This window comes from Mytilus trossulus, chromosome 10 (assembly GCF_036588685.1).
Source record: "Mytilus trossulus isolate FHL-02 chromosome 10, PNRI_Mtr1.1.1.hap1, whole genome shotgun sequence".
NCBI lineage: Eukaryota > Metazoa > Mollusca > Bivalvia > Mytilida > Mytilidae > Mytilus > Mytilus trossulus.
The window spans coordinates 71,441,740-71,513,828 of NC_086382.1; the positions used below are offsets into that span (position 1 = coordinate 71,441,740).

Here is a 72,089-nt window from a genome sequence, read left to right on the forward strand (position 1 = left end):
TTAACATACAATTTGAAGTTTCTTTATTTATCATAGATTCCACAACAACAACCATTTCCCATGGCTGATTACAAAGGAGTAGGTCCGGTAAGGGCCGATTTTGGCCTCAAATTTCAGGTTCATCATACCAAATATTTTCGACACTTTTTAAACACTTAAGTGTCTATTTCAATTGATTCAATTAGTTTCTGTGAAAGATTTTAACTAATTTAGTCATTAAAAACGCTCCGATTCAAGCTTAAATATGAAAAATTTGTAAGGGTTCCGCGGAACCCGGTGTCTCGCCTACTTTTGCTGTAAATCGCAGGCTCAACAAAAATGAGGAAAAAACTCAATAAAAATATTCCTCTTGATACAATCTTCTGATTGTAAGAAGCTTCTGTCCAAGTCTGTTTAAAATCCAGGATAGTTTATGAATCTAATAAATGTTTTAAAAACAAATGCAGACTGTACATGTATGTATGGTTAACTGGAAGAAAATCTAAGTCCATTTAAAAGTAAAATACGGAAAAATGAATTATTTTTTTTACAAAATTTACTTCTGGATACTATTTTATGATCATAATTAAGCTTCAGGCCAAGTTTGGTACAAACCCAGGATAGTTTAAGAAAGTCATTAAATTTTTTAAAACTTTAACCGCAGAGTGAATGCAATGTTTCCCCGGAGAAAAACTAAGTCCATTTTAAAGTAAAATATGGAAAAAATGGATTTATTTTTTTACAAAATTTACTTCTGGATACTATCTTATGATCATAAACAAGCTTCTGTTCAAGTTTGGTACAGACCCAGGATAGTTTAAGAAAGTTATTAAAATTCTAAAAACTTTAACCACAGAGTGAATGTAATGTTTCCCCGTAGAAAAACTAAGTCCATTTATAAGAAAAATTTGGAAAAAATGGAATATTTTTTTACAAAATTTACTTCTGGATACTATCTTATGATCAAAAACAAGCTTCTGTCCAAGTTTGGTAGAAATCCAGTATAGTTTAAGAAAGTTATTAAAATTTCAAAAACTTTAACCACAGAGTGAATATTTGTGGACGCCGCCGACGACGACGACGACGGAATGTAGGATCGCTTAGTCTCGCTTTTTCGACTAAAGTCGAAGGCTCGACAAAAATCTATCAAATATGCCAAAAAACGTCACTTTTCAGATGTTTTTTTGTCAAAAATGAAAGTAGCCGCATCCGTGTTCATCCTCAACCTTTATATATGTTATGTATTATCATCAAATACAACTTACATATCAATATTAAGAACGAACACGAATGCAGCCACTTTCATTTGAGACGGAAACCGTCTAAAATTTAACTAAAATGCTAAAATTGTGAAGATTTCAGTCATTTAGCATGACTTAATGATGCAAGTACCCTATATATGTGCATAGTATAATTGTCAAAAACAGCCCATATTTATGTAGCAGAAGCATTCTACTTCCCAGTATATAGCTAAAAGATTACGTTTTCACGATTTTGTAAAACTGCTATATTTTTGGGCCAAAAAGGGGTCTTACTGAACCTACTCCTTTAAAAATACTTTCTAACATGTTTTATTCATACCAAGAGCTTATTGATATATTATTACGAAATAACTTAACAAGAACAGCTATGATAATTTAAAAATCTTAGAACTTAAAGAGGTGGGGTTTAGTTTTCCATGGTAGGGTTCAATTTTTTATGACTAAGTAAAAATTTTTAAAGCAAGTTTTGTTCCTACAAGAGTACTTGTTGATGTATAACAGTGATAATACATAGCTGGAATAAGTATGAACATTGTGAAAATCTGATGTCTATAGGTTGCAACTCTGTAGGAAATCTTTTTGCGGCTAAAACTGTGCCACATTTACTATGAAGTTACGTTAAAAATTATATCCTAGAATGGAAAGTTCATATGCACTATTATTCTCATTCACAGATGAAAAGTATTTTCAGCATTTATATAACCCAAACTTGTTAAAAGTTTAAATTTATACTAAATTTATGTACTTCCCCTAGCTTCACTTTGGGCCTACTTCAGAATTCATTTTTCATCTCAATCATGTGTTTACACTGGTAAAATTCCGAAGTTATATCTCTATCAGATGAAACATAATCTGGGAACTAGTACAAAATATCTATGAATATTATTTATGGCGTGTTTTTTGAAACAACAGTATTTACAAGTGCCACCTTTTGAGAGTGATTTAGTTTTTCATGGAAGGGGATTCAACTTTCAATGGCATGTTTTATTCCTGTCATGTACATATAAATGCAACCAACGTAATCTTTGTACTACTGGTAAATCAATAAGCCAGGGATTTAGTTACAAAAAGTTACTTAAAACCTTTACTAAATTCTTCCACATATATCAAGATTTAGTTTTGAAGTTTGGTTAAGCCTGTAGAAAACTTATTTCGAACGGGATAGCACATCCTCACTTTTACGGAATTGTTGTTTAACGTGCCCGGAAATGTAGAGACGATACTGGTAAACTTATCGATCTTTTAAATAAACTTATTCTAAAAGGTTACCAATTCAACTTTAATTAGATAATTGAATATTGTTTTTATTGGTATTGATATTGATTTTGTTATCAGTAAATTAAAAGCTACCTTAATATTATTGGTGTATACATAAACACATTCATAGATCTACAATCTGTCGATACTTGTATCTTGGCATTGCACAAGGTCATTTTTTTCTCCGACTGTTTATGACGTCTTGACACTAAATCCATTGGATGTTGGGTGTGAACTGATAGATAATTTAGTCTCGGATGCATGATTTTTTTATTAGTTGTAAGTGGCTTTGAACTAGCTGTCAGTAACTGCGAGCACTCTTAGATCTGTACTTTGTGTCTTTTTGTTGCTGGGATAATATATACAACTACCCGGCAACATTCACACTGTGTAGTATTTGTACTTATATCCAACTGATGAGTTAAACCATTTTCAACTGATCTTAATAATCCGTTTTTATGTTCTACTGTTACACCACTTTCCTAGGTTAAGGGAAGATTGGGATCCCGCTAACATGTTTAACACAGCCACATTCTGTATGCATGTTCCTGTCCCAAGTCAGGAGCCTGTAATTCAGTTGATGTCCTTTGCTTTCATGATTTGCATTTGTTTTTCGTTCAATTTTTGTACATAAATCATGACGTTGGTTTTTCTCGTTTGAATTGTTTTAGATTGTCATTTCAGAGCCTATGATAGCCGACTATGCTATATGAATTTTGTTTATGTTGAAGGCCGTACGGTGACCTATAGTTCTTAATTTCTGTCATTTGGTCTCTTGTGGAGAGTTGTCTCATTAGTAATCATACAACATCTTCTTTTTTATATTGTTACTATTTCATTACTTGATGAAACTTTTCATGGTCTTATCGTAAAGATTCATAAGGGTTCTGCAGAACCTATTGTCTCAAATTGTATATATTTGAAGAAGAATTGTTATAGATATTCATATATAGAGAATGCAATCAGCAGTTGATTATATTTTAGTTCATTGATGTCACTTTATGAATAAAATTTATTTATATTTTGCAAATAGAATATTTTGGATCCAGTAACGAACCCATTCTGTAATAGAAATTGACCAATGTGAAATAATGCATTTTTGAAATTACGTTCTTTGCCGTTACCAATTCAGTTCTGTTACAAATCGAACAATATTTTACTATGTTTCTCAAGCTTAAGTTTTGCTATTAAAAAGAAAATATTGGCATTTGATAAAATATTGCAAAATGTAAATGGTAAATCACAAATAGTATCTTTAATTTATTCCTTTTCACATTAGAAACTTTTTTTTTAAATTGATTCACTTTTGTAACAGGAAAGAACTGGACTTTTTGGTACAATTTTTTACATTGCCAATATAACCATATTGATATTTTTTTAAATTACATGTATCACTTCCTGAATACTTAATGTTTTTCTTTGTTTTGTGCTATTAAAATACAGGTTCCAAAGAACGTTCTTATTTGTTTTTGCCATTGTTTTTCGTATATAAAAGGCTTGCTCACCTTTATAAGAGACATAAATATAAATTCAAACAGTAATAATCATTCTTTATTTTTATCACCTTGCAATTGTCTTATAATGTAAAATATTGAAATGTATTTGATATATAAGGCAATAATGGCACTTGCATATATGTTAAAAAAAATCAACAAATAATAATTTACACATCAGAATGTTTTTGATGTAAAATCTTTGGCGCAGTTGATAACAATATATATGTAAGTACATTATAGTTACTGTAATAAAAAATTGGCCATGATAAAAAAATTCAAATGTGAGTCTATATGCATATACATTTTTACTTTCAAGCAATACTACTGTAGTGACAAATGGTTAAGCAGGATTTAGCACAACATTTTGAATTTTTGTGTTGTCAGTGCTACTTAACATTAATTTTGATTTTGAATCAAACTAATTGATTTTAGCATCAATGATGAGTCCTGTGCAGATGAGAAGCCTATATCGCATTTTTACTCTTACATTAAGGGTATTTGAATATCATTTTTATAAAGGCATGTGAGACAAGTGTTTCCTGTAAGATCTATTCATTTAGTAGCTTTTTCCAGGATAACTAGAATCAAAGTAATAAAATATATAGGATGAGAAATGATATTCCTAGAATAATATCAGCACATTGAAAGTGGTCTTGTTGGTCCCTAAAATGATGAAATGAGTAATGTTAGAAAATTATTTTATATCTATAATTAACAAATTATCTGGTTGGTACCTTTTAAAAAACATTGACAAAACAATGCATACTTGTTTTACACTGCAATTCTCAAATATTTGGCTACATCTGTTGAGAACAAATGCAAATGCAAAGTGTTAACCTGATGTATGTATTGATGACCTATGATAATGAATACCCTATGGTTAAAATAAGTCATACAAGGTGAATTATTTGTTAAAAAAAGTGGAATTTGTAATCATCAAAATATGGAAATTCAAAAGCTCTCAACATTACCAGGAAAATTTTGTATTCATATCCAAAGAAGTATTCGAAATCTTAGAACAACTGGTCAATTCCCAAAGAAGACCTATTGGCTTAAATGTTTACGGACTTGAAAATACATGTATATGTTAGGGCAAAGGAGGACTCAGTAAAGTAATCTTAGTAGTTTCTCTCTTTTTTTTTAATGTGACCTTCTAAAATTAGAATTAGTAAGATAAAGTGAAAATCTAACTTTTGGTACTTACATTAATTATTCTTAATATTTCTGACAAGGAAGTAAAAATAAAAATTTAACCTATTTGAATTTTCCAACTTTAATGCATAAAAATGGGTAACTAACTGGTTTTTATTGTTTAAAAAAAAAGTTAAATGTGTAACATAACTCCTGTAATGGATTTCTAATATAAAAGTTTACCTAAGCCATTCACAACATACATAACTCTAAATTGGGCATAAGACATACATGTCTTAAAAAGATTGTGATTACCAAACACAAAAAGACAGAACAAAGTTTGTTATTTCATATTAAAATGGCTAAACTTTCCTTTTTAACACAATTTCTATTCACTATGAGGTATAAAACATGATATGTGTACAAAAAACTGGAAATTAAAAGAAGCTGAGCAAAGAAGTTGTAAAAGTTATTTTTAGGATTTCTTTAAAGTGAGATCAGAAAAAATAAATGGCAAGGGAATGTCTTAATAACAAATCAAAGCAATTGCATAGCAAGGAAAAATAAGAAAATATCTACAGATAAAAATGATATACAAAATATTAATCAATCTTACACAGCTCTCAGATCACAAACAGCTGATGCAATATGCAATACCTTACATATAATGACAAAATAACACAACACAAGACACATAAATAACTATCAGTTTTATAAAAATTGCACAATAATATTACTTTTGTTTATGAATTGCACTTGAAATAAACTAAGCACTGATGGGTTAAAATATCAAGAGATTAGTTGGGTTTTTTTTCAATCCCAATTGTCCAAGATGATTAAATTAGATATGAACTGTATATATTTTTCATTCAGAAACAATTCAAACATTGTGAAAGACGTTTTTAATCACAATAAGAAATAATCATTCCTACTCAGAAATAGTGTGGACGTCGTCTTAAGTTCTTTCAAGATTCTTTAAACACAATCAGTTTTGTCACCTCCATAATGCCTTATCAATTTTCCATACAGAGTTCACCAACATAACCACATTGTATAGTGTTGAAAAAAATAAAATAAATGTTGAGTATTCTTAAAAAAAAACATAAAAATATTTAATAATCTCACTAACCAAAAAGATCTGTAATAAACTTCTCCCAATTTGAAAATATAAATTTAACGCTAGAATAAGCCTTAAAAGTATTTGGTGCATATGACCTTTAAGTTTTGTTTTCTTACTTAAAATTTACAAACTTATTCCTTATTAAAATTGTCTAAATATCAATTTCTGTATCAAAGAACTAAAAAACATTGAATAATAACAGTGATGTGTAATCACAGAAGCTCTTGACAACATAATCTTGTGACCTAACGTTTCATTAAAAACAGCCAGTGAATAATCACTTTCATAGTAATTCAAATAAACAAACTTTTAGGACAATAAGTAACAATAAGGATAAAAAAAATCTTTAAAAAAATCAACAATAACAATTATTTGTATGCAAATTTTATCACAATTTAATCACATTGCCCTATACTAAATGCCGTTAACATTGTTTAGTTACTCTCATATTCACAGTTCTTTAATTTATAGAAAATTTAAGAAAAGACCTTGTTTTTCATTCATAAGGTATAAACATATGCCTTCTTTAAACTACTTGCTTTAACACAACAAACTTCAAAACAGTCCTTAAATATTTTTTTCAATACTCTCCAATTTTTGTTTACAAATTAATAAATAGTGACAAATAATTAACTAGCAAAGAGCCTAAATATAATCGTTTTTATTTTCTTAAACTAATACATCTAAGTGACCTATCATGAACCTGCTATTATATAATAAAGCATATAGTTTGCAAAATTTGTAAATAATATAAATATGTATCAAGATATAAAATATATGATCACATTAAAGTGAGTGTATAAAAGCACTTGAAAGACAAAGAAACAAAGCTTAAATGTAATGAGCAAACAATGAAAAGCACAGAAGTATGCATGCCAAAAATTTATTTACAATTATGACTAACAACTATTCTTAAGTTACTATGCACATGATGTTTAATTAGAATTGGACAGTTGGATAGAAGTCAATTAACATCTCCAGACATTTATGCTCTGCCTTAAATGAATATTGGTACAGTATTGCTGATTAAGCCATACTTGTTTATTTTCAATTCAATAAATTAAGACTTATTACTCTTTATGATCAAGTTTTATTGAACTTCTTTCTACAAAACAAAGTATCTATCAACTCAGTCAATTGAAACATACTATAACATAATTATATATATTATACTATTTTTACTTATATATACAGTTTAAGCTTAACTTGACCGTAGAAGTGTAACTGATAGAATTCAATTTGGCTAAATGCAATTCTGTATGCAAATAACTTAACTATCTCATATTAACAAGTTTAACAGACTTAATTGAGTATTACGTATGATACAATTGACTTAGATAAAGTTTATCCAGTTGGAATGTCAAACAAGTAAGCTATTCCCAATTCAAGCTGTCAAGTTCAATTGATTAGAGAATTTCACTGCACTCAATTGCATAAATACAAACAACTGTATCTATTTTAATTTCCATAAAGATTTCACTAACTGGCTAGTTTGTTCAATGGCATGCTACTTTTCAAATTATACATTTGATTAATCAGTTAGAAATGAGTCCATTTTTGGCAATTTAAAATATCTTCAGGTTCAACACTATTACTATCATTGACCATAGAATCTTGATAACTGAGAGTCCATGATCAATTAAATGAAGTTCTGTATAGGTTAAGAGTTTATGACTACTGGATTTTGTTTGTAACAAAAATGTAAAAGGTGAGAATTTACAAGTTGGCCATTTAAAAAAAACCGAGTCAAATAAAAACAGTCAACCGATGGTCTTGATCAATTGGTTGAATTGACTTCATTGTATTAATCTAAATTCCTGAGTATGACATGATTGACTTTGTGGAATAAAATATGATTGAATAAACATAATATATGGATAAAAAGCAAATCATAACAAAACATCAAAATTTCATCACAGTCCTAAACTGAATAAGCACTTTACAAAATAGACATTATAAAATGAAGCAAAAGCTAGCAATGTATGGCACACAAATAAGCACTGGTTTAAGTTCTTCAATATACAAAACAATATAAAAATTCTTTAAAACATAGATTCAAATACATGACAATATATACTCAAAAGGCTTTGCCATGAGCAGATGAGGAAATAAAAATATGATAAATATGTGTATTTCTAAAGTAAGAAAACCTTCAATTTTTCTACTTATACATTTTCAAATAGAAGACCATGTTCATACATCAAAGGAAAAACTTTAGTTCATTAAATTTTTTGAAAGAAATGAATATCAAATGGAAAGGGGAAATACCAGTGACAGAAGAGGCAATAATGTGTGCAAAATTAAAGGATCTTTTCTCATCACTTTGCATCCATGCATCAATCATTCCATTAATATTATAAACATTTTCTGACGGTTGACTTATTTGAAATAAGGTACTTTAAAATATAAAAAAATCTGGAAATGAATGACTTCTCACCTGATTTTACATACAAAATAAAATTATAAAGTGGAATGTTATAAATATTTCTTCAACAAAAATCAAAAACTATGTCATGGCATCTTTTCCTTTGATACACCAAAGAAATATGTACAATGTCATTTACCACTAATTGATGTGTTTAAACATTGAATAGAAGTTTACTCATTATGGTGTAAAAGCCAGACAAACTGAATTAATTTTCAAACACAATTATGGTACCCTTATTTTTAACTAGTAACTTGTTGATGAATGTATGCTAACTGCAGTATTTATAAAGCTTAATTAAGACTGTATTTTAAATTTACCCTGATCATTTTGATTTCATCATCCTGAGTTATAAAGTAACTATATAACATGTATAATTTGCATAGACTAGAAGTTAACTTAGAAATGAATGTATTTACATAATCATCTGGCAGCAAATCATACACCAATCTATATAGCTAGTGGCTGTGCTTGTAAAATAAAATACTCAAAACAATATGAACTGTATCAAAACCTGGCAGTGTTTAGCCTTACTGAATAAATCTAGTACCCTCTCTTTATACATACTGGCTGTAATGACTGCACGACCATAATACTGCTGGCTAGTGATTGTCTGAATTTCAGAGCTACTAAAATTAACTTTCAACTATATAACATCTAACAATTAATAACTTATATATAATGTTTTACTTTTTATAATATATCTGCTCAAAATAAATATTTATTTTATATTTGTTAGTATGAGAATAATATCTATAAATAATTTTTTCATCATCTATAAATTGGATCAATTTCTAAATTTTTCTTAAAAGTTTAAAAAAAATCTGTACCAGAACAAATCTGCAATCGGAGGCGAGACATATATACTGCAAGCTAAAGTCATGTTATGTATCTAAATTAATCTTAGTATTTCTGCAAAAGAAACCAGTATGAAAATGGAGCATTGATCTACATATAAAACTAGACCACATTGTTGAGATGTTTTGATGTGTAAGTTATATAAACCTGAAGAGAATAACAAGTGACAAGTACGAATTCAGATAATCTGGATGTTCCTCATTATCACCTAAATCTCTAATTCCTTGACCATTGCAATAAAGCAGAGTCCTGCCATGATGAGGTAATAGAATTCTCCCTGTAAAATGATTATTGGCAGCAAACGTGAGGCCACCAATATAATAATGATATGCACCAACTTGGACTGTACCATTCAAATCTCTAATGTGTCTTCCTTGTAATCCTGACCTTCCCATATTAATCATTATCATTGGTGGCTGCTCTGGAATATCTCTAACTGTTCTGGTTACTAAAAGATGTCCGCTGCAAGGCCTAGAACAAATTAAAAACAGCATTGTTATGATGTAGCCAATTCACAGTTTTACAAATCACATTTAAATGATTAAATCACATGATCAACTATACTTGATAGCAAACAATTTTTCCAAGAATAAAAGTTTTCTGTTGAACAGTTTCAGAGCAGTCGTGCTTATAAAATGTCAATGTTACAATACTTAAAAATCGTCAAAGTCCAACAACTGTGAAAAGGTGATGAATCATCTGGTGATACATACAGTACAGTCAATTTTACATCAGGGACTAATCTAGGATTTTTCAGAGTCTCTTTCAAAGAGAGAGTTTGGAAAAGTGGTCAATTTCTCAGAGAAGTGAAATTCCATTACCGTTTTGTTTGCATAGGTTTTTATGTGTACATTAATATGGGAATATGGTTTTATTGATGCATTAAAAAAATATACTTGCAGTGTTTTATATGATATTTTATAAAATGTATGTGTATTGAAAATTCTAAATAAACAAAGGTTAGACACTGTTGTTGTTATTTATTAATTCAAACTTTTGTGCTGTCAACTAAAAATTATAGCTTGCCTTGCAGGGGCGTAGCTGAGTTAAAATAAAGTGCAAGCATATATAAAGTATAAATAAAAATTATTTGGACCATTTTATGATGAAAATGATAAATACCCTATCTGTTTTTTACTATACCATATTTCAAGAAACGACACTAACATCCTAGTGGGTTTCGTAATTTGGAAACCCAGGAACAGATAAGACACAAAATGACAAGCAAAAACTTTCAACATTGAAAACTAAACTACAGATGAAAAACACGGAAAAAATGTGGCGACCTCCGGTGCTCTGAAGGTAAGCAGGTCCTGCTTCTTGCAAGACACCCGTGGTGTTTCTCACAAGGGTCATTTTAAAATCAAATGAGAGGTTTCTACGACAACGGTAGAAGGTCATTTGTAACACAGATACCCTAGGTGAATCAATAGTCTTTTGGACGAAATGACAATGGGAATACGAAATCGAACGGCTACTTTTAAGTCTTGACTTATAAGTAAGGGAAATAAATCTAAGATGTTTTCAAAATGATTTTATTGAGCCTGTATAATTAAATGTTAATACTGCATGTAAGACTTAAACTAAAGTATAGACTAGTTAATATCCAAAGTCCATATATCTATTTTTTGCCAAGGCAAATGATCTCAGAACTCTCTCGGTGTCAATATTCATTTCTCTGTGAACATGTATGAGGGCCAACGAAGATAGTCTGTCCTGTCCCATGGTTGAACGGAGATAAGTTTTCAGTCGGCGTAATGAACTAAATGACCGTTCGGTAGTTGACGTAGTTACTGGCATTGTAACTAGGATTGCGAAAATTGCAAATATTGAAGGATATAGCTCCTTATTAGTCACTGATAGAGAGGCCTTTAGAGATTTGGGCTTGTAGTTGCTAGTACAGACACCGCTAGACACAATAATCAGGAAAGACTAAAGACTATCCGAAATTCAATTTCAGGATTTTTTTTTTTTTGATTTTTTTTGTGAAAAACATGTGCAAGCAAATGATTTTTGGCGTAAAGGCAGCTACGCGCCTGCCTTGTAATATTATCATGCATTAATCCCATGTGCATCTGCTTAATAAGTCGAAAAATATAGCTCCTAGTTTATGTGATGACTTTTTGATGACTGGTAATGGGTAATTTAATGTTCATCATCTCATGTAATAATTTTGTAAAATATTGACTGTCAGGTGTAAGTTGAGAATCTTGTGAAAGATTGTAACAGTAAGCCTAGTATATATAAATGAAAATATTTACCAATCACATTTTAATTAGTCCACAAAGAGCTACAGAATACTAAAACTGATTATCTCGTAATAAATAAAAAGAAAACAAATAAGCTGAGTGATTACGCAACATCTTAAGATGAAAATCATCGTAAAATGATAACTCAAACAGACGCTCTGTTTCTTGTTTAAATAGATTTTAATGTTAAATCTGTGGATGCTCAAAGTCGCTGTTGTTTTTAATACACCTAATCGCTATTTATTCCATTCCGGATAAGTTCTAAAATTACACAACTTTTTCATCCAGTCGAAGCTATCTGGGACCCTGTTGAAACAATTCACCATGCATGATACTTTTTAATGAGACCTGTTTAAACTACCGTAAATACTTCAAACAGAATGTTTTTTTACTTCAATTTTAATTTCGAAAAAAAGTGTATCATACTATATCAAAGTTTCTTGATGATCACTTCTAAAGTTTTTCCTCCCTCAGCTCACTGCTGATGACCTCCATTTTTGGCCCCTGTGACCTAAACAGGAAGTTGTATAAATAACTGTTTTTCCAGGAATGGACTAAATAGCGATAAGGTGTATTCACTTAAACTTAGACTTGACGCAAGATTTTGACTCCTTTTTAAACACTTAAGTGTCTATTTTATTTGATTCAATTAGTTTATGTCAGTGGCGGATCCAAAACTTTTCCTAACGGGGGGCCCGCTGACTGACCTAAGAGGGGGCCCGCTCTGGTCATGCTTCAATGATTCTCTATATAAGCAACCAAATTTTTCCCACGAAAGGGCCCCCCCCCCCCCTGGATCCGCCTATGTATGTGAAAGATCATAACTAATTTGGTCATTAAAAACGATCCAATTCAAGCTCAAATATGAAAAATCTACCAAATATGCAGAAAAATGTAACTTTTCAGATGGTTTTTGTCAAAAATGAAAAAGGCTGCATCCTTGTTCATCCTCAACCTTTATTTCTGTTATGTAATATCATCAAATACAAGTTACATTTCAATATTCAGGATGAACACCAATGCAGCCATTTCCTTTTACATGGAAACCGTCTAAAATTTAACTAAAATGCTAGAATTTTGAAGATTTCAGTAATTTAGCATGACTTAATTCATATATGGTGACGGTACCCCATATATGTGCATTGTACTGTAAAAAACAGCCCATATGTATGTAGCAGAGCATTCTACTGTCCAAAAAATAACTAAGAGTTTACATTTTAACAAATTTGTAAAACTGCTATATCTTGGGGCCTTACTGGACCTTCACCTTTAAATTTTCCATGTTGCAGCCATTTTTCTTTACCGGTGCAATTTGTAAAATTAAAGTTGTCTCGCTTTTACCGATTTGTTTTGCGATTTTACTTCGCAAAGAAGTCAGTCTTCCCATAAGTTTTAGTGATTTTCATAATTCCTTGGCAACTTATAGCCTGTTTTACAAGATATCAAACTATCCTTCTAAATAAGAGATTTTTGCTAAATGGTCTTTAGGATCGGCTTCCACAAAGTGTTATAGACAGATTGCCAAAGGGTCAGAAAGAAGGACTGACAGACTATAATCAAATCTCCCGCAAAATAAGTAACCAGATAAAAGAGGGGCAAAAGATACCAAAGGGACAGACAACAAGACAATAATATGAACTCAACTATAGAACACAATATGGCTTGATCACACAAAATTTCATATCAAAATCAGATTGAAGTTCAAGAAGTTTTAACAAGAAATGCAACAAATGTTTAATGAATGGCAATCATCTAGTATACAGAAATATACAGGAATTCAGAACACAGGAAATTGATTACTGGTGGATGTGAAAAAGCATTCTTGTAAATAAAAAGTATACTTATATATGTATATAAATTAATTATTATCAAATTTCAGAAAGCTTTTTTTTTTTTTTTTTTTTTTTTTTTTAGAAATTTGGGAAAAGTCTCATGGCAGACAAACACTTTTTAAAAGAAAAAACCTTATTCAATTTCAATGTTCAACACTGAAGAATATGGGAAACATTTTTATCTTAGTGATCCAGTAATTTACATTTATATTTAGATCAATATGTTTACCCTTGTGTTATTTATTTTTATATTTGTACTGCCATTTGAACAATGTGTTTTTCATTGATGCTTGTTTTTCTTTGCACTTTTATTTTAAGTATGAGTTGTGTATTTGTGGTTGTGGCAATCTGCTTTGGTCAATTTTTTTTTAATAGTATATAGAAATGTGCATGCTAGGATGTTGATAGATTGAATAATCTCACATTCTGAAAGTATTTACACATAGGTATATCGTGCATTCTGTGCTCTTGATTCAGAAATTGTCTGAACTAAATCTTCATTGCATGGATATTGACGGGAGATGGAAGAGCTATCTATTAACTGCTGTAAAGTTGTTATATCTAAATATGCTCCAGCTGGAAGACTGCAAAGAAACAAAAGAATATTTTTTTTTCAATTTTACTTAACTACCAGATCAATTAAAAGTACATGTACCACGAAAACAGCCTTAGCCCTATTGAGAAAAATTATAAAGGTCGCTTTCCTCAGTCATTCATAAAAAATACGCTTAATTGGCCAGGAATCTGTTTCTTTTCTTTTTTATGTTCTACCATATTTCAGAAAATAACATATTGTCTCAAACATGTCAAAGTTTGATCCAAATGTATGCAAATACAAAGTTATTTCCTCAGGTCCAATGGTTCAATTGTTACTTCTAACATATTTGACAGTTTTTCTTTAACATGTTTAAGAGAGTGATCAATCTTATTATTAGACTTCAAAATAAACACATTTTGTAACATTAAACAAATTTGCTGATCTCATTTCACTATTTTCTTATTTCTAAAAATCAGCTCCTGAAAAACCTTCAAGGCAACCGATTTTTTTAGCTAAAAATAAAATTAAATTGCTGACCTACTGACCCTACTTTTTAAAAGGATGTAACTGGAACCACATATGAACCATAATTTGGTATTCTGCCTTTGGTTTCTTTTTGTATCCTTTTATATAAGTTCTAAAATTTTAACTTTTATTTTGTGGGTTGTGTTGGTGTTAGAATAGTATGAATGGAACAATTGAGTTTTTCGAGAAAAAATTAATACATTTTGATTCACCTTTTACGTGACAGGTAACCAAACAGGAAACCAATCGTTATTTTCTTTATTTTGCACAATATAATTCAAAAGGCATAAATAAACACCATTACTAGTGTTACTTGCTTCATGTTAATATTTAAAATCTATTTTCAATGTTATATTAAAGTTTTTTTTTAAATGTGACAGGAAACCATAAGAAAACGAAAGCATTTTTTTAGTTTTAATTTATTGCAAAATCTGCTTAAAATAATCTGAACAGTATACTTTTTCTTAAAATCCATCTTAAATGTATCAGTATTATAAAACTCCTAAATATGTGCTTGTTTTGAAAACAATTAGTACAATTTATTCAGAATTTTCCATTTTTTCTTCATTGATACAGGATACCATAATCGTTGTATCTTGATGTTTTGGCCAAAAAAATATATTTATATTTGGTTTTGAAATTCCAGTTATATAAAATTTATTCCAAATCATTGGCAATGTAAAATTCTTTAAATCCAGTAAAGAAAAAAACTTTTAACTTGGAATTAAAATCTTAAAAATAGGCACCATGTGATATTTGTGACCAGTACACCATCTACATGGTTTCCACATTTTAACCTACTTTAGTCGGCTAAAATCAATAAAGTACTTCCTTTCAAGTCATGCCTGGTAAAAGTTTACTTTTTCTTTGACAAGTTTATTGCGTTTCTGAAAAGTGTTTGCAGAACATGAATAAAAAAAAAAAATTAATCAAAGAGCTGAAAGCTCTGAAGAAAAATGACGCCACTGTCTCTAATATTGGGATAGTTTTTATGCAAGTCTTGATTTTCACATACCGTAATTAGTTTAACAATGCAACATGTATCATGAGCATATAATTGATATTCGTATATGTGTGTATGTGTGAAGTGAAGGTGACAACTAGCTGTTTTTTTAAGACAAATGAATAGGTCAAGACTAGCTGAATTGTACAAATAAATACCGTAGAAAGGCTTGTATATTTCTCACTAGTACATAGTCTGAATCTGGGTCCGTTCGCTTCCATTCACGTTTGTGCCCACTCATTTTCACCCCTTTCACTTTCACACCCTACATGTTCGCACCCAATCTTAATTGGTTTTGTGTTTAATAACTCTGTAAGCAAGTGTTTTCTTATAAGTATAATTGTTGTCATTGTCTCAAAATAACGTGAGACAGCAATTTTTTTTTTGTGTTGAATAAATCTTAATCATGTTTTGGATAAGGTATTGCTTAAAATAATAATAATCCTTTCTAAATAAAGTGGTATTTTGTCAATGTTTTATTTTGTGTTGAATAACTCTTAATCATGTTTTGGTTAGTGTATTGCTATAACTTGTTTCATTGACTTGTTTCAAAATGAAGTGAGATTCTGACTATGTTTGTTTCTGCGTGTTGAATAAATTTTATCATGTTTTGGTTATATTAGTGGATTGCTATATTTTGGTTTCTATGTTTTATTGTTTCGTTGTTTCAGATCAATGGGACCAAGCTGTTTAAAACAATTATCTTTTGTGATTTTTCCTTTAAAATCTTCAATGTTTTACTCATACCAAGCTATAAATACATTCAGTATTTACACCAAAGCAATTTAAAACAACAACCATGATTTTCCAATTATTCAACTTGAATTTGAATTAAAATTGGGCGCGAATGAGTAGAGTGTGAATGTGCGAACGTGTAGGGTGCGAAAATGTATTGGGCACAAACAGACCTGATACCACACAGTCTGAACTCCCTTCTCCCACAAATTATATTAAGTAAACAATCTTTTTGTTACTGCTATCAAAGGTCTAATGAAACTCAGATAGTTTCAAACATTTGTCAAAGAATTCTAGTCAAACTGGCACCTAGTTAAATTGGCACCTGGACAAATCAGCACCTGGTTAAAATCGACACCTGATATAGTCAATTCGTCACCCATGTTAAATATATATTTTTAACAGTATTTTAAGCAATAGGGTAAAAATAAGAAAGGGGTTGCCAGAATTTTTTTCAGTATTTAAGCAAAAAGAGTTAAATACTAACTTTCACATTTTTGGGTGTTCATGTACATTTTGTATATATTTATTTTTCTCAACTAATGACTTTTTTGGTGTATTTTTAATGATATATATATATATATATGAGTAGTCCAAATAATTATTACGTCTGGCAAGGCTTTTTTAATTTTATTCTGGAACACCTTCCTATGACCGCAAGGCTATGTTAATTTTTTTTCTGGGACGCCTTCCTACGAACGTTGTAGGAAGGCGTCCCAGAAAAATAATAAAATAGCCTTGCCAGACGTCATAATTATTTGGACTTATACATGAGATATTGTGTATTTTTCTGCATTATTTTAACCAGTTGAGCATTTTACAGGATTGTTGGTTTAATGCTGTTTAAACTTTACTGAAAAACAAACACCTTAAATTTGCTAATTATTTGGCATGCAAGTTTGATTTATTGAAAGGGACTCATAGTTTTCCATTTTATTTTAATAATTGACTTGTTTTTACAATTACACAAATTGTCTAATTGTTAAAACAACAGCTTTGGTAAGGGCTTTGTTGTTTACCTTTATACACTACATATTCACTTTCGTTTCGTGGTTTACCAAAATACACAACAACATATTCACTATGTACTTGGTAACAGTAATTAATTAATTGAATAGAAAATATTATAACAAATATTATTGGATGCCAAATTGACGTCGAATAGGTGCCGAATTGACGTCCAATAGGTGCCAATTTGACTAGATGCCAATTTAACCAGGTGCCGACTTGACTTGTACATTTCAATTCCTCTGCGATCATTTGCGGTATTTTCTTGAGAAAACCTATTTTCCATCATCAAAGAGAAGAAGAAACTGCTTTAAAATGATTCTGGAACGCTTCATGATTGTTAAAATAAGTTTAATTCACTCAAACAAAATTTAAAACTTGTGATTAAACAGGAAGTTTCCAAAGCACGTGTAAAAGAAGAAATTAACCGGTGAGAGTGGAAATCCGTATATTCCCGTCAAACTACAACACTTTGTTCGAGTGTAGTGGAATACAAGCAAAAACCAGTGTAAACTGGGTCCTGGCTGATTTAATACTACACAATGATGCATAATGATAACACAAGCAGATTCCAGTTTGTATGGAAAATAGGAAATGCGAAACCAAGCGCGGTAGGCAGAGAAATGTAATGAAGTTCAGGTCGGCAGTTATGGAACAATGACTGCGTCATTTTCCAAAAATTGTGACAAAGTTACCAACTTTGTACATTCCAAGTGTAACGGTATATTAACATGCATTTTTCATTTAATTATCTTTATTCACCTAAAATATCCAGTAATATTTACTGCTGAAGCAAAATCAATCCAACGAACATCGGCACCATGATAAGAGACGTAATTTCTATTGAATTTTCCAAAGACCCTTTACATCGTTATTGGGAAACGTAGTGTGTTTAAACGTCGGTCAAATCTGAAATCGATTTTGTCAAGTCATTGGGCATTTATTTTCACACAAGATCGTATGTAACATTATGCACATAGGAAAAATAATAGACCCCCAGCCCAATCTCTTTGAAAATTGTATTTTCCTTTTTTAAACAAGTCGAAACAAGTCTACAGATTATGATTGCTAACATCCCGTTGGAAACAAAAACAATGTTTAGAACTAGTATATCGTATGTCCGGCTGTAATGGCGTGATCACATGTTAGTCACATGTTTCATGTATGACCGATATGATTAGAACTTAAGGACAAAAACAATTTTAATAAATTACTGGACTTCTGTTTCGTGTGAAATGTAACGCATAACGATAATGTCATTTTCTTACTTAATTATTACGAAGATCAAAACAAGAATGTAAATCATCTCTGATTTACCTGTTTGAACATCTCGAGAGAGTTCATATTTGCATATTGGTTTAAAGAATTCTATTACAACAAAGCAGATTACATCATCTAAAATTTGCGTTACGAAATCGGACACAAAAATCACGCCACTGTTCTTACATCTGCTACATATATACTTATAGTTCTCGGCATTTTCTTCTCACTATTCTTATTGGTCGATGTTCTTTGTTATTTGAAAGCAAAAGTTACGAATTGGCCGGTGACGATTATCTATAAATCAGTCAGCGTTATGCTCTTCGGAAGCAAAAAGTAACGCGAGAAACGACACAAAAATACGGTTGTAGAATCTTTGAAATTTTTATATTTCAATTTTTTTTCTAGGGAAGAGAAGCATACACTTGTATGTTGATAAAAATAATGGCATCTTTAGATGTAGTTACAACTTTTCTTACAGTAATTCACATTTTATCACTTTTCTATAGTTATAGGAAACGGAGCCCAATAGCAAATTATGGTCCATATATATTTTTATTTGGCCTACGCTCCATGTAGTGTGATAATTGAAATATCTATTGATGAACAAATAGATAACAGGCTATGACCATAGGAGAAAGATAGTTGTCTCATTCGGAATTATTCAAAATATCTTTATTTGTTGTTCAAGCGATACAGTTGTTTTGTGAAATAAAAGAACTTTATCAACTCATCATAATTACCGACGTAAATTAATTCCAGGCATATCATATTGTCTATTGTTGGAAGGACAGTGTAGATTACTACAATAATATCTGTAATGGCAAAGAAGCAGGCTGCTGAAAGGACGCATCATAAATCTTGCATCAGACCCATAAAAATCCCTTCTTGCAGAATCCCTAATGATCTCTGACCATTCTCTTCTGACATCATCAAAGTCTCTTATCCTAAACAGTGACAGCATGTCTGGCAGGTCCTACAAAGATATCAAGCCATATGTATTTCACTATTTAATACAAAAAGGTGTTCAGTGACACTAAATGATTAAGATTGCGACAAAGTTTCAGTGAATTGCAATAAATTTACAAGGACTGAGGATATAAAATGAAAACCCAACATTTAATAAAGCAAAAATGAAACCACAGCATCATGAATGTTGTGATTCAGCCAATTTTGTTTCCAGTCTGACATTTTTGCTGACCATATTTTCATTAATTATTATGTTATCTTCATTTCCATAATCTCACAGTAAGTTTCTATTCTATTGCCCAAAGATAGCTATATAGAGATTTTTTTAATATTGATGCAAATTATTTTGGTATTTCAATTAAAGACAATGTCAGATTTTTTGTACAGCTATTTTCTAGAAATATTTTAAATTCAATGATTTTGACAAGACTGTTGAGAGAATATGTAGCATGTTTTTATGTTATATATATATGCAAATGTTTTATAAAAAATCTTTTAACATGCAAGCATTGTCATGAATACACAAGCATCTTGGTTAAAATGTCTCTTACTTTTTATAATTTTGTGTAGTTGTTGTTTTATTCAATCGCTTAATAATTTTTGTGTGTAATAATTTGATACATTTCCAAGAATTGATGCCTGTTGAGAGTAAAATTGAGAATGGAAATGGAGAATGTATCAAAGAGACAACAACCCGACCAAAGAAAAAACAACAGCGGAAGGTCACCAACAGGTCTTCAATGTAACGAGAAATTCCCACACCCGGAGGTGTCCTTCAGCTGGCCCCTAAACAAATATATACTAGTTCAGTGATAATGAACGCCAAACTAATTTCCAAATTGTACACAAGAAACCAAAATTAAAATAATACAAGACTAACAAACCACAGAGGCTCCTGACTTGGGACAGGTGCAAAAATGCAGTGGGGTTAAACACGTTTATGAGATCTCCACCCTCCCGCTATACCTCTAGTCAATGTTGAAAAGTAAACGCATAACAATGCATTCATTTAAAATTCAAATCAAGAGAAGTCCGAGTCTGATGTCAGAAGATGTAACCAAAGAAAATAAATAAAATGACAATTATACATAAATAACAACAGACTACTAGCAATTAACTGACATGCCAGCTCCATACTTCAATTAAACTGATTGAAAGATTATGATTGATTTCATCATATGAATATCAGGCACAATCCTTCCCGTTAGGGGTTTAGTATCATACCATCATAACATATATGAGAAGAACATAACCTGTGTCATGCCAACAACTATTTTTTGAATAAATGTGTTTAGTTCCGATGCAAAGACCCTATAAGTGAATCAATATTAACGCCAAAATATGCAATCTTTTAATACCTGACAACAGTATTGTAACTATATCCCTTCTAAATAAGTCTATTTAAAGATTTTGTTAGTTTCTGCGGTGAATACTGACATTTTTGTGCTTTATAAAGAATATTTCCATACAAAATTGGATGTGAAATACCTAAATGTATAAGAAGTCAGCATGTTGAGCTATACTTATGAATGATGTCCTTATACCGATGATAAAATTTAGTAAATATGTTTTGACTAGTTTGTGATATCGAAAATCCTGGTGTAATAATTTTTCAGTAATACATAAATTTCTCTCGTTAAAATCTAAAACATTGTTACAAACACGAGCGAATCGTACAAGTTGAGATATATAAACACCATAAGATGGTGACAAGGGAACGTCACCATCTAAAAATGGATAATTGATGATAGGAAATGAAAAATCATCTCTTTTATCATAAATTTTAGTATTAAGCTTTCTGTTTGTGATATAGATATCAAGATCGAGGAATGGGCAGTGGTCATTGTTAACATTAGCTTTATTTCAAGTAAGTTCAACAGGATAAATTTCTTTAGTATACATACTGAAGTCGTCATTATTGAGAGCCAAAATGTCATCCAAATATCTAAAAGTATTATTAAATCTGTTTATCAGATGATGTTTTGATGGGTCTTTGCTGTATATATGTCATAAATTGTAACTCATAGCAATACAAAAACAGGTCCCCAATAAGTGGTGCACAGTTATTCCATATTGGAATTCCAATAACCTGACGGAATCTCCAAAGCGAACAAAAATGTTATCTAGTAAAAATTCAAGGGCATATATAGTAGTTTTTTGGTTTATTGCAACTAAAAAATGACCTAAATGAGTTTGAACATATATATGCACATTCTGACTTTTTAAATGCGCATTTAATTAGGTGGATGAATTTTTTCTTAATGAGAATGTGAGGCACTGTTGTATACAGGGTAGAAAAATTAAAACTTTGAACATATTCAAAATCACCAATATAAGAATGCAATTCATCAAGTACTTCCAAAGAGTTCTTGACACTCCAAAAGTAATTAATTCCATTATTTAATTTTCGAAAGCTTTATTTGAACAATTTATTATCAGCTTTTTTAATGTACCAAGTGTACTGGTAAGAAGAATAGACAATTTAGTTGTGGAACAATGGCTTGAAGACGAAATAAATCTATATTTGTAAGGTGTTTTGTGGAGCTTTGGAAGCCAATACTATTACATAGTTTGGACTTTCATTGTATTTGGTTCTGCTTGTAAAGCTGAAGCTAAAAGTTTATGTTTGTTACAGATGTTTTTTTTCTGAAAATTGAGTCAGTTGGAAGTTGGTGAATTGGTAATTTCTTTTTTCAGAACCTCAATGTAAAATTTACGTCAAACAATAATAATATTATTTGCAGTGCCTTTTTTGATTTGAAACTTCTTCTTTACTTTACAAACTGCAGTCTAAACAGGTCTATATCCAAACTAAAGTCAAGCAAGTAATGGTTATAAGACAATTGTTGCAATGTTATCAAGGAATGGATTTACTTACAGTTCTGAATATATCATAGATACTGTTGATAAAAAGCTGATAAAGATCTCTGTTTGTCAGCATTTGATAGAAAATAATCATTAAAGATGTATCTATTGTACAGGTGTTATTGAATGATGAGCGTCCAGAAAGGATCTGTAACATTACTGGTAATCCTGAAACATAATAAATATTATATAATTTATTATCAATATGGCAGACAATTTAGCGTTTAGGTAACTATACCACTATTTCATGTTTTAGAGGCAGTTTATAGCAAACAAACTTTCTCACAACTTGTTGAACATAAATGACAGTCAATGAGTCATTTTTGTGAGGTTTTATGGTGAGGTTTTATGGTTAGAAGTGGAAACATTGACAGTTATACCTCTTTGCCTTCATGCCTTGTTTCTCATGTCACTTTCCATCTTTAGGTATATAAATGTATGGAATTTTCAATGGCTTTTCAATAATTGAATGTTTTAAAGAGAAATATAAATGTGCATTAATTTTTTTGAAGGAATACAGATCTTAATAATTTCCCCCAATTTTTTTTTCTCATGAATATGCCTTATTTCATCAAGTTACTGTGGATTTATTCTTTTTCATGGTGCACCAGGCGAGTTTTTATGGATTGTATGGGTATCCAGAAGTAGAAATTTTCTACAGGCCTTGTTTTTTTTTTTATAGATTAGGCCATTAGTTTTCCTGTTTGAATGGTTTTACACTCGTAATTTTTGGAGCCCTTTATAGCTAGCTGTTTGGTGAGAGCCTAGACTCCCTGTTGACGACAGTACCTTGACCTATAATGGCTTACTTTTATAAATTTTGACTTGGATGGAGAGTTGTCTTATTGTCACTCATTACACATGTTCCCATTCAAGTTATCAATTATGGTTGTCTATGCCTAATTATGAAATTCACAAAATGACACAAATAACTAATTGTAACTTGGTAGCATAAAAAAGATATATTCAAACAAGAACAATCACAGTTGCATTCAAATTAAAGATTGTTAAATAGATTATAAATGAACTCATAACATATTTAAAAGACTACATTTAAGAAGATGTGGTGTGAGTGCCAATGAGACAACTCTCCATCCAAATAACAATTTAAAAAGTAAACCATTATAGGTTAAAGTATGGCCTTCAACACGGAGCCTTGGCTCACACCGAACAACAAGCTATAAAGGGCCCCAAAATTACTAGTGTAAAACCATTCAAACGGGAAAACCAACGGTAGTCTGTTTTTAAAGGTAAATATATACCAATTTGAATTGACACAACATATGATTACTATTGCATTTGTATTGAATGTGGTCATGGTGGTTATTAGATTTGTTTTACCTCTAAAGCTATTTTCATGATATGGATTTAGAGATTCTGATGCTCTCCTGATTGGTCCATTATCAGAAATTAATCTTGAAACTGATTCAATACACATTTCTGATGCTCTACTGATAGGTCGGCGTGGAACTGATCCAATACACATTTCTGATGGACCCCCATCTGAAGGCTGACAATGGACTCGTTCAACTGTTGGAGTGGTAGTATTGCCTGGGCAGAATGCATCCTCCTCAAATAAGTGTTGGCTCATGAATGATTGCTCAGAATTGATTGAAACATTGCCTTGTGTATTCTGAACATTAATGGTGTCATCAGTAGGTGAAGAAATAATGTTTGGAATATCCTCCATGGCTTGAACAATTCTCTGTGTCGGAACTGGATCTTGCCTCAAGTCTATAATGTTTTCTTGCACAATTCTCTGAGATGAGGCTGGAACCTGACTCAAGTCTATAACTACATTTCTATAGGAGGCTGAGGAAGTGTAACGACGTAGATTTCTAATCAAATCAGGACTATTAGGTAGATCATTTTCAGCGGCAGATGGGTGGACATTACTTGCTGCTTGTCTGATAGCTGCAGATGGGTGGACATCACTTGCTGCTTGTCCAATAGTGTCATATGGGTGGACATTACTTGCTGCTTGTCTGATAGCTGCAGATGGGTGGACATCACTTGCTGCTTGTCCAATAGCTGCTGTCTGCTGCCTTACTTCGTTGCTGTTTATTGCACTGTCAAGTTCATCAAAGTTCCTGTCAACTGCTCCATTTTCTGGCTCCACGGACTGTTGATTTTCACCTTGGTTATTTCCTTGGAGTCCACTAGATGATTCATTTTCATTTTCAGATTCTGATTCTGAATCAGACAACTCTGAGACATTATAAACATCATAAATTGCAGGTATGCATGGAAAATTGCCAAAGTAAAACGTTTTAAGCTGAGGTAACGGCTTTTTAAAAGATTTTTTTTTTATTGCACCACTTTCATCCAATCTTCTTAAAATTTGATTTAATAAATCAAGGTCAATCTCAAACTTTGAAATTGCTACCAGTTTAGTTTTGTGATAAGAGTTGACATCAATACAGATAAACTTTTTATAGTATTTCATTTTATTTATATCTATAAACATTGAAAGAGCATTATCATGACATTTCTCTTTTTCTTTATCATGTTTACCAACAGGTAAACAATCCACAGGTAATTCTGAAGAATGGATTTCATTTATTTCTTCACAAGTTTCAGAACAATTTTCATTGACATTGGTTTCATCCTCTCCTTCATGGTATCTGTTCTCCAATATTTCATTTTGGGAATCATTTTTAGACTGCTCTTGACTTCGGTTTTCTGCTGGACCTGATTCATATCTTTCTTGTGTTTGTCCTTTCTTAGAACTGTTTTGAATTTGGTTTTCTGCTGGACCTGATTCATATCTTTCCTGTGTTTGTCCTTTCTTAGAACTGTTTTGACTTTGGTTTTCTGCTGGACCTGATTCATATCTTTCCTGTGTTAGTCTTTTCTTAGAACTGTTTTGACTTTGGTTTTCTGCTGGACCTGATTCATATCTTTCCTGAGTTTGTCCTTTCTTAGAACTGTTTTGACTTTGGTTTTCTGCTGGACCTGATTCATATCTTTCCTGTGTTTGTCCTTTCTTAGAACTGTTTTGACTTTGGTTTTCTGCTGGACCTGATTCATATCTTTCCTGTGTTAGTCCTTTCTTAGAACTGTTTTCAGTTTTCCCTCCATCATTGTCAAGTAAATCTTTTCTATTAGTGATAAGGTCATTCTTTTCAGCCATTCTACAAATCAAAATATTGTTTGTTATTCATATTTCATTAAAAAAAAATTCCAAAAGAAAATAATATTCTCTATGGTTCTTTCAATTAGTGAACATAAGTCATGTCAAAGTTCCATCTTGCTTAATCTGTTAATATTCTTAATACAGCCTTTCATAAACAATATCACAAACATGTTTAACCCAGCCGCATTTTTACACCTGTCCCAAGTTAGGAGCCTCTGGCCTTTGCTAGTCTTGTATCATTTTAATTTTAGTTTCTTGTGAAGAATTTGGAAATTATATAGTATGGCGTTCATTATCACGGAACTAGTATATATTTTTTAGGGGCCAGCTGAAGGACACCTCCGGTTGCGGGAATTTCTTGCTACATTGAAGATCTGTTGGTGACCTTCTGCTGTTGTTTTTTTCTATGGTCGGGTTGTTGTCTCTTTGACACATTCCCCATTTCCATTCTCAATTTTCAGAATGTGTCCCAAGTACAAGTATGAAGTATACGGATGGCCCATCTGCACTATCATTTTCTATGTTCAGTTGACCAAGAAAATGGGATAAAATCTCTAATTTGGCATTAAAATTAGAAAGATCATATCATAGGGAACATGTTTACTAAGTTTCAAATTGATTGGACTTCAACTTCATCAAAAACTACCTCAACCAAAAACTTTAACATGAAGTGGGACCAACAGACGGACGTAGATAATAGAGGGGCATTATGTTTTCTGGTCTGTGCGTCCTTACGTCCGTTCGTTCGTCTGTCGGCCCGTCAGTTCATTCCTCTGTCTGTTACACTTCAGGTTAAAGTTTTTGGTCTAGGTAGTTTTTAATGAAGTTGAAGTCCAATCAACTTGAAACTTAGTATACATGTTCCCTTTGATAAGATCATTCTAATTTTAATGCCAAATTAGAGAATTTATTCCAATTTCACGGTCCAGTAAACATAGAAAATTCTTGTTCTTAGTTAATATTACCATGAATATATGTATAATTTAATAGTTCTTGACTAGGTCATTTTAAGTGGAACTATTTGTGTAGGTCAATGATATAATTATATCATTGACCTACACAAATAGTTCCACTTAAAATGACCTAGTCAAGGTCAATATCTACCCAGATATATATATATCATGTATACTGAAACAATTGATCAAGTTAGTTAATATCTCGGGTGAGTGTCCTTCACAACAATATAAAATGTGGAAATTTTTGGGAAGGATTTAAAACGCCCGACAATAAAACTTTTTGAACATTCGAGGACTTAAGGATATAATTATTTCCCTTCCTGCTCATTCTGCTGATGCGGAAAGGGGGTTTTCTGAGATGAAACTTGAGTGGTTGGCGATCAAAATTGTGTCCAACTGTTATATCAGATCTTTTATTCATTATGTTTCATACTGAAGATGTAGCATCATTTGATCCGGTACCGGCTATTGAAATGTGGAATATTTCTGGACAGTGCTCCAGACGACCCTGTCAGACACCTTATGGTCGTTGTGAGGATTGCGATGACGTGGAAGACAATGTTGATATTTTTTCTGTCCTTGATCCTGATTTTGATAAAGAAAATCATTGAGATTATCAAAGCCTTTATCAAAATCAGAATCAAGACTATCCCTTTGTACCAGTCTAATTTATGTAAACAAAAGTATCAAAATAAAATTTAACATCTATCATTTACATTAGTGTTTGTCAAATGAATGTCATTTTTGCAGGACCGGTAGATTTGAAACCACAGTATATACACCAGTAGAGTTTTCAGGTCCACTGGTCTGGCTGGCCAGTAAACAAAAAAGCTTAAATTCAACCCCTGACACCAATGCACATGTATTAGGAAATTATTTACCTTTAAATTTTATGTACTCTGACAACATATCAGTTTATATCATGTCATACAGAGACTTTCTCAGCATAAATAAACATATAATAGCATTCAGATAGCACCAGTGTTTCATGTTGAAATTATGTTGTCACAATAAATACTCCTTGGTTCATTCCTAACCAGTAGACAGGCTGTGAAATTAGTTCCGAACAAGGTTGTTTCTATCTGTCTTTAAATACCTGTAACAAAAATGTAATATTGGTTAACATGGTTAATATCAGTCCACATTTTTTAATCAAGTTTGTGCTGGTACAGACTCACACAGAGGACAGTTACCGCTTAAGAAGCAGAAATAGTAAGAAGCCATATATGATTTACGTGAATGCATTGTACATTATGTTGCAGAGCCTGGAATTGAAAATACTGTATATTTTCATAACAATATTTGATAAAACAGTATTGAATTTGATATGACTGTCATGTAAATGAGAGGTTTAGCTAGCTATAAAACTTGAGGCCCTATAGAGCCTGTGTCGCTCACCTTGGTAATGTGATTTAAACAAAGGAAGCAGACAGTTCATGACAAAATTGTGTTTAGGTGATTGTGATGTGTTTGTACACCTTACTTTACTGAACATTCTTGCTGCTTACAACTATCTCTATCTATAATGAACTTGTGCGTGTAGTTTCAGTGGAAAATGTTAGTAAAAATTTACAGATTTTATGAAAATTGTTAAAAATTTATTATAAAGGGCAATAACTTCTTAGGGGGTCAATTGACCATTTCGGTCATTTGACTTATTTTTGAGTCTTAAATTGCTTTACATTATTGCTGTTTACAGTTTATCTCTATCTATAATAATATTCAAAATAATAACCCAAAACAGCAAAATTTCCTTAAAATTACCAATTTAGGGGCAGCAACCTAACAACCAGTTGTCCCATTCATCTGAAAATTTCAGGGCAGATTGATCTTGACCAGATAAACAATTTTACCCCTTTGTCAGATTTGCTCTAAATGCTTTGATTTTTAAGTTATAAGCCAAAAACTGCATTTTACCCCTATGTTCTATTTTTAGCCATAGCCGCCATCTTGGTTGGTTTTCCCGGTCACAAAACACAATTTTTAAACAAGTTAGCCTAATAATGATTCTGGCTATGATTGGTAAAATTTGGCCCAGTAGTTTCAGAGGAGAAGATTTTTGTAAAAGTTAACTAAGATTTACGAAAAATGGTTAAAAATTGACTATAAAGGGCAATAACTCATAAAGGGGTCAACTGACCATTTTGGTCCTGTGACTTATTTGTAAATCTTACTTTGCCGAACATTATTGCTGTTTACAGTTTATCTCTATCCATAATAATATTCAAGATAATATCCAAAAACAGCAAAATTTCCTTAAAATTACCAATTCAGGTGCAGCAACCCAACAAACAGGTTGTCCCATTCATCTTAAAATTTTAGGGCAGATAGATCTTGACCAGATAAACAATTTTATCCATTGACAGATTTGCTCTTAATGCTTTGGTTTTTGAGTCATAACCAAAAACTGCATTTAACCTCCATGTTCTATTTTTAGCCGTGGTGGCCATCTTGGTTTGATGCTGGGTCACCGGACACATTTTTAAAACTTAATACCCCATAGATGATTGTGGCCAAGTTTGGATTAATTTGGGCTGGTAGTTTTAGAGGAGAAGATTTTTGTAAAAGATCATGGATATTTACGAAAAATGGTTAAAAATTGACTATAAAAAAGTATTGTCAACAATATTAAAAAAAAAAGTTACAATACTGGTACAAAATATTTATACCAGTATTATCATGATTGTGGACAATACTGGTACATGTATACTACATGTAGTATTGCGATCACCAACTACAGGAGATCCCTTTTATTTTCACATACAGAACTACGGCTGATACAATTTATTTTTTAGCCTAAACTTTAGGGTCCAGCTGAAGCTGATTTGAGTGCAGTATTTTTTCACTTTAATGAATACCCATCAGTGGCATTGGGCTGTCCTAGTCCTATAATATATGCCTTCACATTATATATTCATTATTTAACGTTTTCATGCTGATATTTTCATTTTTTATTTTTTGTCTAATGCATTTACAATACTTACATGACTGGTGAAATCATGCTACGCGTATTAGGCCTATAAATGGTCCGAGAACACAGTTAATTCATAGTGCATTTCTTTTAGAACATAAATGAAAATTTAAAAAATCCCACCTGCGCTTTCTCAATGAAATTTGCACAGTGTGTTGTACTACTTTTGGGACAAATTATATCAAAATTATAGAAAACTTCATCGTCTCTTAACTCAAAATATGCACAATTTTATCTTTAGGGCGTCTTGAAATCTTTTGACAGCTTCCGAAGTGCTATTTTTCAACCTTTTTCACCTGGACCAAATCACTACTTTCCTTTAAAATTCTGGACCCAAATTTTTTTACAGTGTAATTTCACCCCCCCCCCCCCCCTACTTACAATTTGAGGCATTAAACATGGAGAAATAAATTTGGAAGGGGTATAAAAATTAGTGGCAAGTAACCCACTGTTAATACTAGGGACTATATTCGTTACAACGAAAATCAAGGGACGACAATTGTGGTCACGGACCGCAATATGACCTCAGGTGGCACATTATTTTACCCCTCCCAGGTCATATGTTATAGGACTATGGGCTGTCCATCACTCAATTGCATTGGGCTGCCCATCAGTGGCATAGGGCTGCCCATCAGTAGCATTGGGCTGTTGAAAATCTGATGTCGACTGCCTGAAATAACTGTGTGCTGTTCTCGAGCAATAGTGCATGAAACAACTTACAAGAGTGTGTTCACTCATGCGAGTCATTGGTAACTGTATACAAATTCAAATTCAAATATATTTTATTGCTAATCAAAGCGCCCACAAGGAGCAGAACAATCAACATTAATTACATGTATACAAATGATTACAAGTGATTCAATATGATTAAGACACAATGTTATAAAAGAAAAATAAACCAAAAAAAATATCTATCAACACAAATACAAGAATAATTGTACAAAAGAAAACCAAGTTGCATTTATGTCCCTAAAACTTACTTGACATTAATAAAAACACATTACATCACAGACCTATAATATGTTTTCCTTGTTTCTTTTTCTTCATTCCTTACTCAATAGTCTCCCTCTAACACTCGCAGTATGCGGTAAAATAAATTTATGAAACTACTTCATAAGTCGCCGCCAGCTGATCTGGTTTTTCAGTTTGGCCAGTCAAGATCCATTTATTGTCCAATCAAAATTGTCGAAAAGAACACACCCTCTTCGCAATCATCACACTTTGGCCGATTCCGTGCATCATGTACATATAATACACCTTATCGCTATTTCTGCTTGACCCGAGAATCTGTTCCGCTTGAACTATTGGCGTCATACAACAATCACTTTTCCATTGTGGCGTCAGACGTTTTGAATTATGACGTCAAAATTTTACGGGACCCTGTGTGATGTCCAGTAATGGCGGACAAATAGCGATAAGGTGTATTGATTCTAATGATTACTGTTTGTTTGTTCTTTGTGTATGTGTTGATGACAATCCAGATTTTGGATTTTTATATGATCTAAAGGAGAGAAGCGGAGTCACCCGAGGACTGCCGATTGGGTTGCACGAAGAATAACTGCACTGGCCGAGAAGTTACGATTGAGTACGAGAACATTTCGGTCCCGCCACATTACAAATTCGGCACATGCCTTCTCGGCGTACTTGCAAACTCGGGGTGCAATCAACAGTTTTTTCCTATGACGTCATATTTTGAGGGACCATCTATAATTGACCCTTAGTGGTGTTAATGTTGTAGTATTCGTTGGTATTAAGCCAGACCCTGCCGGAAGTGCACGATCCCATGATGCCTCTCTCTCTCTCTTTCCGGCAACCAAAATATAGACAAGAACAGAATAACCAAAAGAGACAATCTTCATCCTAGAAGAGACCACAAAGCCAATCAAGCTTCTTGGGTAAGTTTCACATTTACTCGGGATCACAACATTGGCGCTGCGAGCACTTATTTGCGTGGTGCATTGCAAGTAATTGCTTATATTGTGATTTGAGGCGACGTTCGCTTCAACAGTGTTTCCCGCGGAAAAGGATTCGGGGGAAACCTTTACCGATCGTTTTTTGTTGTGTAATACTCTGGTAGAGAATATTACATAACATTACAGGGGTTTTGCAGCGCGGTAGAACCCCTGTTTATTGTGTGGCATTGAGTATTCGTTGTTTTTTCGTATTTTCAAGACGACTTGGATCACGTGACCTGGGAGGAACGGGGAACCAGTCGTGTTGTTAATTGTTCTGTTTACCTCTGATAACTGCAGACCAGAAGGACGGGTTACCAGTAGTGTTATTGTTCTGTTCTGTTTGCTTCCGCTAATAACCGCAGACCAGAAGGACGGGTTACCCTATAAAGCGGAAGTTTTGTTATTTAATAAAAATAAAATAAAATAAAAACATCTGTATTATTAAAAGAGTTGGTTGTTGTTGTTTATTGATAAATAAATAAACTTGGTACAAAAACAGTGTTGATTGTTTACAGTTACAATGTCCATCATAAACATAAACACTTGTAGCTTTCAAGAGTTACTTCAGCTCCCAGGTATAGGAATAAAAACTGGGGAGCAAATTATGGACATAAGGGAGGGTAAGGGTTTTGTGACTGAGTCAGATCTAGCCACAATATCCCATCTTCGAGTGACAATGGCCCTCCTGTCTAGGCTAGACTTCAATCAAAATGGGGGTGGCCAAAATAATGGACCACCACCTGAAGCCCAAGGCAGGCACAATGAAATGTTAAGCAGGGTTAACACATTAATAGATGGGGGACACGTTGCCTCACAAGGCACCCCAGCACGGGTACATGCCCAATCAGAATTTAAGCAAGAGGCATGGCATCAGGGGCAAAGTCCTGGACCCTGGAATGGTCCTAGTCAGATGGACTCTGCCTTTCTTGAGTGTAGCCCATATTCCGGGGATGCTGGAGCTAGACCTAAGACCCCAGGAAATTGGGATGGGGGATACAGGGAACAAATTACAAAAAATGAGTGGAGTCAACCCATGATGGGTGACCCAAACCAAAGTAACCCCCAACATCAAGGGAGTAGTATCAATGCCAAACAGCACTGGCCAGGGGAAGCCAGTGCATGGGACAAAACCGTTCCAACTAAAAGGGGCGCACCTTCATACCCCATGGGTCACACAAGCAACTATGCAGGTCAAGGGTCAGCACCCTGTACCCAACCAGCTCACACTGGTGGGGGACAGTATGAAACACCCCGCAGTAGGTATGGCAAGTGGCAAGACAATAGGGGCGAGGACTCCAGGCAAGGACCTGCCCCGACGTATGAGGAAAGACCAAACAACAGGGGTGAGGACCCAAGGCGGACCCCTGCCCGTGCCTATGGGGATAGACAATCCCAAACTCAGTACAACCAAGGGTATACACCGGTGCCCCCACAAGGGGTCACCACTGGGGGGAGCTACGGGCAACATGCTTACCCAATGCCACACAATGAGGATAGGCCCAGGGAAAACATAAGGGGACCTGACAGCAGAGGTGGGGCACGAGCAACTTCAGGTGCAGTCTCTAAAGTTAGCAATGCCCCAAAAAATATCAAGTATGACGGGAAGGGCAACTGGCAGGCCTTTTTCACAAAATTTGCTAGATACGCAGAGGTTTGTGAATGGGGTCCCCAGGAATGTAAAGACCAACTTTGCTGGTGCCTTGAGGGGAAGGCCAGCGAATATTATGCCCTCATAACGGAAAGGGACAGGGAGGTAAGTTATAGGGAGCTTGTGGAAAAGCTTCACAAGCGCTTTGGTTTCAAGGCACTCCCCGAGACCGCCCGGGTTCAGTTTAACAATGCTCGGCAAGCCCCTGAGGAGTCTCTGGAGGACTGGGCTGACCGGGTGTTGTCCTTAGCCACTAGAGCCTTTAGAACCCTCCCTGATGACTATATGTATGAGCAGGCCGTGATGCGGCTGTGTCAGGGTATTGAAAATAAAGAGTTGGGGGTGCAAGTTTCTAATCTTCAGCCCCAAAGCATAGAGGAGGCCGTAGATAAAATACGGCTATTCCAGCACAATACCCAGGCAATATATGGGAGGTCAACCAGGCGTGAGGTTAGGCAGGTAATGGGTGGCCGGTATGACGACCACCAAGAGGTGTTCCAAGAGTACCAGGTACCGCAGGTAAGAGCCACTATGGCCCCAGAGAGGGCCCCAGGGAGTACTTGGAAAAGTGAATTGGAAAAGACCAATACAAAATTTGATAATAAGTTGGGTCAAGTGCACGAGAAATTGGATGACATGATGGACCAATTTAGGAAACTCCTCACTCGCACTCCGGCAAGAAGCCCCTCACCGGGCGGACGGCCAGCTGCCGGGGGATGTTTCCACTGTGGGGAGAGAGGACATTTCAAACGGGACTGCCCAAAATTTAGGGGAAGGTCACCATCAAGAAGCCCATCCCCATATCGAGGGTCTGGGCGGGAAAGTGTATGCTATAACTGCTATAAACCTGGGCATATGCGAAATGAGTGCCCAGATCTGCGGTCAAAAGAGAAAACGGTAACTTTTGCTGACCAATCTCGTATGGCACCAAGTTCGTTAAACTCCAACGGGGCAGCTCCACAGGTCAGAGCAAGCCCCCAAAAATAGAGTTTGGCCTGTCAACAGATGTGCAGTTTAGGGATCAAAATGTAGGGGAAGTAACCTTGGAATATCAGGGTCCAAAATCAGTTTGTCAGGGGAATGAGGTAATGCCCATACAAATACAAGAGGCAGAGGGGTTGTTATCAGTAGAGTCTAAAGGGGAGGGCACCCAGGACATAGAGTCTGTAAATAACCCAGCCCCTGAGTGCCCATTAGAGGATAAGGAGAATGCTTCCTCCGATTCAGAGGAGGAAGTAATCCAAGACCATGGAGTTGACCGTCACTTGTCAAAAACACTGATATATGTGTTGCGGCATGGTGCCAGTAAATGGGGACTCAAGGTTCTCCCTGGGGGATTCGTTTATGTTGATGAGCTCCTGTCGAGGCACCCAGGATTGTCAGGGTACACTCTCAAGGAGCTCACCCGTCTGGTTGAGGTAGACGTGGACAAACGTTTCACTTTAGATAGGGACCAAGATCATGGTTGGTGGAAAATAAAGGCAAACCAGGGGCATTCCATTGAAGTGGGATCTTTCGGTATGCCCTCAGTAGAGGAAAATACTGTTGCCCATGCCTACCACTACACAACCATGCTTGCCTGGGGGGATATAGAAGAGGAAGGGTTGAGACGGATGAATAGGCAGCACATTCATCTATTGAGTGAGGTACCCCCTACCTTCAAACCTCATTGGGAAGTACAGATAAAGATAGACGTACCAAGGGCTCAGGCCGAGGGTTACGAGTTCTATTGGGCACCCAGTAGGGCTATATTATGCTCGGGTAACCAGGCAGGAGTCTTGCCCGTCAAGTTCTTTAGGGAGGTTGTTCATCTAGACTCTGGAGAACAAATCAAATTTGGACCCCTTATTGTTCAGTCAGTGCTTACCCAAGATCAGGGGGACCCTGGGGGTGAGGAGAGGGGAGAAATACCAGGGAGCTTATGGTTTGAACGCGAAGATACAAGCCTGACAGCAGTAGCTATGGCCAGTTATGGAGAACCCCAGGGTAGCTGGGACTCCACTGAAGACCATAGCCCTCCCAGGGCGGCAAGAACCATTGATACTGACCTGGAAAATAAGGAGGAAGCCCATAACAGTGGGGCCTCCTCTTCAGAGGGGGAAGCAGACACCACATTGGTTGATGAGGAAAATGATTGTGAAATTGTCACTGTCTGTCAGCTCCGTTCCGGGACAGTATTTAGGGTACCCATTAAAGTTCAGGGGCAGAGTTTGTTTGCTGTGGTGGACACTGCAGCAGAAGTGACCCTAATATCAGAGGAGGTATACAGGTCCCTAAAGTCTGTGCCCCCCATCCTCAGGGAAGTCATCATGAATACAGCAGGAAAGGGGATGCAAATGAATGGGTATGTTGTCGGGCCCGTGAATTTGGAACTGGGTTCCAAACTCATACAAACAAATCTGTATGTGGCCCCTATAGAGGATGACATGCTGTTGGGTTTCGACTTATTAAGAGCACATTGCATCGACTTGCAAATGTCAGATGGACAGCTGCGGGTAGGAGACGAGGTCATACCCATGACTATGGGTAAGGTCGGGCAGGCACCAAGGGTAGCTAACGTGACAATCCGTGATAAAGTTACGGTGCCGCCCAATTCAGTGATGAAGCTCAGCTGCCAGGTTAACTGTGAAATGCCCAGTTATATTGTCGAGGCAGGCAGCCCCTCTGGTCTTTTGGTTCCCCGCACTTTACATGAGGCGGGGAGCCAACCAGTAGTATGTCTGATAAATACTTCAGATAAGCATATACATGTGCGTCAGGGGGAATTAATTGCCCAGGCGGTAGAAGTTGAGAAAATAGAAGTCCCGGCAAAGGTACGTGTAGTAGGTACAGGGGGGGGTACTGGCCCAACAGAATCTGACCAGGGAGTCCCCGAGCACCTCAGAGATCTCTTTGATCGCTCCAAGACACTACTGGGAAGCCAAGAGCAAGAAGCCCTGGCATCTCTGTTAAGGGAGTATGGGGATGTCTTTGCAGCAAGTGAGTTTGATTTGGGGAATTTTTCGGCCATTGAACACCAAATTGACACTGCAGGACACCCCCCAATAAAGCAACGAATGAGAAGAACCCCTATTGGGTTTGCTCAAGAGGAGGAGACCCACTTAAAGAAAATGTTGGAGGCAGGGGTCATTCAGCCTTCAGTTTCTGAATGGTGCTCTGCCCCGGTACTGGTAAGAAAGAGGGACGGGGGGGTCAGGTGGTGCATTGATTATAGGGCTTTAAATTCTACCTGTGTAAAAGACGTATTTCCTCTAGCTTTAGTAGAAGAGTGCCTGGATACCCTTGCAGGGAATCGGTGGTACTCTAAGCTGGACGCTAACTCAGCGTATTGGCAAGTGAAAATCAAGGAGGAGGATAGGTCAAAAACCGCATTTATTTCAAAATACGGCCTTTTTGAGTTTGCCAGGATGGCATTCGGGCTCTGTAATGCCCCAGCTACTTATGCCAGGGTCATAAGCTTGGTTCTAAGGGGGTTAACCTGGGATATAGTGTTGGCCTTTCTGGACGACATTTTGGTTCTGGGAAAGGATATAGCTTCTCATTTGGCCAACCTGAGGGCGGTCTTACAGCGCTTTAGGGAATACGGCCTCAAGCTTAAGCCAAAGAAATGTGAACTGTTTCAAGAACAGGTAGAATTCCTTGGCAGACTAGTAAGCAGGCAGGGTATGAATATTGGCCCAGGCTATATAGAGGATGTGAAGAAATGGCCAGCCCCTCACAATACTAAAACGGTAGAGCGTTTTCTGGGGTTCGCCAATTATCACCGGGCTTTCATTGAGGGGTATTCTAAAATCGCAGTTCCCCTTCAAGATGTTACAGGCAAAAGGTCGTTCACATGGGGGGAAAAACAGCAGGAGGCATTTGATAAACTGCGGGAGGCTCTCACCTCTGCACCCCTACTGACCCTGCCCAATACCTCTGATCCATTTATCCTAGATACAGATGCCTCAGACTATGCAATCGGGGCAGTCTTGTCCCAAGTACAAAATGGGGAGGAAAGGGTAGTTTGCTATGCCAGTTGTACTTTAACTCCAGAGCAACAGCGGTATTGCACCACCCGGAAGGAGCTCCTGGCCGTAGTACGCTTCACCAGACAGTTCCGGCACTACTTGCTGGGAAGGAACTTTGTAGTCCGCACAGACCACAGTAGCCTCACCTGGCTGCTTCGCTTTAAGCAGCCCCAAGGGCAGCTGGCCAGGTGGCTCGAAGAGTTGAGCCAATATCACATGGAGGTGCGACATAGGGCGGGCTCCAAACACATAAACGCGGATGCCCTGTCCAGAATGCCTGTTGACTCTCCATGTCAGGACTTTAAAACCGAGGTCAACTTGGCAACCCTGCCCTGTGGGGGTTGTCCATACTGTGCAAGGGCTCAAGCACAGTGGTCTAAATTTATGACTGATGTGGATGACGTGGTCCCATTGGCATCCAAAGGAACAGGTGTGGGGAAACGGTCTGTAAACGAAATACTGGTCACTGGCCAAAATTCTGATGAGGTTGGGTTTTTAGATGAAATACCGGTTGCTGATCCAAAACCAGCCGATGAGGGTATTTGCATATCACGAGTGACAGTGGCCACGGTGGGTAGAGATGTGGTGATAGTCCCAGATGACCCAGAATGTTCCATCCGGGTTGTCCAAGATGGGCTTGGGGTGGTTTTAGGGAAATATTCTGTTGAACAAATTTGTGACGCACAGAGCAAAGACCCGGAATTTAAGTGGCTCACTGAGTGGCTTGACGATAACAGTTGTCAACCTGCTCAGGGGGACCTGTTTCGAAGTAGCCAACCGGCAAAATTTTACTGGACAATCAAGGAGAGGTTCAGTAGGGATGAACGGGGAATGATAATGTATCATGCAAAAGACGGAGAGGGAAATAGGTTGCTGGTGCCCCGAGAATGGAGGAGGGACATTATGGAATTATGCCATGACATCCCCTCAGCTGGGCACCAGGGCATGACTAGAACCCAAGAAAGAGTAAAACAGTTTTACTACTGGCATGGGCTTAAAAGGGACTTGGAGGGCTATGTGGCAAGTTGTACGGCATGTAACCAGAGCAAGAAACCGAATAAGACTGCAAGGTGTCCAATGACAATGTTTCACGCTGGGGCTCCTATGGAGAGAGTGCACCTCGATTTTGTAGGGCCCCTACCAAAGTCAGACAGAGCAAATGAACACCTGCTCATGATTGTAGATCAATTCAGCAAGTGGGTGGAGTGTATCCCCCTCCCCTCTCAGACGGCTGAAGTCACGGCAAGGGCGGCTGTTAACGATTTTTTCTGTAGGTTTGGGTATCCATATGAAATATTTACAGACCAAGGCCGTAATTTCGAGAGTTTACTCTTCCAATCAGTTTGTGAACTGCTCCACATCCACAAGGCTCGGACCACCCCATATCGCCCTTCTGCTAATGGCCAGGTAGAGAGATTTAATCGAACCCTCCTGGCCTCCATCAGGTGTTTTGTGGGTACCAATCAGAAGACTTGGGACGTACACATTCCCCAATTAGCGGGGGCAATTAGGGCATCAGTGAATCGATCCACCGGGTTTACCCCCAATCGCCTCATGTTGGGCAGAGAGGTAAACCTCCCTGCTGAGTTAATGTTCAGGCCACCAAAAACGGGGCAACCTCCAGACCTGGCCGGGTATGTGGGTGACTTAGAAGAGGCTCTAAGGTCTGCCCATGAAATTGCGAGGGCAAACCTCAAGACCTCCCAGCTTAGAGCTAAGCAAGCATACGATCTTAGGGTAGTTGCTCGTCAGTACAAGGTAGGGGATGTTGTCTATAAGCTGGACACAGCTTCACTGCCAGGGAAGTGCAAAAAGCTAAACCCTATGTGGAGGGGGCCAGGGGTCATCCTAGCAAGAATCTCGCCCTACCTGTATAAGGTAAAAATGAAGAAAGCCCTCACCACGGTGAACCATGACCGTTTGAAGCTGTGTAGGGATAGGGAGCTACCGGTATGGGTCAATCGGGCAATAGAAGAGCTCCAAAATGGGGGTGTGGCCCAAGCAATGCAACCTAACAACCCAGTAACCCCTTCACAAGGTAATGTTCAAGATCCTGTCAGGGTGGACCAGGTGCCCCCCACCCTACAATCAACTGAGGGTAGAAAAACAAATGCCTCAGGAAGTACTGGGGCACTGTACTGCACTTGCCGAGGACCTTATACGGGAGAGTTTATGATCTCCTGTGACAGGTGCAGTGAGTGGTACCATGGCAGGTGCGTGGGAATCTCTCCACAGGAGGCGGAGGAATGGGAGAACCAAGACTACATATGCTCTGGTTGTAAGATAAAACCAGATCCACCGCACGTTAGTCTGAACCCTACTGGACTGCGCAGGTCAGCCCGTAGGAAGGGTTCAGAATAGGGTGCTGTTATGATGCTGTTGTTGTACATAAGGAGTCTTTAAGTCATTGTAAATAGTTTCAGATATTGTACATATGGAGGCAACTATTTAACTACATTGGTATCTAGTTAGATAGCTGCTATATTGAACGACGAGGCCAGATGTAATTAAGTTGGGCCTTCAAGATGTTGTATTTTTTGTATTTGCAGAAAAGACAGTACAGATGTCCAGTGATGAGGGGAGTTCGGGAGGCAGCCCAAAAAGAAGTTGGGCTGCCGAGGAAAAGCTTGTAGAGGAGAAAGAGCAGAGAGAGGTAAGCCCCAGGGGACGACACCACGATAGGGTCCCCTCAGTTGAAAGGGTTGTCCCAAGCCAGGGAGATGCAAAGGGTCAGGAGGGGGAGTTCGAAGCTAAGGTCCCAGGAAAAGACATCTCTGGGGACCACAGGGACTCCTCCCCAAAGGCTAGGGATACGGGTTCTGGGCTAGTTAGGGGCACCAGGGATGGGAGCCATGATTCCAGGGCCCGGTCAGGTAGCAGGGAGGACAGAGTTAGGGACCCCAGTGGAGGAAGGAGCCGCTGTTCCGTTTCCAGGAGCACTCCAGGGGCCGCTGTCCCGATGGCTAGGGACACCCCTGTGGGCATTCCAACCGACCGGGATGCTCACAGCGCGCCTCCACTGGGTAGGGGTTTTCAGGGGCGAAAGGAGACCACCCAAGAAAGGAAGAGAAGAAGGAATCGACAGAAAGAGCGCCAAGCTGAAGAGACAGCCAGGCTGCAGAGGGCACTAAGGGAGGCCCAACAGATGCGGACACCAAACTCGTTCCAGGGAGGAGGAAGAAGGGACACAGGGGTGTCGTGGCAAAGGACACCCCAACATAACTACACGCCCACTGGGACAGGGGTGTCAGGACAGAGGACACCCCAGAGGTATAACACACCGAGAGAGACTGGGGTGTCGGGTTATATGACACCCCAGGGAGGCTGTCAGACGAGGAGGACTGGGATGTCGAGTCAAGGGACACCCCAACGGGACTGCCAGCCGAGGGAGACTGGGGTGTTGGGCCAAGGGACACCCCAAGGAGACCAACAAGCCAGGGGGGCTGGGGTGTCAAGTCAAAGGGCACCCCAACCAGACTACAAGCCGAAGGAGACTGGGGTGTCAAGTCTAAGGACACCCCAACCTGACTACAAGCTGAGGGAGACTGGTGTGTCAGGCCAGAGGACACCCCAAGGACTTGCACTGCCAAAGTTGATGGACATCCCCACCCTACAGCAGTGCCCCATCCAGGGTTGCCCCATAAGGGCATTGGATATTCAGCCACATGTGATGCTGGAACATGTGGCTGAAGTATTCGGAGAACAACGAGACCAGCCAAGGGCTTCCCTCGCTCCAATCAGGGTAGCAGCACTACAGGCACAGGCCTGGATGCTAGTGGGTGGGGACCTAGAGGATTTGGTCACCCATGTGAATAGACTGGAGATAACACGACCCCACATCATTGGGCAGGCAGTCCAGGGGCAGATGGAGGAGGTATGCCGGGAAGGGGGACGACCAGTTCCCCCATACTTCTCAACAGCACCGGTCAACTCTCCTGGAGCCCTCATTGACTGGAGGGTCCAGGCAGCCATAATGGGGGAGTTGGGAGACAGGGCGGATGCGTTTAGGGGAATGTTTAGGCTGCAAGGTCCCCGGGCAGCCATAGGGTCCTCAGCAGGCCAGATAGGACAGGCAGAAGGGGGAATAGATCCGTTGAGGTCCCCCTCCGACTCCCCTCCAGGAAAAAAACTATTTGTGGACAGTGCAATCAGGAGTCCAACACCTCCCGCATTTGACTCCCACTTCCATTTAGACCGGGGGTGGAGGCAATGGAGGATGAACGGGAGGATGGACCGGCAACGGTTCATCGAGATGCGCCTTCCCACCCCCCCAAGAAACCCAGTGGACCTAGTAGGAGGGGTTATGGTGTATTGTGACCCAGGGACATGGCCATCTGCATTGGCATTGCAGGAACACCCTGGAGGATCACCCTGGGTCACAGCAATAGGAGTCCACCCCAAAAAGGCCCAGCAGCTGGACGATAGTTCGTTCGACAAGATGGAACGGCTGCTGGGGTTGCCTGGGGTAAGGGCCATTGGAGAAGTTGGGTTGGACCAGAGCCAGCGGGACCCACCTCTTCAAAGGCAGGTTAGCACCCTAAGGTGGGTCCTAAATTTGTGCAAGGGAAGGCCAGAGGTTCCCCTCATTCTCCATATTAGAGGGGCTCCCGAGGATCGCCATAGTGCGGAGGCGCACCTGAAAGCCCTCACCATAGTCCGGGAGAGGGTGGACCCTCAGCAGAGGATCCATCTCCACTGCTTTGATGGGGGCAGGCAGGAAGCGAGGCGTTGGAGGGATGCCTTCCCCAATGTCTATTTTGGGTATACGGGGGAGGTATCCCGGTTCGACCAGGAACAAGGGCAAGTGGTGTCGTCCCTCCCCCTAGACAGGATACTACTGGAGAGTGATGCCCCCTATTTCAGGCCATCATGGGTGCCCAATCACAGCTATGGGCATCCCCAGTATATTGCCGAGGTGGCAATGGGACTTTTGGCCTTTAGGTCGGGGGACACCCTTTGGGCATTGCTGGAGGCCACCACCAGCAATGCACGAGTTCTGTATAGGGTGTAGGTAGTGGGAGCAGTTTCGTGTAAATAGGTGTAAATATCTGTAAACCTGTCCAGAGAGGACAGTTAATTTTAAGTTCGTTTTGTTAAGTTTATTATACTAGCCCCACCTACATTTGTAGTCAAGGGGGCATCACCAAGGATATGAGGGGACTGGGATCGTTGCTGAAAGGGGTAAGGGACTGGCTGTACGTTCCAACAGGGTTAATTTAATTTAGCAATCTCGAAAAGGAAACGAATAATTAGTACCCTTGTCTAATCTGGGCCCCTCTCATCTGAGGGGGCCCACCTGGAAAATTCACTATTATCATTTTGGACAATTTGGCAATAAATAAATAAAAAAAAAAAGAAAATTCTATACTTACAACAAACATATAAAACTGGGGGGAGTGTAGTATTCGTTGGTATTAAGCCAGACCCTGCCGGAAGTGCACGATCCCATGATGCCTCTCTCTCTCTCTTTCCGGCAACCAAAATATAGACAAGAACAGAATAACCAAAAGAGACAATCTTCATCCTAGAAGAGACCACAAAGCCAATCAAGCTTCTTGGGTAAGTTTCACATTTACTCGGGATCACAACAATGTTAATGAAGATACTTGTATAAAACTAGAAATCATTAGAATCAGAATTTTCTCTAGTTTATGATGAAATAAAAATAAATTGTACTTTTAATAGTACCAAAAAGTTTTATCCAGAGAAAATGGGAAAAACATTGCCTAATCTATGCATAAAAAACATGAAATCAGGCCATGTGCACACCCATGCAGACATGATACATGCACATTTTTCATATTCAAAACTGTATGAATTTCATAGGTTTTTACCTGGTCTTTCTAAAAATTTATGCTTCAGGCTACGTTCGCCTGCTCCGAAAAGAGCTACATTGGGTGCAAATAAGTTTTGCACTTTTCACTGCCAAAAAAACAGGATGTTTACAGTTTGTCTCCCCTTAAAACATGTGTATTTAATCTAATTTTTAAAAAATATTTTAATCATACAACCTGTTTTAATTGAAGCTAATTAACTTATTTTTACAATCAAATATAAAAAACATGATACTTTCACCAATTATGTTGATAAAAAGGGACTTCCCTCCAAGTCTATTTTTAGTTGGGGAATAACCCCTATTTTTTATACGAAACTGTTTATAGCACCCTCGGCATATTACAATAGTGCAAACTCGGCACATTACAAAAGTGCAAACTCGGCACATTACAAAAGTGCAACCTCGGCATATTACAAAAGTGCAAACTCGGCACAATACAAACTTGGTCATTGATGATAATGTGCCAATAAAGACTTATTTTCATTTCTTTTTCAGTATTCAATATTTCAGTGTCACTTTTTTGTTATGTTGTCTTCTATTAAAATTGTTGTTTGTATTCTTATTATTGACAAGTTATAACCAGAGACATATATACATATATGTGTATATATGTCTCTGTTATAACTCATTACTTTAGGGACCGATCAAAATTTCTTGACCGGTGCAAAAAGAAAATTGTCTGAAATAATTTCCATGGTTACTGGTAGAATAAAAATATGCGTGTCTCGTGCACTTTACTAAGTAAAAAAGTGTGTGTCCAATGTTAAAGCACAAAAAACATGATCAAAATTGTGCCTACATTACGTGTTTTTTGGTATTTGGTTGGATAGCTGAAAAACATGCACAGGAGCCCAAACAGATGACAATATGTTATTGGCTATAATAAATGATACATGCAATATTAAACAATTAACATGTATGAAATGTATAGTGGAATACCTTTTTTTTTTTTTTTTTAAATTGCAGCTTAATTTAGAATATGACTATTCTGAATTCACAGTGGGTAGGTTAATTTTCCTATTGATTTTTTTTTTACAATGATTTTTTTTGGCTTAGAATTAAAAAAAAAATCCCCATTATTTAGATAGCCATACATAAAGAAGTGAACATCTCGAGATTCAAATTTTCAATTTTAAAACGAGAGGAAAAAGCATCAAAATTAAAGAAGTGAACATCTCTAATTTCCACTCACAACAATATTGTATTTTAAACATTTATTTAATAGTGGGAAAAAAAGTAAAATTTACCATCTCAACACATATGCAGCTTGATTGATTATATATTTATATATGGGCCTTTCAGAGCTTGTTGGGTGTGGATTTGTTGTGACATTTGAATGATTATTCCAATCATTTTTTTTTTGCACCAGTATGCTACTGTATTTGTTAAATTTCAACAAACGTTCTTTTTCTACAGCCAGTATGTATTATAAAAAAAGAGTTTTCATTCTACAATGTCTATTGAATTTGCATAATCATGATAATAATATTTATAATTAAGGTAGTTCACTGATCATCATTTCTGAGCATGTTAAGTTTTTGTGTTATTTAAGGAATTATGGTCAACATGTACAAAATAAAGCAGAAACATTAAAACAATTCATTTTGTTAATTAAAGTTGAAGTAGCGCTTTTAATTGAATGGCCATTTTCAAAATTTCTGTTTCATTTCAAGGGAGATAATTTGTATAGAAAGTACATGGATATCACACATTTTGTCAATTTACTTAAAAGAATGGTTGGTTACACCAGATTTCCTTTTATTGAAACTTCTAAAGCATATGAAATTGAGATTTTCACAAATTTTGCTAGATGTTCATGATGTTATAGATTTATCAATTTTTGTTTTTCATATACAGACATTGTTTCAAAAAGTTCATGTCCCATGCTTGCCAATAATGAAAAAAAACAATGAGTCCATTTCAAGTAAACATTGTAAAAAGTGCTTGTCTCATTACAGTTTGCAACGGTCCCATGCATCAAGAAATTTTGACCAGTCCCTTCATTATTTATAAAACAGAAAACAGGGTTAACTTTGCAGATGTTTGCCGCCAGCTAACAAAGAATATATAGTTATGTTCAGAAAAGGAAATACGATTTTATTTTTAACTTAAAATATTTAACAGAGGAATTTGGGTATAAAGAACTATGCAGTTTAAATATAAGTAAGAGCATGGGCCTAGATGGTATTTCAGCAAGGTTGCTTAAGGATGCATCCCCAATACTGAAAATGTCCATCACTTTCTTGATAAATTTCATATCTCAAAAGGGATAGAACCTGACGATATATAAATGGCCGAGGTCAAATTAAGCCCCATTTTACGAAAAATGACAAGACTAAAGCCTGAAAATTACAGACCGGTAAGCATTTTAAGTAAATTGTTTCTAATATTATAAAATAAGCAACTTGAACAATTTTTTATTACAAATAATTTATTATTTGAGTTTCAATCAGGATTTTTAAGTTCATATCCAACTGATTCTGGTCTCATCCACTTGAAAGATCGCATTATAAATAGTCCATCAGCTAGTTATCAAAAGGGCGCTAGTTAAGGAGTCAAGTTGTGTTACACCCCAGGGTACCGCGATTTTTTTTTAATATAATTCAACTTCATTATCTTATTGATAAAATACAAGATGTTAGACTAAAAAAAAAGTGTCCAAAAGAGGTTAAAAAACGTCCCTTTCAATGGTCCCCTCATTGAGCAAACACGACTAAGTAATTTTTAATTTAAAGTTTTAATATAAAGCGATTAAACAAAATTAAAGTATAGGTTTAAAAACTAAAACAGATACAAAACTATCATATTAAATGTAACTTGGAAGATGTTTTGGGTTAAAAAAACAATCCGATTTTTGGGGGTTCAAATTAAGACATATTTTCTCCTTTCATAAAGAAATTCGTTATACAATTACCCGTTTTAGTTAATTAAACTTGAGAGTTAATCATTATGCAATGTTTAAATCATTTGCAGTATTCATATATCGTCTAAAATATGAATTATTCGATAAAATATATGAACGTGCAAATACTCATGAAATACCGGAAATCATTAAATTACCGTCTTTGATTCAGTATACAACATGTACAATGTATTCACACATAAGCATTATCAATTTGCAACTGAAAACAAACATTTAATTGTCGATTTATGATGTTTTTGTGAGACAACTTCTTTCATAAAGTGAATGCGTAACGAAATATTTATGAAAAAAATACAAATTAAAGTGATTTTTTTGCGTTCAGAAAAGGTGCACTCTATTGAACTCAATAAAGGTGTGTTCGATAACATTTTGTGTTTTAGCTATGTAGTGATTGGCTTAAGATTGTTAAGTCATTCAATCGACAAACATCGCTTTGAACGAACGTCAAATAGTCAGTTGTGGGATTTGGCACTACTTTTTACTGTCTTAGGTTTCTTAGAGATACAAAAAAAATGGCTTTGTTGGTTTAAGTTTCAATAAAAATCTGATAAACGTTGGTTGCTAAATGCACATGAAAGAGCTCCAATATCCTCAAAATGTCAAGATTTGGTAGGAATGGTTAAGCCTGAAACATCCGCCAAAAGAGAACTCAGAAAAACTCGAATGAAGACGAAACTGATGTTTTGAAATTGTTTAAGACACTACAAAGCTGGCCAAATCCATTTAAAACATCTCAACAGTTACATGGCTTGTTCTCAAGTTCTGTTGCTTCTTTGGAATTAATGTGCGACATTCTAAACGCGTATGAAAAGGGAAAATTTGCTTCAGAAATTTTCATTACGCAACGGCTTATTCAAAAGTCAACCAATATCTTCAAAACACTCAAAAGAATTTTTTTAAATCATTGCTTACATTTTTAAAAAAGGAAATAAAAAGCAAGCTGCTAATGCCTGATTAGAACAACAAAACATTGAGAGCAGATAACAAAAAAATGTCGCCAGCTTGTCATAGCCTAAACAAGATAGTTGGTTATTCGATAGGTTCTCCAGTTTGAATAAGGTCCTCTTTCAATGTATCTTGCAAACTTTGATGGTACACATGTAATGAAAAATCAAAATCTGTCCTGGTTGGTCTTTTAGAAAAAGGTCATTCCTTAGGAAAGCATGTGGATATTTGGTGACATGGCAGTTATTCAATCCATTACTAGAATACCAAGCACTTTTTTTTCGATTTGGCAATTACTATGTTAATAAAAACCATCCTTTTAGTTTCGAAAAGAGGTCCCGCATTGATTTTGTCACTGATTAGTATCCCACAATATTCATAAAGAAATTAGTACAGCAGGTCCTTGGGAGGACACATCATTACGATAAGTTCTAGACCATCACAATCGTGTTCTTGGGAATGGCAGAAATGTTTGTTAGTTGGGGGGAGCAAAGTTGCTCTTGTTGAATTCTTTGGTTTGGAAAAGAGTAAACAATCCTAGCTAGATTTCCACTTGCATGTATTGATTTATTTGTATCACATGGAAGTATGTGCCACAAAATATATGTTGAAAATGAAATAGCGTAGAATGGTTTTAGCTTATAATCAAACAGGAAGAAGCCGATGAAAAAATGTTTCTTAATGCTAAAACATGCAACTGACAAAAGTTACGACTTCATTGTTAAAAAACCTTCTGACACTGATGTGGAAGTATTGGCTTACTTTTTTCACAGTTGCATATAAATTCTAACATTGTTAGTCAGGAAGATACATCTTCCAAATGCAGATTATTAAATGTGCAATCAATGTGTGCGAAATTTGGTAAGCATGTTTGTAGAAAACTGCCAGGATTTCACGCCAATACAGGTTGTGATTCAGTAAGTGTTTTGTCTGGTAAAGAAAAAAGCAAAGCATTCGGCTTTTTGACGCGTTTTGGGGAGTTTTCAGAAGGTCTATTCCATCTTGGAGAAACCTTTGAAGAGGTTGGCGAAGAGTTGTCGAAACACTCGAGAGGTTTTTGTGTTATATGGCTACGATATTAAAAATATCGATGAATAAAGATTGAAATGCAAAAGATGCAATGTTAAAGCACATTATACTAGCCAACTTTCAGACGAAGATTTGGAAATCTGCTATTAAACACAACACAGGTCTGTTGCCAAACAACTATGGTTGAATTGTTTAGAACGATTTGATCAGTATCAATTAAATAGACTAACCACCAGCGTTAGATGCTTTAATAATTCTGATGTGCTGTTCATGTAAAGCTAGTTGTGCCAACAAAAGATGTTCATGTGTTCAGCAAGGTTTATTCTGAACAGATAGCAATTATGTAAAGCTCGAAAGCTTGTAGATATAAGGATTATCAAATCGTTGATATTGCTAACGATGACGACGAAGATGATGGAAATGATGATAATGATAAGTCGGTAGATGCAGGTGACCAAACTGATGATGATTCTATGGATTGACCTTCTGCGTGACCTTAAAATGTGGTGATTCGGTTGTTAATTCAAAAAAAAATAGAGATCTAGAAACCCTGAGTTTTGTGTGTTTTAATATGTGAGTTATTTCATGAATGTGATGTATAAATTTGGTACAGAATCGTGCATTTCTGGTTGCTTATGTTTGTGTTTGTCGTTGATTCCATGTTTTTGTTTCTTACCTTTAAATGTTTTTTCAACTGCCTTTAGTTAATTTATGCTCTATGTTTCAATGTAAAATAATATACCATTTTATCAAGAAAGTTAGTACGTATTTTCTTTTCTTTTTTTCTTTTATTCAAAATCAAGATATTTGGAAATTACCCTCCCTCTTTTTTTCTTGGTCCTCTACGATTTAAAAATTAATTGAAAATTAGCCTGCGTTTTAATAAGATATGATATGTGTTCCATTTAATAAAAGAATAGTACTGAATATTTGGTTATTTTTACATTTTTCTGTAAATATGTGCAAAACAAAATTTTTGATATACCCTTAAATAAGTCCCCTTTTAACCCCTTTTGGACACTTTCTCAAAAGTCTAACACCTCTTAAAATATTCTTCAGATATTACTCTTTAAATTTATACAAAAAAATCGCGGTACCCTGGGGTGTAACACAGAATTGAAATTTTGCCCTACCAGCTGATGGACTAAAAACACAAACAGCCAAATGTCTTTATTATACCTACAGAAGGAGTTTAACACAGTAGATCACAAGATATTATGTGACAAATTAGAAGTAATTGGGGTTAGATCTATACATTGGTTTGAGTCATATTTGACAAACAAGAAACAGGTTGTAAGTGTAAATAGGGAAATGTCAGAAGTACGGTGACCTATAGTTGTTAATGTTATTGTCATTTTGGTCTTTTGTGGATAGTTGTCTCATTGGCAATCATACCACATCTTCTTTTTTATATTTTATATGTGATGTCCCTCAAGGCAGCATACTGGGTCCACTGTTATTTATGATCTCTGCCACTTATGTTCAAACTAGTATCGACTCAGATTGTGATGTAAAAACAACTGATCAACTGTTCAGAAATTTGAACAAACTGCTCAGTAAAATCGTGAAAGTGCAAGTTGATAATATAAAGCATGCTTACAATCCTTTTAGAATGTATGAATGGTTAGTTTGTACTTTTTTTTAGCAATTGAAAATTAGTATCTATCATCTTTAGCTTGACAATAACAATAACATTTCTATACAAACTGTTAGACTGAATTTCCATAACATTGAAGTGGACTTGAACACGGGTGTCATTCTGTTTAACGAGAGAAATGATCGTGGAGGAATATCTAATTGTGGTCAAGAATTGCAAGACCGTATCATGAAAGACATTTAATCGAGAAGACATATGAAAGGTCAATATTTAAAATAATCTTATTTAATTAATTACACAGACAATTTTACAACACAATAAAACTGTCTGTCAAAATGGTTCAACATTATGATCAATATCTGAGAAAATCCAGTTTTAAAAGTACATAGTTTTTTTACAAAACAACAAAAGACTTCTCGTTATTTCCATGACATAAAAAATGCAAACAAACATGTTTTTTTTCTCACAAATTCGAATTGAATAAACTACTGTTATCCGAATAAGGGCATTCCTTTTGAACGAATCATATGGTTCTCATAGTTATTTTGTATAAACATAATCTGAAACTTGGTAAAAAAAAGAAAACATTTACACAAAATTGATTTTTCTGATCGTGAAAGATCACGTACCGCTTTTTGAAGATCATGCAAAGGAGCGTGAAAGATCTGATGCTACGAAGACGTTTACATTATAGTCCGGCGGCTACAAGCATATTTCAGACGAATTGTGCACATCCTGTTACAAGCATGAAATTTGGCATAAACCTTCCTCCACTATTATTCTTTTATTTCAGATAGGGAGGCATTTGAAAAAAATGTCTCACTTCCGGTAAAATCCAAAATGGCGGACGTCATACTTAAATCAGCCCAATATCGAAGGCTAGCGTGTAAAAATGTGTTATTATCATGCTACTATCATAATATTTGGTACAGACCTTTGTTTTTTACTACTTTTGGTAAAATAAATAGATTAGATGTCTTCAGAAACCCCACTTCCGGTTTAAATCCAATATGGCGGGCATTGTACTTAAATAAGCTTTTTTTTAAGGGAGGGTAACTGAAATGTGTTTTAACGTATTGCTACTATCATTAAATTGTGTATGAACCTTTCTTTGGTGTTTCTGATGGATACAATGGATAAGAAATATGTCTTAAAAACCCTTTCTTCCAGTAATATCCAAAATGGCGGACATAGAAATATCAATTTTTTATTCAAATTTCCATTTTTTCAAAATGTAAAGAAAATGATTTTATTTTGTGCTGGTCATTAAACTTTTTGCTTTAAGTTATCCTCAAAACCACTTATTCTAGCATGTTGTAAATATTTAGATATAAAGTTGACACTTCCGGTTAAAAGTATGACGTAAATTTCAAAGATGAGTCCTCAATCTATTTCTTCGATGTAGAGTTTTGGATAGATTGATTAAAACAAAATAAAATCACTATAGTACTAAATATTTTTTTAAATTATTACTATTTGGCCAAGAAAACATGTTTATCCACAGTCACCATGACATGCACACATCGCAGTGCACGGGATACCCGATTTTCCACATTAAAAATGACCGCGGTATCCTTTCTTACATCCACAATGTATAAGCTTTTGACAAAATGATGAGGCCTCAAAAAGAGTTTTTCAAAAATTGTCTTCTTTGTTCCCGCCTGGAATGGGTAGCATAAGAGCCGATCCAAAGCTCGTCTCCCTAAACACCTACCTAAGTATATTGCATGATAAGAATGCTGGAAAAGACTAGACCAAGTTGAGGGAATAGCCTCAAAAAGCCGTCCCTGTTGCGCAAATAGTTATTTTCTTGCTTCGTTAAACATGTTATACCCATCTGTTAAGTTTGTGCGATCTTACAGTAAAACCCCGGTGATTTAGTCTGATTAATCATCATTCTTTTTGTTAAAGTCACATCTTCAAATGCAATCAATGTCTCCCACATAGTCTTTTCCCCCTTTCAAGCAAAGAGAGAACCATATCACAACATGTAAAGACATGGATAACAATAAGTTTTTCAGATCACTCAGATCATTCATTGCCTAGTGCATTTGAAAGGCCATTGATAGATATTAATCCAAAGTCTTTTGTCCTCCCAAACACAATCCAAAGTTCGTCTACCCCTATGTCACGGAATAGCGAAACAGTAGTGACAAAATTATCATTAACGACTGTTCGAATCATGACTCGTTTAAGTGCGTGTTTCACTGCATCAGACACATGCACCATGCTTTTAGTGTCTGCCTCTGCATGTGAACTTGGTGCTGAACTTAAAATACATTACGTGGTGAATAAGATAGAATATCCTGACCATTTGTTGCTATAACTACCATACGCATCCAAGACTTCATCCACTCGTATTTCAGTTTCAAGGTATTTTATTTAGGTAAGGACATAATACCCAATCAGCATACTCAGTAGGCCGCAATTCACAATCGGAGAGCTGATTTCCAACATTTACAAAGACTGTGGTATTGTTTATCACATCCATAAATTCTGCAAAAACACATATTTTCTTGCCTTGTTAACCTAATCTGTTTTTCGATCTTCCAAAAAAACACGTATCGTTTTCAATGACATTTAACATCAAATCCATATGGTGATGTTGGCTGGTCAATCATCATTCTAAATGCTATAGTCACATCTTCAAACTCCATTAATGTCACCAACGCAGTTCCTTTTCCAGCAAACGTGTTATCTTTTAATGCCTAGTGCATTTGAAAGGTCATTGATTGATATATATCTTATACTTTTCCCCTTCCAAATGCAAACCAAAGTTTGTTTGCCCCTATGTCACGGAATAGCGAAACAGCAATGACATCAGTATCGACTGTTTGAGTCATGACTCAGTTAAGTCTATGTTTCACTGCATCAGACACATCTATCTTGATATTAGTGCCAGTCTCTTCGTGTAAACATGGTGCTAAACTTGAAACATCATCAAGTGGTGGATAACACTGAACATCCTGAGCATTTGTTGCTTTAACTACCTTGTACTCAAAATTGTATTGAGCAAGCTCCTGTGAATGTTCATTTCTTACTGTCGTCATCTCTCAGAAAACTTTCCTAATTTTGAGGATGTTTTTAATCCTGGGTCCGTCTGTATTCCCTTTCCCCAAAATGTTGCCCTTGCTTCTTTTAGCAGCTTTCAAACTACCAGTATTGTCTATGTTCACATCCAACACTACATCCACTGTTGTTACAGTTTCAAGGTGTTTCCTAACGAGTATGATGATTAGGTATTATGTCCTTACCGTAATAAAATACCTTGAGACTGTAACAAGAGTGGATGAAGTATTTGATGAGTATGGTAGTTGTAGCATCAAATGCTCAGGATATTCTACCTTATTCACCACGTGATGTAATTTAAGTGTAGCATCGTGTTCACATAAAGAGAATGACACTTAAATCATGGTGCATGTGTCTGATGCAGTGAAACACGCACTTAAACGAGTCATGATTAACAGTCACTGATGATGTTGTCAATACTTTTTCGCTATTCCGTGACATAGGGGCAGACGAACTATGGATTGTATTTGGGGAGGCAAACATCTTTGGATGATTAAATATCTATCAATGGCCTTTCAAATGCACTAGGTAATGTGTGATCACACACTTTTATTTCTGACCCATGCATTATGACGGGTTGTGATACTGTTCTCTCTTTGCTTGAAAAGGAAAAAAAGACTGCGTGGGAGACATTGATGGTATATTTGAAGATGTGACTTAAACATTTATAATGATGATTGATCAGCCTAAATCACCGGGGTTTTACTGTCAGATCGCACAAACTTATCAGATCTAACATAGTTAACGAAGCAAGAAAGTCAATTTTTGCACAAAAGGGAAAACTCATTTTAAGTGAGGCTATTCCCACGACTTGTTCTAGTCCTTTCAAGCATGTAAAAAGTGTAATATACTAATGCAGGTGTTTAGTGAGACGAGCTTTTGATTAATTCTTATGCTACCTAATCTTGTCACTAATGGATTGCGAAGGGACAAAGAGGGTCCCTTTTAAAAAAAACTCTTTCTGAGACCTCATCATTTTTTCAGAAGCTTGTACATTATGAATGTAAGAAAGGATGCCGCGGTTATTTTTAATGTGGAAAATCGGGTCTCCCGTGCACTGCCTTGTGTGCATGTGGTGGTGACTGTGAATAAGCATGTATTCTTGGCCAAATAGTAGTAATTTTAAATATTTGTTAGTACTATTATATAAAAATGATTTTATTTTGTTTAAATCAATCTATCCAAAACTCTACATCGAAAAATAGATTGAGGACTCATCTTTGAAATTTACGTCATATTTTTACCGGAAGTGTCAACTTTATATCTTAGCATTTACAACATGCTAGAATAAGTGGTTTTGGGGATAACTTAAAGCCAAAAGTTTAATGACCAGCACAAAATAAAATCATTTTCTTTACATTTTGAAAAAGTTGAAAATTTGAATAAAAAATTTATATTTCTATGTCCGCCATTTTGGATACTTCCGGAAGTAAGGATTTTTAAGACATATGTCTTATACATTGTCTTCATAACAAGCACCAAAGAAAGGTTCATACACAATGAAATTATAGTAGCAATACGTTAAAAAACATTTCAAATAACATCCCTAAAAAATAAGCTTATTTAAGTACAATGTCCGCCATATTGGATTTTAACCGGAAGTGGGGTTTCTGAAGACATCTAATCTCTTTAATTTATCCAAAAGTAGTAAACAACAAAGGTCTCTACCAAATATTATGATAGTAGCATGATAATAGGACATTTTTACACGCTAGCCTTCGATATTGGGCTGATTTAAGTATGATGTCCGCCATTTTGGATTTTACCGGAAGTGAGACATTTTTTTCAAATGCCTCTCTATCTGAAAAAAAAGAGTAATAGTTGAGGAAGGTCTATGCCAAATTTCATGCTTGTAACAGGATGTGCACAATTTTTCACAAAGCCGCCGGACTATTATTCTTCAATTATATGATAATTTATATTTGTTATTGGTTTTGAGAAAAACTGGATTGTCTAAGATCCTAAATAAATTTAAGCATTTCAAAGTATTAATATTTTCAGAAAATGAAAGGAACAATTTCAAACCATATGTATAAACAGATAATGAATTAATAGGATCGTATAAAACATTTCGACGACTCAGTTTTAAGCCAACAAGATACGAATGAATTTATTACAAGCTTAAGATGTGTATCATTAAATCTCAGTCTTGCAACTAAAGACATGCGCCAACTAATTACCAAACAAACTTACACACTCGATAAAATATTGAAAGATCAGAAGGAAACTAGCAAAAACTACTCATACGTTATTGATGTGTTAAAAACAAATATATCTTGGGCGAAGGTTGTTATTTCGGATGCACTTAAAGCACACAATTGTATTCCAAATGCTATTTCACATTTTAATGAATCTAACGAATATATCATAGACATTTGCAATACAGTTGATTTGTCTGCACCACCATCGTTTTTCGCTTTCAAAGAACACAATTAGTTGAAATACATTTTAAGTGAAGACGAAGAGACCCCTCAACACTTTATAAAACAAAGAACCCAGAAAAGAGAAGAAATCAGAGCCGCATTTAAATTGACAGGAAACAAATCACACCAAGCACTTGGCCCTCGATGGATTAAAAAGAACTATAAGCCTTTTTCAGGAAGCAATAGACCAGCAAAGACAACCCGACCCAAATGATATACAGAAATAAACAGCTGCGCCATGAGCGCATGATACGCCCGACGTCTTGTGTGGAAGTTTTATGCAATAATCATTAATAGTTTCTGAGAAAGTTTTAAGCAATAACCATATATTGTTTTTGAGACACGGCGGGACATGTGAAACCCCCAACCCTGTTTTTTTTATACCAAAAACTGAATATCACTAAAATAAAATTTTGATTCCAAATCCAAAAAGTATACAGATCTTTAGATTAATATAACAAAGAAGTGTGTAAAGTTTTAAGCAATAATCATAAATTATTTTTGAGATACGGCGGGACATGTAAAAAAAACCTCCCCTGTTTAACAAAATACTCAATAACTTCTTTTCGGAAGTTTTATGCAATAATCATTAATAGTTTCTGAGAAAGTTTTAAGCAATATCCATATATTGTTTTTGAGACACGGCGGGACATGTGAAACCCCCAACCCTGTTTTTTTTTTTTTTACCAAAAACTAAATATCACTAAAATAAAATTTTGATTCCAAATCCAAAAAGTATACAGATCTTTAGATTAATATAACAAAGACGTGTGTAAAGTTTTAAGCAATAATCATAAATCGTTTTTGAGATATGGTGCAACATGTAAAAAAAAACTCCCCCTTTTTTACAAAATACTCAATAACTCAAAAATAAAATTTTGAATCATCACCAAAAAGTATACAGATATTAAGATTAATATAACTAAGAGGTGTTTAAAGTTTTAAGCCATAATCAAGAATCGTTTTTGAGATACGGTGCGACATGTGAAAACTAGAGGCTCTAAAGAGCCTGTGTCGCTCACCTTGGTATATGTGAATTAAACAAAGGAAGCAGACAGTTCATGACAAAATTGTGTTTAGGTGATTGTGATGTGTTTGTACATCTTACTTTACTGAACATTCTTGCTGCTTACAATTATCTCTATCTATAATGAACTTGTCCGTGTAGTTTCAGTGGAAAATGTTAGTAAATATTTACAAATTTTATGAAAATTGTTAAAAATTGATTATAAAGGACAATAACTTCTTAGGGGGTCAATTGACCATTTTGGTCATTTTGACTTATTTTTGAGTCTTAAATTTCTGTACATTATTGCTGTTTACAGTTTATCTCTATCTATAATAATATTCAAGCTAATAACCCAAAACAGCAAAATTTCCTTACAATTACCAATTTTGGGGCAGCAACCTAACAACCAGTTGTCCGATTCATCTGAAAATTTCAGGGCAGATAGATCTTGACCAGATAAACAATTTTACCCTGTCAGATTTGCTCTAAATGCTTTGGTTTTTGAGTTATAAGCCAAAAACTGCATTTTACCCCTATGTTCTATTTTTAGCAGTAGCGGTCATCTTGGTTGGTTTGCCCTGTCACAAAACACAATTTTAAAACTAGATAGCCTAATAATGATTCCGGCTATGTTTGGTAAAATTTGGCCCAGTAGTTTCAGAGGAGAAGATTTTTGTAAAAGTTAACTAAGATTTACAAAAATTGGTTAAAAATTGACAATAAAGGGCAATAACTCCTAAAGGGGTCAACTGACCATTTTGGTCCTGTTGACTTATTTGTAAATCTTACTTTGCTGGACATTTTTGCTGTTCACAGTTTATCTCTATCAATAACAATATTCAAGATAATATCCAAAAACAGCAAAATTTCCTTAAAATTACCAATTCAGCGGCAGCAACCCAACAACGGGTTGTCCAATTCATCTTAAAATTACAGGGCAGATAGATCTTGACCTGATAAACAATTTTACCCATTGTCAGATTTGCTCTAAATGCTTTGGTTTTTTAGTAATAACCAAAAACTGCATTTTACCTCCATGTTCTATTTTTAGCCGTGGCGGCCATCTTGGTTGGTTGGCCGGGTAAAAAAACACAATTTTTAAACTAGATACATCAATGATGATTAATATTGTGGCCAAGTTTGGATTAATTTGGCCCGGTAGTTTCAGAGGAGAAGATTTTTGTAAAAGATCATGGAGATTTACGAAAAAAGGTTAAAAATTGACTATAAAGGGCAATAACTCCTAAAGGGGTCAACTGACCATTTTGGTCATTTGACTTATTTGTAAATCTTACTTTGCTGAACATTATTGCTGTTTACAGTTTATCTCCATCTATAATAATATTCAAGATAATAACCAAAAACAGTAAAATTTCCTTAAAATTACAAATTTAGGAGTAGCAACCCAACAATGAGTTGTCTGATTTATCTCAAAATTTCAGGGCAGATAGATGTATACCTGATTAACAATTTTACCCCCGTCAGATTTGCTCTAAATTCTTTGGTTTTTGAGTTATAAGCCAAAAACTGCATTTTCCCCTATGTTCTATTTTAAGCCATGGCGGCCATGTTTTTTGATGAAATGGGAATTTAAACACAAACTGTATTCTAGATACCCAAGGAATCAATCAGATGAAGTTTGTTTTAATTGGTTCAGTAGTTTCAAAAAAGATTTTTGTAAAAGTTAACGACGACGGACGACGGACGACGGACGCAAAGTGATGGGAAAAGCTCACTTGGCCCTTCGGGCCCGGTGAGCTAAAAACACACCCCTGTTTTAGTTACAAAGTGCCGTAACTCAAAAAGTTTTAATCTTATTTTCACCAAAAAGGATACAGATCATTTGACCATCATAAGAAACAACTCTTTTAAGTTTCATGAAATTTGGATAAGTCGTTCTCAAGTTACGGTGCGACAGACGGACAGACGGACGGACACCGGACATTTGTATAAACCATAATACGTCCCGTCAAAATTTTGACGGGCGTATAAAAAGCAATTAAACATGGAACTAAAAATGAAACGAATGTGCTTGTTACCCTTCATTCCAAAGTTTTGCCATCATATTTTCCAAATTAAAGTTCTTACGAAGAAGGTATAAGAATTGTGAAAAATGGAAGTCGTGATTTCATTGATGTGTCCCCCGACAGAAGTATACGAGCATCATAGAAAAAAATTGATAACTTCAGAAAATATAATTTGCCTTTGAAGTTAAATATGTCAGTACTGTATACAAATACAACACTCATGTTTATAAGATTCCCAAAAGATATATATGCCAAGTTATGTCGGAAATGAGAGCATGAGTTTAGTTAATAGGCCGACCATTGGAAATTAATCCACATCTGCTACGTTGTATATATGTTCCAGACCGTATGAGTATTTGGACCGTACGCGTACAACATTTATCACAATCTTTATTTTTATTTTTATAAATTGTTATTAATTACAATTTATTTAGATTAATAAAATGAACAAATGAACACTTGAAATTAAATATTTGTTGAATTGTATATTTGAATCCTATTTGGTACTCTCGTTCGTTCGTCCGTCTGTTCGTCCGTCTGTCCCGCTTCAGGTTAAAGTTTTTGGTCAAGATAGTTTTTGATGAAGTTGAAGTCCAATCAACTGGAAACTTAGTACACATATTCTTTATGATATGATCTTTGTAATTTTAAATCCAAATTAAACTTTTGACCCCAATTTCATGGTCCAGTGAACATAGAAAATGAAAGTGCATGTTTCAGGTTAAAGTTTTTGGTCAAGGTAGTTTTTGATGAAGTTGAAGTCCAATCAACTTGAAACTTAGCACACATGTTCCCTATGATAGTATCTTTCTAATTTAAATGCCTAATTATATTTTTTACCCAATTTCATGGTCCATTGAACATGGAAAATGATAGTGTGAGTGGGGCATCCGTGTACTTTGGACACATTCTTGTTCAAATTGATTTAGACACGTTTTAAGTTGATTTTTTTTTAAACTTTCGAGTTTGAATTAAAGATAGCATTAATGTTCATTCATATCAAAATAGTTTCATGCTTTAACAAGTTGCAGGTATATCAAATGGTAAAAGAAATATTAATTTTGGATTACTAGTATAAAGTCTGGTCACGAATAGTGTTAGGTTTAGTAATGATAAGGTTACTCAACGAAGTTTTTAATTATTTCATCCGACTTCTGTACAAAACGCCAAATCTTTGCACTGTATTTAATACAGCTGGCATTGAGATGTTTAACTTCGTATTTAGAAAAAAAATAGACTACATACATGACTGATAATATTTTTTTGACAAATAAACTTTATTTCCTCATAATCTTATTGAAAATATATATTTCAAGTATTTGTCACTGCCCATGCATGTCAATTACATCAGTTATTGTTGTTACGTCTTACACTGCAAAAAAGTGGTGATATGAACGCGGAATCAATTATGTAATACATACATGTAACATTAAATTTATTAAAATCAGGTTTTATTCAGTAATTTCGATTCAAATGATGAATCAAGACATATTACTATTTAATAATATGCAGACATGATTTGTTTTTATCCTACTGTTGCATCAAGAAATGATAAAATGAAACATAGACCGAATACCGTGCGTAACGTCATTATCTTCCACGATCAAAATAATGCGTTGCCTGATCTTTCACGATCAAGTTTGATGAAAATTCAACAAAATTCAAGGCTTACATAAACAAATTAACGCTTTTCAGGGAAGAGCATACCTTAATTTTACTGTACTACCAGATACACCAAAAATTAAGATTTAAATATAATCATGACATTTTGAAATATGAGCATAATAGGTACAAATAGCGTAGTTTTTAAAATTAATTCATAAACATGCATTGTACCTTTTGTGTTGTTTCATAAAGTACTGCATATTTTCTTTATCGTATTGCAGAGTAATGTTGAGGAAGTTGAACCATTTTGACAGACATATTTTATTGTTCGGGTTTGTTCCACGTTTTGAAAATTAAGCGATTTTGTCACAGATTCTCAAATAGAATTTACATTAAATGTCTTTCACGATACGATACCAGAGCTTTCACGATCGTCTTGCAATACTTGACCACCTTTAGATATTTTTTCACGATCATTTCTCTCATTAAACCGAATGACACCCGTGTTAAAGTATTATAGGATAGTTAGTATGTTTTATTAAATCAACTTTTACGACTTGACTGTGGTCATTTTAAATGCATACTGTTTGGTCTGGTTATTTCAATTTTGAAACACAAATATGTGTCTCTTTGACACATTCCCCATTTCCATTCTCAATTTTATTTGTTAAATGATATGCAGTATTTTAAGTTTAAACTTATTCTTATGGTTTTCCCCCAAAAAAATATTCTCATTCTCAAATTGATGAAAAAATATATTCTGGATAAGCAGATGACAAATAAAAATATTCAGAATACAGATCCCCCCATACTTTATAGTATTAAACATTGTAAAAAGTAATGGTTGCATCAGAAAGCGTGGGAAAAAATATTTTCATTGAATATATTCATTTCATTGATGATCTCTTTTGATTATAATCATTACAAAGCATCTGTCTAAGTTTTAAAAGAGTCAATGAAGCTTTGACAATCTTATCAATGTCTTAATAACAGACTGAGTCTTAAATGCTGAGGTAGACAACCTATATATTTATGGGGTTTGTAAGTTCTTACTGGATTTAGGAGATATACTCCACCTGTGCAATTTTTGCTGCAGGCGACACAAATCAAAGTGATGGAAATCACTCATGGAAAGATTAGAAAAGTAGTTTGAATAATTTCATATTAAGGTATGGTGGGGAAAAATGAACATTAATAAAGCATTTTTGCTGAAAATTGCATTAACAGCAGGTCTTTAGAAGGAAACATGCTTTTCCAGTATATGAATAAAATGAGCTGAAATTAAATAATATGGGTCTCTTGATTTCAACAATTTTATTTAAACTGCAGTTTATATCTTATCCAAATAATGTTGCCTGTTCTGGACATGTTTTACAAAAAATCCAAAAAATTGCAAATCCAAAAAAATTCTAGTAAATGTTACCAACTATATCCTTGTAAGACATAAAATCTAGACCTTTAAAGTGAGAACAAAAAATATCTAAAATGTTGTTTTTGGGCTTTTTGTAAGTTGAAACCGAGGTTATATGACATGATTTATTAAAAGTTGTAGAGTGCCTTTTGATCTATTTTTAATTAAGTATTTTCGTTACAGAAGGCGTTGAAAATGTACCTTTTCAATATAAACAAATTAAAAAACTTATTTTATTGAAATGTGGATTCTTTCTTGATTGCAAAAATATATATTCACTTAAAATAAAAATTCAAATGACTAAAATGGACATAATGATTGATGGAGAATAAACTTATAAACAATGGTTTGTTATAACTAAAAGTTTAAAAATTTTAAAACTGTTTCAAGCCAATTCCTGATAAAAAAAATGAACTAATCTAAATTGTTGATTAATTACAGATGATTATTGGAAATCCATCAAGTAAATTATGGCCTTACTTGAATACCTTAAATATATTCATGTTTATATTAATATTTCATTTTTTTAAAATATCTTGTTAATCCATTAATCATTTATCTTTCAGATATAATTTACAGATTCACTTTATGTTATGTAGATCAAACGTAATAGGCAATTAATAAATCTATCATCCTTTTATACATGAAACATCTAATGTATTTGTGTATTCAATTATGAGGTCAAATATTTGTATATTCAAATGTATATTGCAGGGCCTGTTATGTAAGACTGAGGTTGATATGTAATGTGGTGAATTTGATTGACAGTTTAGGAGGTGGGGCATTGCAATTAAAGGTCTACCTTGTCTTTTATTGTTTAGTGATAATGATAGTTGTCAATCATACTAGTATTGTATCAACACCCAATTACATAATCAAAATGTTTAAAAAAAGCCTGCACATCAATATGCTCCAATAGTATACCCATTTTTTCAGTTTATATGTGTATTAAGTGCACATACATGAGGACCATAGGGAACTATATCTCAGTGTGAATACATTTGGTAACAGTAGCTAACCTGTCATGTTGTTAGGGAGGCCGGAGCCTTAGTGAAGATTTAGAACAGAATCTGCCTAATTTCACATTTCTAAAAATAGTGGATTGGCATGGTGGCAGGAGATGTTCATTGAAAATTCTTGTGATTCTATTAGTTAATGTTATTTCCCTTGATTTGTATCCTCTAAATTTATGATATTTGAATATGGGTAAAGTACTATTGTCTCAATTTTTTAAAACCACACTAGTATCAAAAAAGTAACTATATGTCAATTGTTTTATTCTCCCCATTCATGTAAGGTAACCTGCCTGAGTGGTAAACAAATACAAGACAACATTCCATCTGTTTAATAGGAGACATTTTTTCGAACTTTGATCTGGTTAGCTGCTATATAATTTAAGCAATAAACCATATCAGGTTTTTATTAAAAATCAAAAAGTTATGACAGCAAAATCAAGAAAACAAAATTTATTATATTTATAAGTTAGCTAAAAAGCTTTCAATATGTAATAAATCCACGATATGCACTATTGAATATTCCTTTAAACTTCCTAATAGATACAAGTAAAATATCTTGCGAACAGTTTACTTTTTTAGTAAGCATAGCCAACACAATTTTAAAAGCAAACGATGTAGTTGACATACGTTATTATCCTAAATTTGTTTACATTCTCCATTTCACTTTTTCAAATAAAAGTATGCACACACATAATGTGAATAAGACACGCATATCAACCAGATATATCCATTCAAATAGTCATTGTAAGGCTGTAACAAATCACACGTGGATGTTGATTATTTCAGTGTCAATTTTATTGTCTTTTGATTTTTACAAAACAAGGTCAAAGCAGGCCGGTAAATTAAATGCCGGATTCACAGGTAGCGTGTTTTATTTGCTACCTGTAATTTTAGGTAGCTTGATGAATTGTACTTTTTATGTTTATAGAAGTAGAGTGATATGCATTGTTGATTTCTATATGATTGTTATAAACATGTGTTTTAATTGTATTGTTTGCAGGCAAGGACAGTTTTGTGAGGAAGTAATAAAATTATATGAAAATATACTTTGAAATGGCATCTAAATTTCTAATAAACTTAAGTAGTTTAAATGTAAATGGTACTAAAAATAAAGTTAAAAGAGACAGAGTAATTGAATGGATTAAATGTCAAAATACTTCTATCTGTTTTCTACAAGAAACTCATTTTAATGAAAACATAGAAACAGAAATAAGAAATAATTCAAATTTTGATATATTTTGCAGTCACGGAACGACCTCTAGTAGGGGTGTGGCTATTCTCATTAAAAAGTCACTGAATTATAAGTTGATAAATAAACATAACGATGTAGATGGACGATTAATTCTTTTAAATGTAGAAATTGATGAAAGCGTTTTTACACTAATGTGTATATATGCACCTAATTGTAAAAGTAATAGAAATATATTTTTCAAAAAAGTAAATAATACATTAAAAGAACAAGGGATAGGAATTACGATAATGGGGGGAGATTTCAATGATACGATGAAAGCGATAGACAGGAAAAATGCTCGTTCAGAGGTAAAAAATATCCAATCAGTAAATAGTTTAAAATCTTTAATAAAAACAAATAATTTAACAGACCTTTGGAGATATTCAAATAAAAATAAACAACAATATACTTGGCGAAGAAAAGATAAATCACAGGCAAGTAGGATTGATATGATTCTGATAGGTTCAGATTTCATACCACTAGTAGAATGTTGTAAAATTAAACCTGCAGTTATTGATTCTACGGATCATCAAAGTGTTTTTATGAAGTTTAGAACAGGTGCTTCAGAAAAGGGTAGGGGGTACTGGAAAATAAATAATTCTATATTAGAAGATAATGACTACATACAATTAGTTAATCAAGAAATGGAAAGCTGCTTTATGGGTAATCGTAATTTAAAAAACCTTGGTTTAGCATGGGATATATTTAAAATAAAGATAAGGGAGGCAACTATAGCTTATTGTAAATCTAAAGCAAAATTTAAAAGAGAAAACTTACGAACTCTTGAAAAAATATTAGAAAGAAAATTGAAAATAAGAGATGAACAAGAATCTGAGAATAACGTTTTAGATAAAGATATTGAAGAACTTGAAAATAATATTGCCAAAATTTATGAACAAAAGGCTAAAGGTGCTCAAATAAGATCACGAGAGAAATGGGTTGAATTTGGGGAAAAATATAACTCGTACTTTTTAGGTTTAGAAAAACAGAGACAGGTAAAAAAGTCAATCAATAAATTAAAAGGGGAAAATGGTGAGATTTTAACGGATCAAAGTGATATACTTAGTAATATTAGAGAATACTATAAAAAGTTATATTCGACGCAAAACCCTGATAAAACATCAAGCGACAAATATATATTTGAGACAAAACTCGATAAAGAAATGGATAAAAATGATAAATCAATTTGCGATGGGGATATTACAGTAGAAGAATGCTCAGATGCTATTTATAAAATGAAACTTAATAAATCCCCTGGATTAGACGGTTTAACCGTTGAATTTTATAGAAAATTTTGGGATAACTTAAAGTTCATAGTAGTAAACATTCTTAATATTGGATACAAAGATCAAACACTTACATATTCACAGCGTACAAGTGTATTAACGCTATTATTTAAAAAAGGTGATCCATTGTCACTAGATAATTACCGTCCTATTTCTCTTTTAAATATTGACATGAAACTTCTATCGTACGCTCTAGCACAACGATTGAAAAAAATCTTACCAAAACTGATTAAAGAAGATCAGACTGGATATGTTAAAAATAGATTTATTGGTTTTAATCTTAGACAGATACAAGATATTATAGATTTTACTGATTTATACAAAATTGAGGGGGCTATAGTCTTTGTAGATTTTTCTAAAGCATTTGACTCTCTAGAATGGAATTTTATGTTTTCAGTTTTAAAACATTTTGGATTTAATGAATCTTTTATAAGATGGGTTAAGACTTTATATAGTGATATTCAAACATGTGTAATGAATAATGGTTGGATATCTGAGGTCTTTAAAAACACAAGAGGTATACGTCAAGGGTGTCCTTTATCTGCATTATTATTTGTTTTATCTGTGGAAATTATGGCTTCCAGATTAAGAAGCAATACTGATTTTAAAGGTATCAGAGTCAAATTAGATTGCAAAAATCATACTATAAAAATTTCGCAACTGGCAGATGATACTACTTTATTTTGTTGTTCTAAATATGATGTTCAAGTAGCTATGAATGAAATTGAAATTTTTGGTTCTTATTCAGGGCTGAAATTAAACAGAAACAAAACAGAGGGGTTATGGGTAGGAAAACTTAAATCTTGTAAAGACAAAATTGAGGGAATCAACTGGAGCAATGGTCCAGTTAAGACTCTTGGCATTTACTTTGGGCATTGTACGGAGGAATGTGATAAACTAAATTGGGAAAATAAGATTGAAAAGATGAATAAATTATTTTATTCTTGGCAAAAAAGAAATCTTACTATTTTTGGAAAAATTTTGATAATTAAAACATTAATTGTGCCCATTTTTACTTTTGTGGGATCTGCTTGCAGAGTTCCAGAGAAATTTTTAAAAGAAATAGAAAAAAGTTGTTTTAAATTTATTTGGGATAATAAACCAGATAAAGTAAAAAGAAATTCAATTATTAGTCCATATGAAAAGGGGGGTTTGAATATGATAGATATCAGAAGTTATTTCACCGCTCTAAAAGCTATGTGGGTAAAAAGATTAGTAAATGATTGTGAAGGAAGTTGGACAATTATACCTCAACACTATTTTTATAATTTTGGGTCAAACTGGTTAGTGTTTCAAACAAGCAGTGGGGATAAGACAGACGAAAGCATTGAAAACATCCCAGAATTTTATAAAGATATTATTAAATGTTGGAAATTAACTGGTGGAGGTCTAACAAAAAAACCAGAAACATTTACAGATATAAGAAAACAAATATTATGGAACAATAAATTTATTAAATTTGAAAATAAAGCTATATTTTTAAAATATTGGATTAAAAGCGATCTTATTTATGTAAATGATATCATAGATGAAAAAGGTTGTATTTCTCAAGATATAATTTTAAATAAACTAAAAAATAAATCAAACTGGATGGCTGAGATTAATTTAGTTAAGAAATCTATACCAAAAGACTGGGCAGCAATTTTAAAATCGGAAAATTCTATAAAAAGTATTGTTAATATAAAAAGAAACCAATTTATATTGGATGGTTTACCTATAAAATTAGAAGCATTAACAAATAAACTTGTATATAAGTCTCTGATAAATAAAAAAATTGAACCAGCTATTGGACCCAAAAAATGGCTGCGTATATTTGATATAGATGATGTGTTATATCAAAAATATCTATATAAATTTTTATTCAAATATTTAAAAGAAAATAAACTTAGAATTTTTAGATGGAAATTACTACAACATATTCTACCTACAAAGAAACTTTTATGCAGGTGGAAAATTGTAAACAATAGTTCTTGTAATTTTTGTACACAAGAAGAAGATTATGATCACTTCTTTATACTGTGTCCGTATTTAAAACTTTTTTGGAATAAAATAAATGAAGTTTTAAATAACAGTAAAATAACTTTTAAGGTAAAACTAAGACACTTAGTATTTGGATATAAAACTTCTGAAGAAGAATATTTTGACTTAAACTATTTTTTAACAATTGTGGGCTTTTCAATTTATAAAGCCTACTACATATCTGATCAAAAGACAAAAAATGTCAATGTTTACTCAATTTTTCGCAATGAGTTCAATAGAAGAGTATGTTTGAAGGTTAAAAGTAATGTTTTAGCAACTATTAGAAAACATATTACGTGATTAATCGATATTATCTAATATATATATATATATGATGTAAAAAATGTAATATGTATTTTGCAACTAATCACTACCCTGAGTGATTAGTGGATTGTAACAGGGAACATCAGGAGGAGCTTGGACTCTTGAATGATATTGTAACAAGCCAATATTTGAAATAAATATTTATTTATGTTGTTAAAAAAAAAAAAAAAAAAAAAAAAAGCTTTCAATATATATATTTAAGCTGTATCATTTATCTAAAATTTCTTCCAAACATCTTTTGGGATTATTGAACTCATTGTAGTTTTCATGACGTAACCTTTTCAAACTAGAAGAGCACCCCAAAAATGAGTGTTCTATCCTGTTTACTGACTGACAGATGCTAATAGGTAAAGGGATGTGTCGTTCAAATTATGGCAATTTCAATACATTGGATATAATACAGAAGTACTTAAATCTTTTATTTAGTTCGGTGTAATTTACATATAAACATTGGTCCAAAATTTGCTCTCAGATTTGGTAGAACTAACTGTCCAAAACGGCAACTAGGATAAAAGTTAAATGTATCCTTAAATAGTGTTTGCATATAACTTAAGTCAACAACACTAATATCTATATTGGTTTCCTTCCATAAATGTTCTAATGTTGCCTGGATGACACCATCATTCTGGCCTGGAGATAATGAACAGGTAGAATATACAACAGATCCTCCTGGTACACATGACATTATACCAGATCTACAAAATACAACATTAAAGGTGTAATACCACCAAATCATAGTATGTCACATCACCGTGCATACAAAAAAGGGTCGTAAAAAATATTCTATTGAAATTCACAAGTGTAGGTTATTTATCCATTGCAGTTAAAAAATTCTGTCATAAAAATATATTTTGGGTATTTCAAAGCATAATTATTTTTCAACTTTAGGTTTTTGATAGAATTTTTTGGAAACTTGAGGTTACATGGTTAGTATGGCTTACACACAGGTAAATAAGAGGTGAACATTTGATTTGTTAACTTTTTTGTATATTAATTATGCCACCCGATTTTCATTTGAATAGTTTGACATTCAACATTTCAGGGCCTTTTATAGATGACTATGCTGTATGGGCTTTCCCATTATTAAAGGCCATACAGTGACCTATAGTTGTTGATTTCTATGCCATTTTGTTTCTTGTGAAGATTTGTCTCATTAGCAATCATACCACATCTTCATTTTATATTGTGATTTTAGCAAGAAAATTTGAAAACTTAAATAATGAAGCATTTATACATTAAAAAGTATTATTATTCTTCAATACACACACTAATCAAATCATCTGTTAGAGCATCATTGACATTAGTAATTTAAATCAACTTACAACAGTAAATGTTTTTGAAGTGCAGGTATCTGAAGTCTTTCTTTCATTCTGCCTGGTTTAAATATATTATTATCATCTTCCAAAGCAGAGTGTCTGTCTTTTGTACAAGGGACATCTACCAATACCTGTATAAAGTTTGGTATGATTATGACAGACTTTTAGTATAAAACATAATCATATAACATATGAAAATATAACAAAAGTGTTCCAATGTCCCCTGATGTTGCACATATCTATAAACATGATAAAGGGCAATAACTTTAAAAAATCACTGATTTTTTTCTTCTTTAAATTGTTCATAAATATCTTTAAGAAATGGAGGCTTGAGAGAAAATAAAATGCAATTTCCAATATTATAATCAATAACTTCAAGGGGCATAACTCATAAAAAACATATATTAATCAGCACTGATTTTTCTACTTTTCTAAGACATCCTTTATGTTACTTTTGATATAAGTTTGATAAAAATCTGTACACATGAGAGCACTTACAATACAATTTTCTATATTATAAATATTTCTAAGGGGCATATTCTGATGTCAGAATAGATTAAGGGACAAATACTAACCTTATCATAACTAGGTTCATTTAAGGTCAAACCATCATCTTGATTAACTGTGACCTTGTCAATCATTGTCTGGTTGCCATAGGAGTGAAGTGTCCTTGTCAATCTCTGTAGTCTACTTTTTGATGAATCATTACAAAGCAATGTGCCTGAAAATTATAACAAATGTATTGCAATAAGTCTGTCCCAGCCATTAAACTGACTAAATGACTGCAGAAGCATTTATTCTAAGGCTAATTAAAGTATGGTTAGAACCTTTAATAATAGTCTACATCTGACAATTTCAAAGGTCCAAGCTAGGCCGTTTTTATTGGACAAAATTATTACTCAACAATTCTTTACTTAAAAACTCATAACCAAACCATTTTATCACTACTTTTAATCTCATGTATAAAACAGGATGGTTAAAAAACATAGATAGTAAATAGAATAGTTGTAGTCAAAGAAAAAGAGAGATCAAAAATTTTACCAGCAGGGGAGATAGTTTTTGCACAAATTTGTGCTAAGGGGAGATAATTTGACTTGTTATTACTAAATTCATCTACATTTTACACTATGTTTTATCAATTATCCAGAAATTCAGAACAAGTTGTAACTCTACCATTTTTATTTTTTATTTCCTGAATGTGATCATGGAAATAATGTCCTAAAGTATACATTAAAATTTATAGATATTTTTGTGTTTTATTTACCAAAGTCTGATTTCTTCTCATAATTATCTATGTACTTCAAATTAAAAAAAAACCACCACATTCTAGAGTTAAATAAAATCAGAATTACACATTCATAAATCTTCTACTATGTGCAGCATTTTATGTCTCTTTCCGTTGAAATCATCTTCGCTAGCCAAGGTTTACCATCCACTCCAGTTCTTTTCACCCTTGGCGGATTGAGATAAAATTTCGGTGACACATGGTTAAATTTTTATTGGTTGCAGTCAAAACTCGCTGCATCCAATCAAAAAGCACCTATAACATGATCATGTGTAAATGTAGAAAGTGTTTGTAAACAATTGCCACTTGTTTATCGTGCAACAAGTCTTTACATTCTATAAACATACGACTATTTTTAGTGACAACTTCTATCATAGATTTTTTTTAAAGTTCCTGTAAATGGCGGTAAAGTTGGATAGAGATTAGGGTTCTCGCTAAAGATTTTTGAAGGCGAGTCCAGGGACTCCTCATTTTTGGCCGTGGTGAGTCCAACAGCAAGAAGAATATATTTTATTGTCCACAATATAATGAAATATTTTAGTCTCCATGGTCTAACAGTACAATGAAATGACATTAAATTCAGATTACTTTTAAACTTTTGCTATAAAATGATGATATTTGTGTTTAACTGTGTTCAGTTTATACAAAATGTTTCAATCTTGATGCATCTGTGGACTCATCAGTTTTGAAAATGGTGAGTCCAGACAGATTTTGGTGAGTCCAGGACTCATGGACTTGCCTTAGCGAGAACCCTGGAGATAAGATTGGGGCATTGAAATTGTTTCTGGTATCATTAATTAATAACACAGGGAAGATAACACTGCAGGACTGATGAGGTAATATGTAAAGTTAAAAGTACTCATGAGTAAACAACACAGCTATTTGTATACCTGAATGTTGATATTGTAACATTGTCAACATCTTTCCACCAGGAGCAGAACACATGTCTAGAACATTATCATTATCTTGTACATCAAGGGCAATAACTGGTAACATGGAGGCAGCATCCATCATGTAATAACCTGAAATATATATCACATAAATATACATCAAGGGCAATAACTGGTAACATGGAGGCAGCATCCATCTTGTAATAACCTGAAATATAAATCACATAAATATACATCAAGGGCAATAACTGGTAACATGGAGGCAGCATCCATCATGTAATAACCTGAAATATAAATCACATAAATATACATCAAGGGCAATAACTGGTAACATGGAGGCAGCGTCCATCATGTAATAACCTGAAATATAAATCACATAAATATACATCAAGGGCAATAACTGGTAACATGGAGGCAGCATCCATCATGTAATAACCTGAAATATAAATCACATAAATATACATCAAGGGCAATAACTGGTAACATAGAGGCAGCATCCATCATGTAATAACCTGAAATATATCACATAAATATACATCAAAGGGCAATAACTGGTAACATGGAGGCAGCGTCCATCTTGTAATAACCTGAAATATATATCACATAAATATACATCAAGGGCAATAACTGGTAACATGGAGGCAGCATCCATCATGTAATAACCTGAAATATATATCACATAAATATACATCAAGGGCAATAACTCACTGGTAACATGGAGGCAGCATCCATCATGTAATAACCTGATATATACAACACATAGCTGTACACCAAGGGCAATAACTGGTAACATGGAGGCAGCGTCCATCATGTAATAACCTGAAATATATATCACATAAATATACATCAAGGGCAATAACTGGTAACATGGAGGCATCATCCATCATGCAATAACCTGAAATATACATCACAAAGCTGTACATCAAGGGCAATAACTGGTAACATGGAGGCAGCGTACATCATGTAATAACCTGAAATATACATCACAAAGCTGTACATCAAGGGCAATAACTGGTAACATGGAGGCAGCATCCATCATGTAATAACCTGAAATATACATCACAAAGCTGTACATCAAGGGCAATAACTGGTAACATGGAGGCAGCATCCATCATGTAATAACCTGAAATATAAATCACATAAATATACATCAAGGGCAATAACTGGTAACATGGAGGCAGCATCCATCATGTAATAACCTGAAATATAAATCACATAAATATACATCAAGGGCAATAACTGGTAACATGGAGGCATCATCCATCATGCAATAACCTGAAATATACATCACAAAGCTGTACATCAAGGGCAATAACTGGTAACATGGAGGCAGCATCCATCTTGTAATAACCTGAAATATATATATCACAAAGCTGTACATCAAGGGCAATAACTGGTAACATGGAGGCAGCATCCATCATGTAATAACCTGAAATATACATCACAAAGCTGTACATCAAGGGCAATAACTGGTAACATGGAGGCAGCATCCATCATGTAATAACCTGAAATATACATCACAAAGCTGTACATCAAGGGCAATAACTGGTAACATGGAGGCAGCATCCATCATGTAATAACCTGAAATATATATCACAAAGCTGTACATCAAGGGCAATAACTGGTAACATGGAGGCAGCGTCCATCTTGTAATAACCTG

The 72,089-nt window shown here is 34.6% G+C and overlaps 3 protein-coding genes across 3 annotated transcripts in view; 1 reads left to right on the plus strand and 2 right to left on the minus strand.

The window, feature by feature from the left end:
- Positions 1-9,551: 9,551 nt before the first annotated feature.
- LOC134686606 (uncharacterized) lies at positions 9,552-30,730 on the minus strand. Its single transcript, XM_063546279.1, has 7 exons — positions 30,556-30,730; positions 27,486-27,700; positions 23,854-25,646; positions 22,526-22,680; positions 19,422-19,654; positions 14,050-14,193; positions 9,552-9,999 (listed from the first exon to the last, which is right to left on the minus strand). Exons 3-7 carry the CDS (start codon positions 25,643-25,645, stop codon positions 9,666-9,668), a joined length of 2,658 nt encoding a protein of 885 aa, XP_063402349.1. The 5' UTR covers position 25,646; positions 27,486-27,700; positions 30,556-30,730; the 3' UTR covers positions 9,552-9,665.
- A 585-nt stretch (positions 30,731-31,315) lies between these two features.
- Positions 31,316-42,772, plus strand: LOC134688476 (uncharacterized). Its single transcript, XM_063549231.1, has 2 exons — positions 31,316-31,470; positions 39,738-42,772. Exon 2 carries the CDS (start codon positions 39,752-39,754, stop codon positions 42,197-42,199), a length of 2,448 nt encoding a protein of 815 aa, XP_063405301.1. The 5' UTR covers positions 31,316-31,470; positions 39,738-39,751; the 3' UTR covers positions 42,200-42,772.
- Positions 42,773-67,231: 24,459 nt separating this feature from the next.
- LOC134688477 (5-methylcytosine rRNA methyltransferase NSUN4-like) overlaps positions 67,232-72,089 on the minus strand; it is a 15,022-nt gene continuing 10,164 nt past the window's right edge. Inside the window, exons 3-6 of the mRNA XM_063549233.1 lie at positions 70,430-70,561; positions 68,830-68,975; positions 68,261-68,385; positions 67,232-67,633 (exon numbers count right to left, since the gene is read on the minus strand). Of these exons, the coding sequence (XP_063405303.1) occupies positions 67,357-67,633; positions 68,261-68,385; positions 68,830-68,975; positions 70,430-70,561 (680 nt within the window). The 3' untranslated portion in view covers positions 67,232-67,356. The remainder of the gene's footprint in view (positions 67,634-68,260; positions 68,386-68,829; positions 68,976-70,429; positions 70,562-72,089) is intronic.

Excerpts from the sequence above, each read along its gene's own strand:
- LOC134686606 (XM_063546279.1), bottom strand. The coding sequence starts at position 25,645 with ATGGCTGAAAAGAATGACCTTATCACTAATAGAAAAGATTTACTTGAC. Across the intron at positions 14,194-19,421 it reads CCTGGAATTAATTTACGTCG|TCTTCCAGCTGGAGCATATT; the intron begins GTAATTATGATG and ends GTTTCTTTGCAG. Across the intron at positions 10,000-14,049 it reads AATGCACGATATACCTATGT|GCCTTGCAGCGGACATCTTT; the intron begins GTAAATACTTTC and ends AATTTGTTCTAG.
- LOC134688476 (XM_063549231.1), top strand. The coding sequence starts at position 39,752 with ATGTCCAGTGATGAGGGGAGTTCGGGAGGCAGCCCAAAAAGAAGTTGG.